The following is a 72089-nucleotide window of genomic DNA, read 5'->3' on the forward strand; positions in this document are numbered from 1 at the left end:
GTAGCGCCTCTAGAGCAGCAGTGAACACTTAGAATGCAAAATAAAGTAAGAATGTGCTGAGAGCAAGCACCTGGGTGTAACCCCTAAAGCCCTGGGAACTCTAGGCACCCGCCAATCAGAAACAGGGGCAAAAATGTCTTTGAGGACCAGACAAGCCTCTGGAGGGCCATAAAATCCCAGCCTCCAGGTAGCTCAGCAGACAGACCCTGGTCCCCATTGTACCTCAACACACACAAGCCACCAACACTAGCAACAAGGGACACTTCTAATGAGCACATCTCCCACCAGGACCTCCTGTCTCTGGCCTGGCTCTGACCCTGGTGACCTTTGACAGTCCCAAACCCTAACCACGGACAAGAGGCTGTGACCAGATAGCCCCTATTTCTCTTAAGCGACATCTGCCACGGAAGCAGCACCCAATCACTGCTCTTCCCCCACCAGGGCATGTGAACCTGGTGGCCTGCTGTGCCCTGGGCAGTTGGACTGTGACCTGCTTGTACCAGCTCTACATGCTGCCTGGGAGTGAACGCTGCCTCTGGATATTGATGGCATCTCTTGGAGCTAGATTGTTAGGTTGTTAGATTCAGGAGCTAGATTGTTAGGTTGTTAGATTCAGGAGCTAGATTCTTAGGTTGTTAGATTCAGTTGCTGAGAGTCATTTCTCTTCCCCTGGTGTGTGCACTGTGCATTAGAAAAAGACACCTGACCGTCTGCCTCACTGGGACGGGTTAAGTCATGTTTAAGGCAATAGCCTTGTTTGAAATTCTAGCAATGACTTAGCTATAATCTGTAACTTTAGGGAAGTGCACAGTTATTCAAAATATTATCGGATACCATCCATGTTTCTTTATTTATTATTCCCTTGGAGTAAGTTGTTATGTCTGACACTGCACTCCTCATGGCTTGCCATTTGTCAAGTCGCTCCCTTGGCTTGCTGGGTCTCGCATTTCCAGTTGTTTTCAGGGTATACACTGGGATGCCATTTGTTAGAGATTGAATTGCCTTATATCCCCTCCTTCAGCTCATCCCGGCATCTAACCTTTAGTACCTTAGAATACGTCTGTTTGGGAGAAAGGGCTTTTTGAGCGGACATTAGGGTAAAAGGAGTAGATTTGAGTAGCCCCCATCCAGTGTGCCTGATGTCTGGGTTCTGCATTTTCTGTTTGGACACCGATGGCCTCACTGGTGAATGACCCCATCAGAGGTCCCCGGTTTTGTCCTGTTGGCTTAGACAACCACGACGTATTCCAATAGTGATTTAAGCAAATACTTCAGCTGCACGTGACTTTTCCATTAGCCCGAACTGGATCTGGGTCCCAGAAATCATTGAAACTAGTAGCCAGTTCTGGTGGCTCACACCAGGAGTCCCAGCAGTTGGGAGGTGAGAGCAGGAAGACAGAGAATGCTAAAGGATCCTGGGCTACAGAGCAAAACCCCAATCTCAGAGAAAAAAACCAAATCAAAACAAATCAAAACAAAACAAGCATAAACCAGTAATGGTATGGGATGAGGGTGATAAATTTTCTCTCTTTTTTTTTCCTTGAGACAGGGTCTCATTATGGAAACCCAGGTATCCAGGTTGGCTTTAAGATTGCAATCCTCCTGCCTCAACTCCCCAAGTGCTGAGAGCACAGATATGTACCACCACCCACTGTTTACTACATTTTTTTAAATAATTACATCTAAATTCATGTTAATTCCAAGTGAACATCTCCTCTGAGAGACACAATGGGCTAGCAGTCTGGGGCACAGCCTCTGGCTGTAGCCTTTTCATTTAAGTACTGGAATAGGGGCAGATTGAGGTAGCTTCCGTGAGAGTCATGGCCTATCTGATCCCCAGGTTTTGGCTATAGAGACACCTACGACCGACCTAGAGTTGCTCTGATGAATAAAGGAGTTAATAAATACAAGGAGTTTATGTCAGTGGTCACAGCAATAAACACCCATGCTGTCTGTCATTCTACAGTGGATGAGTGAATAAAGACTCGCCCATCTCACGCTGTCTCCAAATGTGTGCACTAGTGGCCACATTCACACCCCTTTAACACTTACCCTCCAATGACCCTCAAAATGACATCACACTGAGCAAAGAAGTCCTGCATACCTGAGCAGTTCAGCAGTGCTAATGGATACTGGAGAAGATAGTGAAGCGCCTCTGGTGGATTGTTGTGGCTTTTACTATCTTCTTGCCTGGAAACCAGTAGAACTCCCCAAACCACCCCATGCTGAAAACGAAGGTCAGATTGATGACTGTTGTAGATGAGAGAGGTCACGATTCAGGAAGTGCTAAGCCTCCAGAGCAACTCAGAAGCCTCCCAGAGTGGGAATGAATGACTCTTTCTATCAGACAGAACTCTATTTCTGACATAGTCTATGTGCCATAGGCTGCAAAGATAGCTAGTTATAATCTCTCCCTCGTCCTCCTTCCCTCCTTCCTTCCTTCTCTCTCTCTCTCTCTCTCTCTCTCTCTCTCTCTCTCTCCCTCTCTCTCTCTTTCTTTCTCTCCTTCCCTCTTCCTACCTGTCTGTTTTATCAGGCCTTTATGTAAATCAAACACACACACACACATATATACTAAAAGGAGAAGGATCCATGGGGAGGAATGATATACTGTTTCCTCTCTCTCCTCATTTATTAATCCAAGATGCAGGGAGATATCTCATTCTAAAGACTTAATATGCCTGTTTTTATTGTCAGTGAATTCTCAAAGTAGGTGTCCCCAATTAAAAACTCCAGCTGTGGGCTATAAAAAACCATTGAACGTGTGTTGACAAGAGAATCAGGTAGCAGTCAAGGATGTGACAGGCATGGAGAAACAAAACAAACAAACAAACAAACAAACAAAACCGGAAGCTACAGTCAAAGCAAAACTCTTGCCTTTCCTTGGAGGCTCTCCTTTTCTTTGCTTCTCTTCACACTTCAAAGATCTCACAGACTGGTGGGGTTGTTGCTATCAACGCCAAACATGGACAGTCCTTGTCTCTTCAAAACACTAACACACACGGCTTTTCCTAACATTCCCTTCAAATGTGCTGAATATTATTCAGAGACCAATAGATGCCCAAAGAATCACCTACCAAGAAAAGATGTATCTTGCTTCTTATTTTGAGGCCCTTATTTATTTAAACGTCAAAGCTGAGTTTGAGAAAATGTCTATCTTTAGAAGCCATTGATACCGAGGCGTAGAACATAGAATTATGCATTTCCTGTGTGCACAGCTTCTATTGAGACCGCTGAGTCAGGCAGTGTTTACATTGCTGCATCTCCCATGCTTGGGATGGACAAGTACAGAGCCCCACGTGCCTCGCTGTATCCTGTGTTTCCTCGTTTATAACCAGCGATCAATACAACACCAAAATGCGTAGGTTTTTCTCTCTTACTGCTTTTTCTTAGGGCCTCCCATAATCCTCAACCTAGAGGATTCTTATGGACCATTATTTTAGATGCCTGTTAAGGATGGGGTGGAGGACGTTGGTCCCATTTCAGACCCATGATATTTGAATGTGAAACTTAAAAATAGGAACTAGAAAAGAATTTCATTTTAGAAGGAGTCGTGAAAGGCTCCACAGCACCAAATCCCTTCCTGTTTACCTATCAAACTTCGGTTCCCAACCAAAGTTTATACCCCCCCCCCGCCCCTTTCTGGGATGGAGGGGATGACTTGGAACTTCTGTGGTGAAGTTAAAGAGCAAAGCAATATTAGCTTTGTGCTGGAATCTTGGGAACTAACATCAAAATGAAACAGAAGAGGTCAACCTGATCATAATTTCCTCAGGACCAAAGGACTGGTAATTGCTTCAAATTACTCACCAGCTTCAGCACTAACATGATCAAAGTTAGGGATTCCCCGCTCGATGCAGGGACTCCTTCTGTAATTACACCACAGAACGGGGTTTGTTTTAATAATTAATTACTGCACTAGATGCCGGCTTCACTAGGATTTTGTTGTTTACATTATTTAGTATAGTATGTTTGCTGACCCAGGGTCTATCTCCATGTCACCCCCATCCTTTGATTGTCTTCTTTGTTGACCTAGGGTCTACCTCCGTGTAACCCCCATCCTTTGTCTTGTTTGCTGACCCAGGGTCTATCTCTGTGTAACCCCCATCCTTTGTCTTGTTTGCTGACCCAGGGTCTATCTCTGTGTAACCCCCATCCTTTGGTTGCCTTGTTTGTTGACCTAGGGTCTACCTCCGTGTAACCCCCATCCTTTGTCTTGTTTGTTGACCTAGGGTCTACCTCCATGTAATTTTCATCCTTTGGTTGCATTGTCTGCAGCAGTACATACAATGGGAGGCCCTTCAGATGTTCAGAGCTTCCCCTGAGGATCCAGTGTACTGATCTGGACCTGGCATAAGAAGCACTGATGAGGAGGGGGCCGCTGACCTACTGATAAAGCATTTGTAAAGAGAAAAAAAATGAAAATGGGGTTTGCATAAGGTTACTCCTTGAAGCTTAGGTGAAAAGCAAGAAATCTTCATACTATATATGGCCATCACATAAAAATCAGTTAAAAATACCAGTGTGTGTGTGTGTGTGTGTGTGTGTGTGTGTGTGTATCATGCCATATGTGATACAGACTAATAACTGAGAAGGTGATGGCATACTAACTGAAAATTTTCTAATATAAACACATGTGACTCTTAATTGAGGAAATACTCCCAGGCGTTGGCCTGTATGCAAGTGTGTGGGCCATTTTCTTGATTAATGATTGGCGTGGGAGGATCCAGCTCTCTGTAGTTCACGACAGCCCTGGGAAGGTGGTCCTGGGTTGCATAAGAAAGTGTGCTGAGCAAGCCATGGAGAGCAAATCAGTAAGCAGTGTTGCTCCATGGTCTCTGCAACAGTTCCTGCCTCCAGGTTCCTGCCTTGAGTTCCGGCCCTGACTTCACTTGATGGTAGACTATGATGTGAAACTGTAAGCTGAAATAAACGCTTCCTTCCCCATTGCTTTTGGTGATGGTGTTTTGTTTTGTTTTCATCACAGAAATAGAAATGATGCATGAGAAATACACTTTTTTTCTAACTATGCCTGAAGAGAGAGCAGAGAGCTGATGATCCATATTGGCTGTTGAGCAATCGGCTATGAAACATTTTCTTACATTTTCCTTTTGTCAGATTTTCACCTAGAACACTTTTCTCCAAAACTAATATAGCATTTCCAAAATAAGACAAGAAAGGGACTGGAGAGATGACTCTGTGTTACGAACACTGGGTGAGTGAGTGTTCTTCCGAAGGAGCTGGGATTGATTCCCAGCACCCACCTAACAGCTCATTTTTTGTGTGCTGAAGCATGCATGGACAGCCTGTATGTGGCAGTTATGTTGAACTTGTCCATATTGGGTTTCATGGTCTAAGTTGATGAGGACAACTGACCAGGTCTCTTCCTCAAGAGAGCACCAGATCTCATGATAGATGGTTGTGAGCCACCATGTGGTTGCTGGAAGTTGAACTCGGGACTTTGGAAGAGCAGGCAGTGCTCTCAACCATACATATCTTTAACTCCAATTATAGGGAGTCTGCTGGGTACATATATACATGCAGGCAAATCGTGACTACACATTAAAAACTATTGATAAAATAATTGAAAATTTAAAAAAAAACACAAAGAAGAGCTTATTATCTAGTTGATGTTCAGTATGCCTGTTTAGAAGAAATGAACCTTGAAGATGAAGATGTAAATTATTCAATTAAAACTCTTTAAGATCAAGCAGGGAAGCCTTGAATAGCTTCAGGAGAGGTATCCCAATTCTTGGAGGTCACAAGTTCTGGGTTATCCTGGGCTACAGAGTAAGTTCAAGACTACTGTGGGCAGCTAGGCAAAACCTTGTCTCAAAAGTGAAATCGAAAAACGGATGCATATTGTCAACAGTAGTGTGCCTGTCTAGCAGGGTAGGCTTTGAGTTCAGTTACTACTTTTTCTAAAATAAGAAAAGCGATAGAAGTGGAGAAGCAGAAATCCAGACACACACTGAGAGAGACTGAAGAGAGGAGGAGGAGGGCAGTGTGGGGGGGGGGGAGGAAAAATAGTTTGATGATAATCTAAAAAGAAGGACCGACAAAAGTGAAGATGTTTCCAGGAGATGCAGGCTTACAGTGGAGTCAGACCAGAAGGAAACCTCAGGCACCTACGGCTTGGGCAATATTTACTAAGCAGTGAATGTACCCTCATGATGCATTTAATGTTGTAGCCTTCCAGGTTATGAGGGTTGACACGGCAGAGCCACCACCGTCCATTTCATTCTGAAAAAACTGGAAAGTTTCAAAATTACATGGTCAGACTTTTTGTTTTGTGTGAGTCTTAGACTTCAAGGGAAGATCTTCATGGATAAGGGTGGCCACCCACTGACATACTGTCCCCTCTGAGGAAGCGTGTCCTTTGTCAAATGCCAGCCTGGGGCCAGCAGCTGCACCCAGACTGGGGGGCCCATCATGGAAAGCAGAGCTTGCATTCGTGACATGTGGGCTGCATTTGAGCTGTGTGTCAGGGCCTCATGCCTGTGTGTAGGCTGTGAGAAGGTCAGGACACATCTGCTTCCAGTTTGTCCTCTCAGCCTGGGCAGAGCAGGAAGAAAGGACACTGGAAGTCATTGCTGTCACCATTAGAGGAGGGGTGACGGTGCTTCCTCTTACAATAAAATGTAGGATAGAAGTGATAGCTTGTACATACACACACCACAATGCATATATATATATAGAGAGAGGGGGGGGTTTCTCTGCATAATAGCTCTGGCTGTCCTGGAACTCACTCGCTTTGTAGACCAGGCTGGTCTTGAACTCACAGAGATCCTCCTGCCTCTGCCTCCTGAATTAAAGGTGATTAAAGGCATCAAACAATACATTCTGTTCATAGTTTTCTGGCCCCCAGCTCCTCCCAGATCATCGCTACCTCTCCACCCACCCAACACTAAAACATTTCTCTCTCTCTCTTTCTCTCTCTCTCTCTCTCTCTCTCTCTCTCTCTCTCTCTCAACAAATAGGCAAATAAACAAACAAAAACTCAAACAAACCAGACTATTAAATAAAACAAAGAAAAAGCACAAGAGTACTGCCCCCAAAACATCCCCCTCCACAAACAAACACATACAAATCCCATAAAAACAAAAATTTAAACTATAATATACAAGGCTTATATTTCTTGCCTCTCACTATCATTAATGGGAGATGTTGAATCCCATCATTTCAAGCTACAAACATAAAACTAAGCATTGCCGTTGGTCTTCTCCTGATGTCGGCACTATGGCAACGCTATTTGGAAACATGGCTCTTAAGCTTAATTTCTTGGTTATGGTTACAATTGCTGTGATGAAACACCATGACAAAAAAAAAAAACTTGGGGAGGGAAGGATTTATTTAGATTATACTCCCACATCACTGTTCATCATCAGTGGACATGAGACTTAAGAAGGCCACAAACCTGGAGGCAGGAGCTGAAGCAGAGGCCTTGGAGGGGTGCTGCTTACTGGCTTACTTCCCCTGACTTGTTCAGCCTGCTTTCTTATAGATCTCGAGACTGCCAGCCCAGGGAGGGAAACACCCACAATGGTGTTTAATTAATCACTAATTAAGAAAATTTCTACAGGCTTGCCTCCAGCCCATACTTATGGAAGCATTTTCTTAATTGTGGTTCCCTTCTCTCAGATGACTTTAGCTAGCATCAAATTGACACAAAACTATCCAGCACTCTCATGTTTCAGTTTTCCCCTAAAAGGTATACATGTCAGTTATCATAACAAGCATGCTATCAACCTCATAAGCAAAACACCCTTAAGTGTTTTTAGCTAGTGTGTCCCCAGCTGTAATTCTATTGCACACCTCCTTGATCGTCCCGGCTCTGCCCATTTCTAATGGTGATGGATACCCAACACCTTTATTTTATCTTCCTGTCCTTGCTCTATGCTCAAAATAGCTTTCACCCTAACTTTGCTCTTCCATTAAACACAGCAATCCCACCAGAATCTGGATTCTCAAAAATCCACATCCTTGACATCATCAGGGAGACTCTGTGTGCATCTACTTCTTATCCCACTATCCATCCATCCATCCATCCATCCATCCATCATCTCTCTGTCCATCCAGCAATCCATCCACCCATCCATCTATCCATCCATCCATCCATCCATCCATCCATCCATCCATCCATCCTCCTCATCTTTGCCTGGCTCTACTGGCAGGCCATGAAGGGATGTTCTTGTCTTCTTTGCTCTTCCTTCTCAACCTAGTTGCCTTGTTGAACTTGCCAGAGTCATTTGGTGGCTACCACCACACTCACACTAGGTATATGTGTTGGCCATCATAAACAGCATGTTATCAAGCTGGCCTTCAACACTCACGTTTGCATGCAGACCCCAGCCTTCTCCAGTGTGCCTGTCCTGGCTCCCGTTCTCACTCTTAAAGGTTAAAAGCATTGCTCTCGTGTTTTATGCCTCTAGCCCCTCCTAGGTCCATGTTTTCCACCACCAGTCTTTCTATTTCTTCGAGATCACCGGCTATGTATGTCTCTCCGCCCACTCCTCTCCATTACAGGTCTTCATCGTCATTGCAATTTTGCTTGGCCTTGTCCTCTCTGCACACAGTCCAATGGGTAAGCCTAATTCCCCAGAAACACAACCTACACTGGATCATCCACTTCTCAAGCCCGCATGATAACTTACTGTGGAAAGTGGGAAACGCTGTGTTTATTCCTCAACATTCTCCAAACCCCAGTCCCGCCCTATTGCTTTCAACTCTCTTTGCAATGTTTTAACTCATGACCCCGCCCAATGCCGTACTGCTCATTGATCAGCCTCTTACCTGCTGTCTGGTGTCTGCTGTGTTTGAACTGGCCAGAGGCCAGGTGAGTTGTTTTGTTGTTGTTTTTAAATGAGGGATTTAAGTATTTTTCAACTCAATAGCCAGGGAGAAGGGTTTCCCTTGTGGACTGTGGGGAAGAATTCTAAGCAGAGAGCGAAGGGCTTTCATTTTACCTCCTCATGCCTTGGAGCGACTCTGTATAAATCACTCAGGAATTGATGGGAATTGAGCATCCCCTTACCCCACATCTGAATTCTTATTGGCTTGAAAATGAAACCGACCGTGGTCCGTGTGGGGTTTTGGAGGAAAAGCCGAGTTCAAGGGAAGTTGAATAAGGACTTCTGACTCATTTGCATTCTCAGGAGGAACTGGGCAGCCAAAACACTTTCCTCTTCCACCTCTGAAGCTGTTCTCTGTTGCTAGGTCAATCTCAAGGGGGCTTTGTGAGCATGGGATCCTTCTGTTAAGAAGCCAGATAATGCAAAATTCACCCCGCTTAGGTGTTATATAGGATTCTAAAGTCCTGGGATGAGTGGGACAAATTGAGATTTTTTTCCCCTTTACTTTTGAAGGCCAGGCCAGACTGATTTTTTAAAAAGTGGCATATATTTTAAATCCCCCCTCAGTTAGCCATAGGTTTTTATAATTTTGTATTAACTGAGCTTTAAAATATTCTGGCAGTAGTTTTAAACTCTTCGGAGACTAATAATCTTGGTCTGTTCTGTCCACCACGTAGTATTCTTTTTTAAATTAATTTTTAAAAAATTATTTATTTATTTATTTTATGTGCATTGACTTTTTCTTGCATGTATATCTATGTAGGGGTATCATAGCTTCTGGAACTGGAGTTACAGACCATTGTGAGCTGCCGTGTGGGTGCTGGGGATTGAACCCAGGTCCTCTGGAAGAGCAGCCAGTGCTCTTAACTGCGGAGCCATGCAGTATCCTATCCTCCAAGCAATGAGTTTAAAAAAGAGAGTTTACTCATGGGGTGGCCAGCAAGAAGAGGGAGTGCCCCAGACTCAAATCTGCCTTTATATCTGGCTCTATTGCTTTGCTCTGGATTAAGTGATTTCTAAACCTTGAGGAAAGTGAGGAAGTCAGCATTTGATTCAGCTTTTCTGTGTATTTCAAACACTACCATGCATCCCCTGGTTTTTAAACTTGACCATGGATGGGAAAATTGTAGATACCTCTTACAGTGGGTAAAGAATGCTATTCATTTCATCTGGGGACTTGGTTACAACAACTAGCTCTTCCAAACCCTTGTTTTAGGAATTTGAGATGACAAAGAAGGATACTTTGTAAAGTGTGGTGCCACGTTGTAAAATATACTGAGCATACAGAAGTGCTTATAAAATTTATATGGACAGCCACAAGAACGAACAGATCCTGATATTCAGGGAGCCAGAACAGGGAGGGGGGAAGGTCATGAGTTCCATACCAGCCTATTGTACACTAAGGTCCTCTCTCAACAAACAAGGGAAGAGGCCAAGCAGCAGAACACACGTATATGAGCCAGCTGTTGGACCCACATCCTGAGCTCACCAGGGTCTTGAGATCCTTCCCCTCATTGCTGTGCTTGCTAATGACGTGTAACCTTCAGCAGGAACACAGCCACCCTGGAGACCTGGTACAGAGCGATCTAGGGAGGATCTACCCTCAGCTTCTCTTCCTTCCCCTCCCATTATCCCACGCCCCATTGCACCCTGCTGGCGAATGATTCCTGATGAATGAAAGAAGGACCCCTTTCCTGTGGCCACGCATGGGTGTCCTGGGCACTGAGCCAAGAGGGTTGTGGACCAAGAGGAGTGAGGCAGCCCTGGCTACAGAGGCTCCAGTGGAGGAAGGCTGGGGACCTCTCTAGACCCCTGGTGCCTTCAGAAGAGTTTCAGGTTGTCCCTTACTCTCCCTGTGATGTTTGTCTCCAGATTTGATTCCCACCTCTCTTGGCATCTCCCAAGGACTCCCACAGAAGCTGACTTTCTGGGCATCAGCTCTGCATCACATCTTTTATCTATGCCTCTGGCCTGATTGAGTCCCGCTTCAGCACTCAAGCCAGTCCGTGTTCCTGGGAGACCTTGGCTCGTGGAAACGCGCATGTGCCTCCTGTCCCTTACAGCCCAGCTAGGAGAGGTATCTCCTTGCTCCTCTGCTCCATCACTGGAGGGTTAGCTGTATGGACAAGTTTCTCTTTTATTGATTAACTGCACGCTGAAGTTACCTAGAAAAATAGTCCTTGCTCTCGTCTGAACAAGACACCTAAAGGGTGTCTGCCACACACGCTGACCACAACAAAGGCTAGGGGTCACCCTGGTCAGGATTGTTTGTCTCCATTGGGCTTGCTGGACCTTGACTCTCATCAGCTAGGGGAATGAGATAATTGGCCACATCTCCATACTCTAAGGCAGGATGTTTTTAAAAACACTGGGGAATGGGGGCAGGGGCGCAGGTGTCCACCTTTCAGGAACCCACACACTACCCCTTTAAAAAAAGCCAGAGAGAGAGAGAGAGAGAGAGAGAGAGAGAGAGAGAGATACTTGTATAGAATGAAGGGATAAGGTGAAGGTTAAAAGGTTACATAGCCTGACATCTTCCAACATGCTGGCTAAGTAAAAAAGCACCTCCTTATTTTCTGGGCTCTGCCTGACTTGGGGGCAGGGAACAAACTGGCACAGGTGGCTATGCCATCTAAAGTCTCCCCTTATCCATCCTTCCTGCATGTGGTCTGAATCCTCATTCTCTAGACGGTTTGATCAGGGAGCCCTGTCAACGAAAGAACTGAGCATCCTTTTCTGATTTCTTTTTTCATACACATTCGTAAGTCATATGGGGAGGACGGAGGGAAAGAAGAAGGAAGAGGAACTTGACAGGGCTGGAGAGATGGCTCAGTGGGAAGAAACCCTTGCTGCACCAGTCGGAGAATCCGATTTGAATTTCCAGAACACTCATAGAACCCTGGCATGGCCATGTTTGCACCCGTAATGCCAGCATTGTGAGGGCAGAGACAAGAGGATCCCTAGGGCTTGTCGGTCATCCAGCTCCAGCTCAGGCTCAGCGACCACCCTGATCTTGTCTCAAGGGACTGCTTTCCCTTTTATTGCTGTTTGTTTGTTTGTTTTTGGTTTTTGAGAAAGTTAATCCATTTAACTCTAAATATTTACATAACACCAGAAAAAGAAAGTAACAAATCAGGAGAGAAAAAAAAGACAACATCAAATCCATCTCCACAGCTCCTATTAAAATTCGTTTGCATCTCCTCTATTTTCTATACAAACTGTCTTTTATAATCAGTTGGGAATTATTCTGGTTTCCTGAAGACTTTCTTCACCTAATCCATCATGATCACTCTCCCACAAACCAGTCATCCTTCGAGGCTACAATGTGTTGATATACAATAAACTATGTAATAAATATTCCATCCTAAGAAGTGTCCCAGTGTCCTATAGCTGAATAAGCCCCTATAATTAAAGTATGAGCTTCCAGATTCTCAGCGCTCTGAGTACTCATTGCCGACTGCACTTTGAGCATCTCTTACATAACAAAAATTTTCCATGGTGCGATTGCTGGTTCAAAGACATAGACTTAAGGGAGCCTCACGCTCATTGCTGCACCCCTTCCAGCTGGGACTGTAAACCATGGAATGCTCGTGAAACGGAGGTGCTGCTACCATCCCCGGTTCCTTGGGTGGATCAACAAATACTACTGCGTAGTTCATCGCCTATATTTTTATGGCTACGGAGGGTAAATATTTCTCACAATGTTATCAGTTAGTTGTGCCTATCACGTTTGCAGATTGCCTGCTTGCATTTATCCATTACAGTTGGATAGTGGTCTTTTTATTTAAATGCTCTTTCTACATGAACAACAGTGTTTCTCTCATATAGAACCTTGCGCTTCACAGAGTCACAGCTGGGCCTTATGAGCTGTACATGGTGAAATACCTAACGATGTTGGGGAGAGAACCATCTAGAAACCAGATCTCAAGGAGTAACCAGGACTGCAGCTGGCACTGACTCATCTCTCTCCTCTGGAAAGTTTGTAGATGGGTTTGGTGCCTTTTGGTTTCCAGTTGTCTCTGTCCTGAGGTCCAGACCTCTAGAGTTGCTGTCAGCAAGAAACAACAGAAGAAAATAACGTTTCTTGTGTTGCTTAGAAACCAAACAGACTCCTTGATGGCTTATGATTCTGACACATTATATTAACAAAGCATTTCCAGCACCACAGAAGGCCAGATTCTCTTACAGTGCTAATGTAATCCTTCAGATAAATCACGCGGATCATACACCAGCAATCTGACAAACAAAGCATCTACTTAAAGTGACATAAAATAGGTGACTTGGAACATCTACCACAGCCAGTTCTTGGGTAAAAATGGTTCCCGGTATAGAGTTTCCTGACACACTCTATCACTTCTAATTCGTGTAAACCTTGTGTATTGCTGGGAAAGATTTCAAATACTCTCTTTGCAGTTTTCCATAGCTGGGCTTGTCAAAAACTCACATACCTTTGTATTTAGAAGCCTGGGTCCTAGCTTCCTGGTATTAGGAAGTAGTAGAACTATTAAGAGCTGGGCTCTGGTGTCTTCTGGATTTTGAGACTGTGCCCTTAAAATGCATTGGGGTGCTGTGGGTCTTTCTCTTCCGGCCTCATTCCTGACTGTAAGCTGAAATGTGTTATGGCAACAAAGCTGCAGAAACAGAAGCAGCAGGATTCACAGAGCCTTCCCTCAGACCTTCAGAACATCAGCCCAAATAAAGCCTTTCCGCTTTACAGGTTGATTAGTTCAGCAGAAAGCTAATGGTGTTTTAATCATTTCTATATCATTCTCCTTGAGAGCTAGCTGAGATCTCACTTCAGTGACCTTGCTCAGGCCTTCCCTGTTTTCAATGTAAAATTCTACTGAATTAACTATTTGAAGGAAGGACAAACGAGAAAATGTCTTGTGGTCCTTTCTCAAATGCTTATTAAATTAAGTCTCTTCTCCCGACCCCCTCCACGGCGAAGTAAGTCTAGTTTGTCACATTGATCTCTTGCTGATTCAAGATCCAGCTGTGTAGCCCAGTAAACCACAGGGCCCCTTACTTCTTAGAAGTGTAGAACACTTTTTAAATATCTTTATTTTTGTTTAATAAGATGCAAAGCCATCACCTAACCCACTGTTGCAAAGGCATAAAAATGCTAATGTAATCTTTATAAGTCTGTTATTGCTTCTCTGAGAGGGCTATAAGATAAATCAAACCTCCATCAATACAGCAGCCTCCAGAGCCTTAGACGGAGCCCCCTCCCCTTGCCTGCCACTAGGCAATGGCAACGATTGTAAACAGCAGATGCCAAACATATGCATCTTGTCATTCTAATCCCAGGTTGCCTTCTGTCTGTATTTTTTTCTTCCAAAACTAAGAGTTCTTCAATTAATTTACAGGAGTTATTCTTGAATCTTCCTCTACTTCATTAGCACACAATTCAGGCATATGCTTTTGATGTGGTTCACAGAATTACACGATATGTGTCCCTTTTGCTTTTCTGTTTATCGATATGAAAACGGAAGTGTGTGTAGCATCTGGAGACAGCCCTGGCTTCCCTAAAGCATCTAATTTCTCATAGAGCCAGCGTTTTATTTTTTTAATCTCCCACTGACCGCATGCACATAGATGAACTTTCTTTGCTCGCTTCTAAGTAACACAATATAGAAATTCATTGCAAAAATTTGCTTTGCTTCGCAAAGTTACTGGGACACACTGTAGTATAGTAGTAAATATATGTGTGTATGTATGTATATGCATACAAGTATATGGCTATATGTGGGCGTGTGTATGTATGTGCATACATTTATATAGCTATGTGTGTGTATGTATAAGCTATATATGTATATATGTGTATGTATATATATGTATACATGCATATAGCTATATATGTATGCATGTATAACTAAAATAATTGAACCTGGAACCTAATACATAGATTCTTTGACTGGTCTTGGTCCCTGGCCTCTGAGAGGGCCACTGAACCTTTGGGGTTCCCCAGATGACAGGACAATCTTAGTTCTTTGTAGTGGATTCCTCAGATCCCACCTTTAAGATCAGCTACATCTTCCAAGTCTGGGGGAGCAAAGCGAGATGGGTACTGAGTTCAGATGTGTGGGCAGTGATTCCATCAATAACGATCCTGGAAACCCCAGCAAAACCTCTGGTCCCTGGAGTTTTGTGGCAAATTAAAAGACACGGAGACACGCTAAAGAAATGAGCCCTCTCATGGAAAGAAAACTATGGGTAAGTTGGAAGGGTTGAGATGGGAGGTGCTGTGTTGATCTCTAGCGTTAGAGAGTTGGTTTCCGGTTCCTTTCCTCAGCATTAGAAGATTCCGTCTTAGCAGTTCTGATTCTAGTCACAGCAGTGGCAGACACTTAATGACAGGGAAACTTTCATCTTCAAACTCACTTTGATGTGAGAGCCAGAGTCTGCAATGCATAAATAATATGGAAATAATATGGACACGGTAGTAAAGAAAGGTGAAAATTCAAATGTCTCTTCAGCTGAAATGTTCTGTAAGAATGGAACGGCCTCTCCTTTTCTAGATGGAAAGTTGTTATATCCAGAGATTTGACTTGTTATTACGCCAATAATCATATTTTCAGATAAAGCCCTTGAATAAAGGCATTTCATGTGGCAATAAGATGGAGATGATCTCAACCCACTCTCCTGCTGCCTGCTGGGATTGAAACAGACACTCCCGGGTAATATCGAAAGGCTCAACAGGTGGATACCGGAAGATCCTCCGGTATTAGAATATGTCAGAATGACAGAGGAGAGGCAGAGTTCAGCCAAGGGATCACCCTGGGAAATAACCAAGATGTCAAGTTAAAGCCTTCAAAATAAAAAACAAAAAAATAGAATAGAGAGTGAGTCATTGAGCCAAAAAGAAAACCTAGACAATAATATTCTAAGAGAAATTAAAATGCACACAAGCATGAAGTGAGAGAAAAGTAGCTGACACCAACTGAATTTACAGCCATTCCTTTTGGAAAGAAAAAATAGTAATCATAGGCACAGACTGTTACAGCTAGTCGAGTAGAAGCATCAGGTCCATACAGTGGGTGAGAGCGAAAGCTCAGTCTACCGCCACAGGCTCATGTCGCCAGCCGGGCAGGCACAGCAAGCCAGCAACCACACCTCAGCAGGAAGCGGTTCCCCCTCTGTCCAGACAGATTTTGAATTTACTGCATACTGTTAGCATGTGCTCAGCTTAATTCTGAGATCCAGTGTACCCCGTTCCATTCCTTGCCAGAGTTGATTTTTTTTGACATCTGTAATAATTTAGAACGGTGGTCTCGATATGTGGGTCGTGACCTATTTGGGGGCCGAACAACCCTTTCCCGGGGATCTCCTAAGACCAATGGAAAACACAGATATTTACGTTATGATTCATAACATTCGCTAAATTACAGTTAAGAAGTAACAATGAAAGCGATTTTACGGCTGGGGATCAGCACTACCTGAGGAACTCTCTTAAAGGGTTGCAGCGCTAGGAAGGTTGAAAACCACTGCTTCAGGACCCTCCACAAACTTCCGCCTCTCTGCTGTGAGCTTCCCCTTGGCTCATTCATGCAGGCAACACACTGGATCCTTCCTGGTCTCCAGCTATGGTTATGTGACTGAGGAATTCTGTTCGTTATAGGCCGCTCTTCTTGGCCTCACATAAGGCAGAAATCAGGTCTTAAATAATTTTGCTTCCTTTATGTAAATTAATGAGAAAATTGATGCCCACACAGCATTGTAAATCATTTGACAATTTCCGTAGTATTTTCTCAATATGATGAAGTAGATAATCAACCTTATATAAATTTAGGATGGAATATGATGAAAAGGGGATTAGCATCACTTAGTAATACCAGAGACTATGCTGGGAATACAGTGCTGTGGGATAGCACTCACCTAACAAGCATGTGGTGCTGGCTCAATCCCAGGGCCAATCAGCAAACAGCACCCCGGAAAGCAGCAGGTGGACACAGCAGTCCTTCACTGTGAAGATCCAGCCGCTGTCCCAGGCCAGCAGGCACAGGAAGCACCCACAGCGCCAATGACATCACTTATTAAAAGCTACCTGCAACATGGCAGGAGCCTTTGAAGGACTCTCTTCCAACTCCAACAGAACAATAAAATGTTTGCCTTTTAAGGCAGATGCGACAAAGACCACAGGAAGGGAGAAATGCAGGATTTCCTCCGGCTTGTCAACCCTGTGAGTCACTATCCGTTCCACACAAAGGGGACACACAACCACTCACAGGCTCTCCAGCCTTTGACCCTTTTTAGCAAAGTATATACTGGGCCTTCAAAGGTGGGATTCCTGTCACCTCACTCTCTGCGCTTCTTCAGCCTCATTTGCCACACGGGGAATCTGAGAGAGTTTTCTATAACCATGGGAGGTTTGCTGTCAACTGAAGTTAAGAAAAAAAAGCATAAGAGTTTTTAACCCAGGCCAGTCCTTCAGAATCCAGGCAAGATGAGGGCAGAGGCCAAGTCATTGTGGAAGAACTGACCTGGTCACAGAGGCTCTATTATAAAAGAGATATCAGATGGAGTTAACCAGAATCAGCCACAGAACTCAGAAGCCTGAAAATTCCTACCTCCAAAATAAATACATGTCTTTATGCCCAGTGTGTCTTGCTTTATGCCCAGGATGCAAAACAGAAGTATGTATCTTAATTCATACTTCTGCTGACTTAAAGCCATCCTCCACAAAACCAGCAATGAACAACGATCACCCAAACCCCAAATCAGTTAAGCCCCATGGCCTGTGACCATTTGCCATGTTAAATTCCTAGGAAAAGTTTAAAGTCTTGGGCGTGTGTCACACAGGGACCCGTTCATGACTCTGGTCAAGCTCAACACCCATGTCATTGCCAATTTAAAGACTGTGTTTAGCTGCTGATACCAGTGACCCCAAACTCAACATCTCGAATGAGTCAGGATTGTTCCTTATCTCCACAGAGACAGGTAGCCAGTGCTGGTTGGTGTTGAACCTCCACTATTAGATCAGGGGCTCAGAGTTCGCAGAGTGTGACCCAGAACAGCTGGACAGCCACCTCAGTGAGGAAATGGGAAAGAAAATGTCAGCATGTTAGTCTCTATAGATATTTTTTATAAGAACTCTCTAGAATTTCAGTTTGTTTTGTACCCAGAACTGAGCCACACTGTGGTGTGTTATTGCTGGTGAGGCCTGAAAAATACGATGCCACTCAAATCTTGTTTTGGAGAGAATAGAGGATTTGGGGTGTGTCTGCGGGAAGGGCCACTGTGGTGTCTCCCTGCTCAAAGGCCAGTCCTTTGAGTCAACCTGGGTCCTGAAAAGCTGCTTAGCTCACAGCTTGGGCCAAGACTCTGATCCCAGCTGCCCAGTGGCTAAGCAGCTTGTTCCTTGCTTCTGGTTTTAAATTTCAGAACAATTTATCTACACAACAGTTTTAAACAATCCTTAAAACAACAAAATCCTTTTAGTATCAAGTAGTTATAAAATGACCAGATGTGTGTCCCGACGTTACCTTGCGAGCATTAGTTAAGGAGTTGGTAGTATTTTGTTCCAAATTGCTGGGCCAAGCAATAATGAGATATTTCAAAGAAATTTACACATGGAAATTTGCTAAGACTCTTAATCTGTTTATCTGCAGGTAATTCTATTTCTGTGGGTATTATAAGGGAAGAACTAGACCTTCTGGAGTTTTGCCCAGTTTGATGACGTCTCCTTTAGGAATGGTGTCTAATGGTTCACACAGTTTAAGAGACAGCTGGAACACCACTACGATAATACTTTTGTTTTACATATCAAGTGTCCATTTGCGTCCTTGTTCTTCATTATGCCATCAGGTATTACATGGCACAGGAACAAGATTTCTTGGTTTCTTTCTTTTTTTCTTAAGAATTCCATTGCTGGGTCAACAAGTGGGAAGCCTTCTTGCTCACTCCAGATTAAATGGGGTATACATTTCCCCAAAGCCTTTGGGTTTACATGTTTTGTTTCCTGTTTGTCCTATCAAAATATGTGTCAGGTGTGGTTGAGCTTGCACACCTTTGAAAGAGTTTTGATTTGCCTGTTGATGTGTGTAAATCCTTAATGTCCAGAGGCTCCTTAGTGACGAATCTGTCTGTTCCTTAAGCATTGTTTGTGACCCCCAAACCATTACTGGTAATCACAGACACATGCAAGTGGTGAAGAACTTACGTCACCTGCCGCCTGTTCTGATCCTTACCGAAGCCCTACCCAAGTGACTGTGCTTTCATGCATGGGACCCACATGTGAAACTGTGTCTGCTGTAACTCAGCAATAGAGCATTCGCCTAGAATGCCAGAGGCTCAAGGTTCAAAGCCAGGACTGGAAAAACCACAAAAGACCCAAAGTAGTGCTGTGCATGGTGCTGTGCCCCGAAACACAAGAGGCCTCTGTGTACTCATGCAGAAACCAGGCAGGTGGCTGGGCTTCACACCAGCAGGAATTGCACAGTTCTGTTGACTGTGACGTCAATGCGACTCTCGAACTATGTTCACTGGATAAGGTTTCTTAAGAAGCTCGCCCCAGATCAGGTGTATACTCACTCACTGGTTGATAAAAATGTGAACAGAGTCTCTGCAAGACCAAACCCTACACCTCCCCAAATCACCCATTCATATGCTCAGTCCTAGGGCCTCCTGGGACTTTACAGAGTAAAGGACCACACAGAATGAGAACTGCAGCCTTTGATCTGCTCTAGGTGGTCCGTGGGGGTAGCAGCCCTTTCTGATGTGGGATGCCCCTCTGTAGGCTGTGAATATGTTTTATTATCATTGCATAATAAGAAAGTTGATTTGGCCAATAGTCAGACAGAATAGAGCCAGGCAGGAAATCCAAATAGAGATACAGGGAGAAAAAGGATGGAGTCATAGAGATGCCAGCAGCCGCCAGAGAAGCAAGATATGTGGTAATAAGCCTTGAACCTCATGGTGAAATATAGAATCATATAAATGTGATAATTTAAGTTCTAAGAGCTAGTTAGTAATGAGCCTGAGCTAAAAGGTCAACCAGTTTGCAATTAAGCCTCAGAGTGGTTATTCAGGAACTGGCAGGTGGGAGAGAAATGTCCGACTTTGCCTTTCTCCATACAGTCATGGCCAAGCTCAAGGGGCTGTTGTCTACTGCAGAAAAAGAACAGAGGAAAAAGCAGAGGGGCTGATCCCATAACGCTCTCTGACTGGTGAGAAGAATTAGAACTACATGACTGTGTGATCTAGTGATAGGTCAGTGTCCCAGCCAGCAGCATGGTGTTCCCCAGAGAGATGAGTCACTTCCTCCTATCTGGGTAGGAGCAGTGTGGTGGCCAAGGACTCAACTACTGGTGTCAGAACATTAGGATTCCCTCCCTCACATGCACACACACAAACACATACACACACACACACAGAGTCACGCAAGGGTTGCTCATTTAAAATTACCCAACACCATTAATCTATATAATAAACTATTACCTAGTTCTCACTATGGATCATACAAAGGACTGAGAAATACTGGAAATTCTCAAGAAATGGAATCTAATAGGACAGTAATGAAGAGAAGACGGGGAGGGAGGGAGGGAGGGAGGGAGGGGAGGAGGGAGGAAGAAAGGGAGGGAAGGAGGGAAGCGGGGGGGGGGGAGAAAAGAACATCTGCTTGTTCCTGTCCTTACACTCTCTTTCTTGCCCCAGCTGAAGTAGATGCTGGCAAGCAGAACTCTTGGCAAATTGACATGAGCTGGGCTGTGCCTGTGTTAGTGTGTACACGTGTGCCTGTTCAAGATGCTGGTGTGTCCATTCGGGGTCTGAGCATTGTTGAGGGGGTAGCACTGGTCTGTATGCCTTGTGCAGCATCTTCCATGTGGTCTTGTGGGAGCTGGGTTGCTGTTTCCTTCCGGTTTGGTTGTGAGTCCTTTCACGTTGCCTTGTAATCACCAATAGTGTCGCTGGAACCACCTTTGTTTCTGAGACTGTTTAAACTCGATGTTTACCCAAAGTCACTAGCAATTTATCTTGTCATGGGCTGCTCTATTAGGGACTCAGGAGATGACACTGGATTAATGGGAAGTATCAGACTATTCATTTTTAATGAGAACCCAAAATTCATCTTAGTATTCCTTTCTCATGTCGCATAGTGAGATTAATTCACATCCATATAAGATAAGGAAAAGATAAGTGCTGGGGTGTGAAGTGAGAGTTTGTGTCTCACAGTGTCCTCACGGTGGCCACTGTGGAAACATCTCTAGGGCAGTGGTTCTCAACCTTCCTAATGCTGTGACCCTTGACTACAATTCCTTATGTTTTGGATGAGCCCCAACCATAAAATCATTTCATTCCTACTTCATAACTGTAATTTTGCTGCTCTTATGAATCATCATGTAAATATCTGACGTTCAGGACAATCTGATATTCATACCCCCAAAGGGGTCAAGACCCACAGGTTGAGAACCTGTTCTGGGGTCCACAGCTGCTTTCCTCTTAGAATGGGATATTCTGTGGAATGAAGAGATCCTAGGCTTCTCTCTCCTGAAAACAGTGCCTGAATTTAATCCTACATCTGGTGTGATAAAGAGACAAAGAGAAATAGAAAAGGGTCAGATAGAGATGAGGGGAAATTAAAGGAGAAATAGAGAGGGAAAGAAGAAGGAAGAGGGAGTGGAAGAGGAAGAAGAAGAGGAGAGAAGAGAAGCAACTATGAAATTACCACCATAAAACCTCATCCTTCCTCAAGAAATTGTTTGAGATGGTCTATGAAATTAATTTAGATTATTATTTCCCTATTTAGCATTAAGCAATTATTTATTTATATAAATTATTATTAAAATTATTATTTATAATAACGATTAAAGCAATGATACAAACATTGTTTTAAAAGGTGATAATAAACATGAAGCATCTGTTGAACTGGGAACTTCTGACCAATGACATTTACAAACCTCCGTGTCTCCATCTAAGTCTGCACGCTGATGCTGAAGCCAAGGTAAGGATCTCTGAAATGTCAGCCAGGCGACAGACAGGAGCATCCCAGTCAGGCATGTGATATGGGGAAGTGTCTGGCCTAATGAACTACCCCAACTCATAGATGCCCTTGCAATAGCTGTCTTCAGCCAAAGAGGGTACGTCCTTGGAATGCTCCTGTTTGGAGTTCATTTCTAGATTTTAAAGAAACTCAAGGGCAGAGCATCTTCCAAAGGCTAGGTGACACTTCCAACACGATCTTCTGTCATGTGAACGAGTTATCTAGATTATCGCTGAGCCGAGCTTGAGAAGGTTGAAGCTAATAATGTCTGCAGGTAAACATACCAGAAATGGCAGGGAAACTACCACACAGAGCCAGGTCTGCCACAAACATGGCTTCGATATACTGTTACTTAAGATAGTTTGTGTGTGTATATGTGTGTATGAGTGCATGCACAAGATTTAAAGAAAAGGTAAAAAATCATCTGTAGTAAGAAAAAGTATCAATATTTTTAAAAAGTAATAATAATGGAGTTTATTATAACTATAATATTTTAAATGTTCAATAGTTAAAACAGGAATATTTAGTAGGTAAAAAGAATAAGACATTTAAAGGGAGACAAACAGGACAAAGAGTTAACTGTACCAAAGGATAGATTCTTAGATAATTATTAATTTAACTAATAAAATTTAATATAATTAATAAACAAAACCACAAAGTTAACCCTAGACAAATGCCCCGTATTGTTTCAAGTCTGTGACATTAATGGCATTTCATCTTGTCTCTTCCCTTCTCTGAATTCCTTTCCTCTGAGCAGGCCCAGTGGAAATACCACTCCCTACTTATAGACTTTTGCGAGTGGTTAAGTTTGCACTCAAAGCTCCCTGCCCAGACTATGAAGGTGCAGGGACCTGTTGGTGTACCAACCGCATCAGGGTCCAGGTTTCCCTCTTCCCAATCTACCCCCGTGGAGGGAACTCCTCGCCAGTTCTCACTGCACAGGCTTGGCAAATGCTGTTGTCATCTCCGCGGTGAGGGCTTTTCCCCAGGCACGCCTAGGGCCTGATCATTCGGTTCTTTCCCCTCCTCAAACGGTTGCAGACAGCCTATGTTAGCATAGACTTTCTCACCCATAAATGAACCTTCAACTGTCTGGTTTCATCTCCAGTATGAACTTGTAATGACTGAAAACAGTCTGTTCATCTGCCCGTCTATTTGTCTGTCAATTTGGGTTGATAGCTATGAATCTACAGACACTAGATTGTAACTCAGTGAAGGCAAGAATTTCCCTCACCATTCGCACAACTCGAGCACCCAGACATTATCTGCTTTGTAGCAGGCTTTCAACAGAGTACGGGTTCAGACATCTTATAGTGAAGAGAGTCTTTCCAACATGCAAACCGGAGAAAACATAGTAAAAAGTATTCACATACCACATGTAGACTTAAAAAAAATCTATACAAGAAAAACCCTCAAGACTAAAATTACAAAACAAAGTAAGAAGAATATTTTCAACGTGTTTGTGAGGGGTTAATATATTTATTACAGGTTAGATATTTTGAGTAAGAAAGGAAAACATTAGTCCCTTCAGAGAAAGCACATGGCAAACAGATAAAGAAGAGAACACAAGCAGTGTCGACACAGGAAACAACTGGCCTTCTCACTATGCGCAAAGGAAGTGCAAACAATGAGGTGGTTCCATTGTGCTGTGCTCACATGTGGATGGAGCACCAGGTTCTGCTGGAAGGGATAAAGGGCATTTTGTCCCTGTGATTCCACCGAAATGAGATTTCAGAAAGACTCGGGGACTGTTTTGGTGTGTGTGTGTGTGTATTTCTGGTGTCACTTATGAATTGTTAAAATCGCAGGTTTTCAACAAGGCAGTACTTGTTAATATGCAGTGTGTTTATGCAACCACAATACAACAGCTACTTAAAACCACACTCATGAAAAATTCCCATACTGTGCACGTACATGGATATTTATACTGTCCTGATGCATACAATAACTCTATGTTATATACATGCACCTTTTCTTGGTAAACGTATCATTTTTCTGTGCTTATATTTTATGCATACCTGTGCAAAGACGAATGAAAGAAAATATAATAGCATGTAAGTAGTTCTCATTTGAAGCCAGGAAGACTGGCCAATTTACATTAGGAATAATATTTCTGTGAGTTTTAGAAGCTGTTAGAAGCCTTTATTATTTTATGTTAATTTAAAAAACAAAAAACAAATCATGAAAAAAATGGCATTTCATTCTTGGAAAATTAGGTTTCTTTGGTATGTTGTTAAGTAATCATAAAGCAAATTAAGAAATTGGTGTCAAATACGGAGTGTTTTCACAGGACACATAGTATTTGGCTTAGGTGGATTCTGTTCTTTCTCGACCATTTAGTTATTGATGTTTAAATCCCAGCATTCATAGTACAAACCACAGTGTAATCTATACCATACACCCCACAACTGATACAAAGCCTCATCACGAACATTATGATAAAGGATTTTATCCAGAGATGGTCTGGATTTAGTTCTACTTCTGAGGCCAGCAAGTTCGTGTGTTCATTCAACAGACCACACAATATTCAGGCAACCATCTAGATGTTGAGAAACACAAATAATCAGTGCATCCTCAAATGTCTAGCCATTGTGGGTGTATATACAAGTATTACAGATATAAATACATAGGTACGAATGTCGTCAATTAGTGTACTTACTCCATGGATTGATACCTGAAATTGTTTCACAGGGTGGCATATACTGTGGTTTAAACAGCATTATGGGATGGTCAGTTGGGTAGAATTTGTGATTAAACACTGAATTAGTTTCCTGGGACTTTCTTAGAAATCACCACAAATTGATTAGTGTCAAACAACACAGATGTCTTCACTGTCAGCCCTGGGAACAGAAGGTCTGAAGTCATGGTGTCTGGAGAAGATGGACGGAAAATGTTATTTCTGAAGTTCCCCTATTGGAGACACTTTGTATGTATCTCTACAAACAGAGACTGTCTTAGTTAGGGTTTCTATTGCTGTGACAAAAACACTATGATCCATGCAACCTGGGGAGGAAAGGGTTTATTTGGCTTATACTTCCTCATCACTGCTCATCATCAGGAACTCAAGCAGGGCAGGGACCTGAAGGCAGGAGCTGATGCAGAGGCCATGGAGGGGAGCTGCTTACTGACTTGCTCCTCATGGCTTGCTCAGCCTGCTTTCTTATAGAACCCAGAACTACCAGACCAAGGATAGCACCACCCACAGGAGCCTGGATGCTCCCCCATGAATCCCTAATTAAGAAAATGCCCTACAGTTGGATCTTCTGAAGGCATTTTCTTCATTGAAGTTTCCCCCTTTCAGATGGCTTTAGATTGTGCCAAGTTGACATAAAACTAGCCAGCACAGGAATGAAAGGGAAGACACTTTCCAACAGATATAAGTGAAATGCAGAAAATTATTAGAATATGAAATAAAACCTATATGCCACTATGATGGAAAATCTAAAAGAAATGAATTAAATTCTTAGATGTGTATGACCTACTGTCTTAGGGTTTTCATTGCTGTGAAGAGGCACCATGACAACTCTTTTTTTTTTTTTTTGTTTTTTTTTTTTTGTTTTTGGAGACAGGATTTCTCTGTGGCTTTGGAGCCTGTCCTGGAACTAGCTCTGTAGACCAGGCTGGTCTCGAACTCACAGAGATCCGCCTGCCTCTGCCTCCCGAGTGCTGGGATTAAAGGCATGCGCCACCATCGCCCGGCACCATGACAACTCTTATAAGGAAAATATTTAATTGGGGTGGCTCGCTTACAGTTCAGGGGTTCAGTTCATTATAATCATGATGGGGGCAGGCAGGCAGACATGGTGCTGGACCTGAGAGTACTATATCTTACAGGCAGCAGGAAGTCAACTGACTGTCACAATGAAGGCAACTTGAGCAAAAGAGACCTCACCACCCACCCCCACAGTGACACACTTCCTCTAGCAAGGGCACATCTCCTAATAGTGCCACTCCCTTTGGGGGCATTTTCTTTCAAATCACCACATCTATCAAAATTAAAACAAGATGAGATCGATAATTTAAACAGACCTATAAACAGAGCAACATATTTGGAACAGTAATTAAAAAAGAAAAACAAAACCCTCTAACTAAATACATTCCAGGGGCTGGGGTTCTAGAAATCCCAGGGTCCCTTGCTTGCCTTCTGCCTTCTTCCACTGATCTGCACCCAGACTGTGTCTTATGTGTAACTTAATGCCAGTGTGAGGTGAAGGAATGCAGGGCTACTGCAACAGCCAAAATCCCATCTTTACACAGCCCAAATCTCTCCTGTAGCTGCTTCAGGAACTCAGGCAGGGTGGGGGAGATCCAACCTTGCAGCTGCTGCACAGCACCCCGCCCCTCCCCCCACTTCCCTTTGGATTGAGCTGAGCCTTGGTTGGGCTGCCAAGAATTGCAGTACACGGTGTGGACAGTGAGCCTGTCTAGTTAGGAGGAAAGTCCGGGAACTCGGCGTTCTGAAGGGACTTTAAGGTCAGACAAACAGAAAGCTCTGGAAACGAGCTGCAAATGGGTGGTAAGAAGCCAGTCTAGCTCAGGTGAACTTCATTTGCCAGAGTAATGCACAGAGTTCATCGGGAAGCCACACCAGAAGCAGGTTCTCAACACACACTTTGTAATTTAATGCTAGGCTCTGTTGGTCACTTGTGGAACCCAGTCCAGGAACCAGTGACTGATCATGGAGGAGAAATCATGGCAGCTATGGCAACACAGGCTGTTCTCCCAAACTGTGGTCAGCTGGCGGCAGGGAAGTGAGGTTACTGTGCAGATGCCTGTTCTGCTATCCTCAGAACCTACAAAGTTCTCCTCCTCTGCCCGAAGATAGAGGGTGTTGAGTCTCTTTCCAGATGCAGAGAAAGCCTGGACAGAAGGAAGGCAATCACTGTCAGGAGTTACCAGGATCTCCAGCTTTGCCAGTCACACTTTCAACAAAACAGTTAACTTGTGCATCTAATCGGTGAGTGGCTGCAGAGACGTTCAGTGGTTAAGAGCGCTCATAGCTCTTCTGGAAGACTGCAGTTGGAGTTCCAGCATCCACATCTTGTGGTTCACAGCCACTTGCAACTATAATTCCAGGGCATCTAAGGCCTTCTCCTGGCCTCTGAGAGCACTTGCAAGCATAAGGAGCGTGTGCATGCACGCATGAACACACACTTCTTAAGCTTATAATAATGGTTGGTAGGACCCTCAAACCAGCTTGTGTCCCCTGAAAAGCTTCTCACTCTCTTGACTCTTATCTGGCAAGTTAGTTGTACAAACCTACAGGACAGAAAGCAGGACAGGCCTCTGCCTCATTTACCCCAATCCGTCCACTGAAAGGCTGAAAGAACTGTCTCCTGTAAGTAATTTCTAAATAATTTAAAGTAAAATTTAGAGTGCAATAAACCAGAAATGACATTTAATAAGATTGGAGACCATGTGTAGTGTATTATAACTTGGGTAGAAAAAGGCAAACACCATATGAAGGGATGGAAAGATCATTTAAAAAGGGAAAGAACTGAAGGTCAACACAGTCTAAAGGGCTCAGTCCTGTTAAATGATGCCTATTTGTCAAAACTAAACAAAGGTCAGAGAGTTCGTGGTACTTCCTCTGCATCCCAGAAGCACCATGGCACTGTGCACTATTCTCCCTGGGCCTCTGAACTCACCAACACTCTACAGACTCTTCCCTTTCTCTTCCTGGACCATCTGGGCTTCAATCTGTCTTGACTCAAGTTTGTCTATAGAGAGAGATGCCTAGGCTCGCCAGCCTCTGTGGAACTTGCTTGGAGTCTAAATTGTCTCAAACTCACGAATCAATAAATAGTAAATTTGACAGTCAAGGCTGCCCCCGGTCCCCATCCCTTGTCAAGGTCCCCTTCTACTGTCCCAGTCTGGTAGCTTCTGTCTCTTTCTCCTGCGACGATGAAGAGTAGGAGCCCTGGGATTGCTTCTTTAGAAGACAGCCAAGTAGATGGGAGATGTGCGCAGAAGTAAGTTTGGGAACATCAGAGCAGAGCAGAGGGTGGGAAAAGCGAATGCCCACATGGTCTGAACTGTGAAGACACATTTGGGCAAGTCTGCACTGCAGTCGAGGGGACTTTTAAAGTAATCTTGGGTCATTATAATGGTGGCCTGAGATGGGTTAGCTTAGCTAGATTAGCTAATCTAGATTAGTTTCTGTCGTTCTAGGGATGTCTCTGCTTATGTTGTTCAGGACGTTACAAAGGTCCAGTGGGCTTTTTCAGACTGCGAACTGTGGCCCATTAGACATAGTGTCAGTCTCACGACTTCTAACCAGTCTTTGATAACAGGTGAGGGACTAGAATAAGAATAGAGAATGGAACACGACACAAGGCTAGAATGTTTCTTTCTGAAATTTGTGTTTCAGTTATAGCGTTCATCAGCTATCTGTATGTTATTATATATGTATGTGATTTCTTATATATAATGGAAGAATGTTATACTTTAGATCTGTGTATAACTTGGTGATGCAGGCTGTGGTGTAAAAATAATAAAACAAAAAACAGTACGCGTTCCAACTAACAATCTACCTTTCTAACATGCTAAGTTGTCACCCTAAGCATACCGAACACTCTCAGCACAGATTCTTTCCCTCAGTCTCTCTGAGTTTATCAAGGCGAGGTTCAGACACTGTAAAGGCGGACATTGCAATATCTGAAAGATGAGAGAAGCTTGATGCGATGGTGCAGGGTTACCACCCTAGCCTGGCGCAGGGATGGGCACATTAGGAGGATCATGGACTTTGTGAGTTCCAGGCCAACCTCCGCCATACCCTGACACCCGATCTCAAAACCAAGCTGGAAATAAAAGATGTCAGCGAGAGATGGCTAGAACTAGCCCTTTCTACTCTTCTTTGGTTTTTGTCTAGGTGCCTGAGCTTTGTCCCTAATTTGAGTCACTTTGCCCTGAAAGTAAAGCAGGCATTGGTAAATCGTGGTGTGTTTGCCAGTGTTCTCTCATCAACATCTTCAGATCGCAGGTAAACAGAAGCAGTCTTAGTGCGCACGTTCAGAAAAGTCACCGCAAACCCATATGCATATATGCCAAAAAGTCTGTGAACTAAGCTACAGAGTAATCAAATACAAATGCAACGTGTATTATTTATTTATTTAGTCCCCCCCCCCTGCTATTTTTTCCTCTCGAGACAGGGTTTCTCTATAGCTTTTAGCTTTGGAGTTTGTCCTGGAACTAGTTCTTGTAGACCAGGTTGTCCTCAAACTTACAGAGAGAGAGATCCACCTGCCTCTGCCTCCCAAGTGCTGGGATTAAAGGCGTATGCCATCACCTGGCTCTATTTAGTTTTTTCAAGATGGGATTTCTCTGTGTAGCTTTGGAGCCTGTCCTGGAACTAGCTCTTGTAGACCAGGCTGTCCTCGAACTCACAGAGATCCGCCTGCCTCTGCCTCCCGAGTGCTGGGATTAAAGGCATGCACCCCCACCACCCGGCACAAATGCAATTTTTAAAATTGGTTTGTATGGCCCCCTTTTCATCTGTAGGCACCTATCACACAGGCCCACTGTCTGCTGCAAAATCCTCTAAATACCTAAAGTGAGAAGCATTGCCTCTGGTCAGGCTAGTTTTACCCACAAAGCATTTCAAAGCTTTAAGGTCGGATGGGCTGTGTACAGGTATTAGAAAGTTAGACACAGTCCGTTTGCTCCGATGTCAAGCCAGATGTGGTACTCCAGTTAGGAAAATAAAGTACATTAGAGAGGCTTTATGCACGGCTGCGGGTACCAGCTGCAGGACCGTGGTACTTAAGAACTCTGAGGCGCACACCAAAAATCCTCATTTGTCTTGGATCCACTTTGAGAACGGTGGAAATACCCTAGCATCCCGCAGCCAGATGTGCCCCGTGGAGTGGGTGGGGGTTCCAGGTGGGGGCAGATCGCTTACAAAGGCTTATTTTAGCTCTAGTCATAGAATATAGAAACACTCACGCTGCTATAGATGTTACAAACATCTTGTGCTCACTTCCTTAGAAAAACATGTGAGTTTATGTTCACAACTGTTTTCTTTTGAGAGGAGCTGTAAACACCAGGGCTCAGTATTTGAATCTGGACAGCTAATTAAGATGTTAAAAAGGAACAGCTTATCTTTGGTTTCTATTTTAGGCAATGCTTCAAATATAGACTGACGGTTTAACCAAAGACAGCTGTTTCATTTCGCATGCAAAAGCGTCATTCAAAAAGAAGCACTTTGTAAAAAATTTTTAAAAAAATAAAGAAAAATAGGCTTGTTCTGTAATTCTTTCCAATGAATTTGGGGATTTTTCCCACAACTACACTGAAAGGATTTGGGAATACATTTGGGTCCTAGGGGTTTTGTTGGGGGGGGGGTTGTTTGTTTTTGTTTTGTTTTTGAATTTGTGTTTCTTTGGAATTTATTATTTCCTTTCTTTGATGTAAACTAAATGTCGGCATAAAAATTTCTAAATAAAACTACTACCCTTTGTTTTAAGGGTATAATAATTACAGAATATACTTAACAAAGTTTCCTGGAAAAGTCTGAGCTAACATGAAAAAGGATTAACTATACTCAAAAAAAAAAAAAAAGAAAGAAAAGAAAAGAAAGAAAATCTGGAATGGATTTCATATGAGGACACAGGGAATATAGTGTGATCCCCGACCAGTCCTCTTGGACTAAATCTCAAATGCCAAATATTTAAAGGATTTTTTTCTTAAAGAATTCAGAACAATGTGAAGTGACTTCAAATCAGGCTACATTTGAGGTTCCGGATTTGCATGTGGGCGGGGTAAAGACAGCTGCAGCAGGGCTGAGTTGTTGACAATTGCTCCTGCAGAAAGAATGGAAATCACAGGGGCTCTCATCAGTACTCCGGCTTACTTCCTGGCTCTATACAGACCTTTTGGTGTACTGTGTGCATTACCAAACTTGGCTTCCTCTCATGTCCTGCCTACCTTCGGCCTCCCTGTCTTAGGCTTCCACCAACCTAAGCATTGGCCTGGGCCTTACCCTTGACCTGGATTCCATCTGCCACCCAATTCTGAGCAAGCATGATTGGGTTTGTTTTCAAAGCACACGTAGGATAAGCTGTTCACTCTCTGAAGACACGATTGTTCCCTTTAGGTGTTTTTGATTGCCTAGTAGGAATTTAAAAGCTTAAGTCACTTATCCCGCATGCTGTGTCTAAAAGCCTATCTATTTCACCGACAAGAAGACTATAAATCTTTACTACAACCCCCTCTCCCTGTAGCCTCTGAGCCCTGACTACCCACCTGGCTTAGTTTTCTCCGGTCTCTTCTTTGCTTCCTATTTTTAGGGCATCTGATCCAGTATGTGCTTCCCTGACTTGGAGCTCACTTGACTTCTGCTTTCTTCTCCGCCTCTGGAGAGCCTATTCTGGCTAGATTCCACACCTGCATCAAGGCAGCTCCATGCAATGCATGGTTCAGCCAATCTGGTTTTTGTTATTGTTTGTTTCAAGATAGGGTCTCCCTATATAGCTCTGGATGGTCTGGAACTCTCCATGACAAGGCTGACCTAGAACTCATCAAGGCTCACTTGCCTCTGCCTCCCCAGTGAGAGATTAAAGGTGTATGGTTTCATGCCTGCACAGCCCGGCCAGTTTGAACAAAGCGTGTTCTGTGCCCCTCAGTCTCTGGCCCTTATGAGTTCCTCTTTGTACAGCTAGATGCTCTCCTGTTTGCTCAATGTTTCTTTAGGTTCTGCAAACAGAGCGACAGTGTCCATTTCCCCTAATTTGCTCCTCAGGTATGTTACCTGGCGCATAGTTGGGAATCAGCAGTAACAGTGAATGAATCTATATTGTTTGGGGCAAACATTTCATCTATTCGCACAATAAGCAAAGCCTGGAAAATTAACGCCCAGAAGAAACCACACTGGTCACGTTCCTTTAAAATACCTTCACCAGCTCTCCTCTTTATTGCAGGGATTAAAGAAACGGTCAGGCATCCAGGTGCAAGCTGGGAGTCCCCTCGAGCCGCTTTTCAATCCTGTCTTCCAGCTCAGTAGCTGAAAATAGTTAGACAAGGAAGGGAGGAAGCAGGTGCCAAGGGCTTCCCAGCGGTGTGGAGTTTCCCTTGGCTAAGTGCACGGGTCAGATTTGTGTCACATTGCTGGCTGATAGAAACTGACGCTGTTTCCCTGTGGACAGGCTTGTCACCTAAACAACTTTGAAACTCCTTCATGTTTCACATTCATGTGAATACTTTTAGGCAGCCCTTCAAGAGTGCTGCTCAATACATTTATATAGTATACACATATATGTAGTATTATTTATTATACATATACATTTATATGTATACACACATATGTCGTATTATTTATTATATAATAGTTTTATTATGTAATATATATTGTTTAAAGAGCCAGAATTCATGAAGACGGAGCTTGTTGGGGGATTTGAGAATACTCTGACATGGGGTTTAAGTTCACAGACTTCAGAATCAAGGCATTCTGGATCAAATCTTTACAACTGGAAGAGAGTATTCAGCTCTGTCTGCTGCAATAGAAAATTGCTACAAATTTCTGTGTCTTAAAAGAACAAAAGTTGTTATCACACATGCTAGGGAGCCTGCAGTCTCAACCAGTTAGTTTTCAGGGATATAGTCCTTCTGGAGGGCCCCAAGAAGGAATCAGAGGACTGGAAAATGCCTACTCCTTGGAATGTGGTTCCCTCTACCATCTTGAGAACCTCGGCTCAGTGTCTTTCATTTCTGACCTTCTGCCTCTCTCTTGTAAAAGACTCTTGCCACCCAGTGGGCAGACTCCTGCAACAGGGTGAGGCAACACCTCAAGACTCTCAGCTCGTGCTTGCAGAGTCTTGTTGGCAGATGCAATGCTGCAGAAGTAGCCAGAAATTGTAGCAGCTCACATTCAGAAAAATCCAGTTATAACATGCATTAGCATGACTGTTATGGGGTAAGCGACCACCTTCTCATTGGATTGAAGGCACTATCACTAGGAGGGAATTCATGCCTGTTATGTAAACCTGGCTAAAAACTGATAACTATGGATGTCATAGGCTCTAGGTAGGAACCTACTATAGTTTTGCTAAAGAGATATGGTGTCAAATCCATAAATATGTTGTCTTCTAAATATTTACTTTTATGCTCATAGGTTAGTGCTACTAGTGTCAGAGAATAAGGTCCAATCAGAAAGGCTTCTGTTTGCAGTGGGTGATGGTTCATGCAGAGAATTATGACTGGACAAAGCACTGAGAATAAGTGACCATGGCATGATCATCTCTGGGGGGGGGGGGGGCGGGGCATGTGTTTCAATCTCTGCAAGACTCAGGGAACATCACAGATGAGGAGGAAGAAAAAACTCAAGAGCCAGAGGTGGGGATGAAGGCTGTGAAATGCTGTCTTCTGCACAGGGCAAGGGAATGGTATTCATGAACTCACAGGAGCCGTGGCCACCTGCACAAGGCTATTCCAGCTAACGTTCCAGCCTGGATAGAGAAGGGGATCATGAAGCCCCCACCTTTCCCTGAGGAGCAACTGTTAGTGGTTGCTGGGGGAGGGAGAGTAATTTTCTTTGGTGGTGTAGTCATTGATAAATTGCCTGTGCTTCCATAAACAAGCAAAAATCCCTCCTCATACTCATGCATGCAGCCCTAAATAAACACAGTGAGTCACAAGAAAATAGAAAAATAAAATAAAACACAAGACACGTACGTAAGAGAGGGACTTAGTGGGAAAAATAAAGGATTCGTCAGGGGTGGAAAATGGATGAAAGAGGGAATTGAATTCAGGGTGAAAACCACCAAAATGCATTATATCCATGTGCAAAATTATCAAGGAACTTTTAAAAATTAAGGAAAGCTACTGGAGTGATTTCAAGAGTTATTCTAAGAGAAGTCACATCAACTGGTCTGTTGAAGAGCTCTTGTCTGGGTGCTGGGTAGAGCACAGAGAGCATTGGCGGGGTCAAGAATGCAGGTAAAAGGCTTGGTCTCAGCCCTGTTGAGAGGGGATAGTGTCACAGGCTCGTTGCATGAGGAAGCAAATCTACAGAAAGAGATCACAGTCTAGGCTTTATAACAGAGAGTCCTGGGGATCTATGCCTGCAAAGGGGTAGGAAACAGGGGTTGACAGAGGGAGAGCTCAGCCAGTACCACTAATGTTCTGAAGTCCACTTGACCTCTCAGTGCTGGGAGAACAGCAGGATGGGATTTTAGCATCTCATGTTGAAGGTCTCCCAACTAACCCACTCCTCCCTCCTAGTAACCTATTTCTCCTGGTGACTCCCACTGCAGGTATCAGTGATGGCAGTGACAGCTGAGCTAGGGAGCTCGGGCTCAGACATCATCTGCACTGGAATTTTGGCTTGCCTGTTCTTATCTTGGTCTTGTGCAGGCGACCATAAGTCACTGTGAGTTCCTGAGTGCAATGGCCTGACAGGTACCTAGGACACCATTCCGCAGACACTCCTTCTAACCTGTGGTTCTTTCAGTCTTTCTGCTCCCTCTTCTGCAGTGTTTCCTGAACCCTGTTGGAGGAGAGGTGCTACAAATGTCTCCAGTAGGGATGAACACTCCACAATTACTTATTCTCTACACTCTGACTAGTGGCAATCTGTATTTGTTGCCATTCACTGCAAAACCAATGCTGAGAGTTGGGATGTGTGGGTGCTGGGAGTTAGACAGGGTCTCATCTTTTTAACACAACAGATATGTGCGCCATGTTTTTATACAGCCACATGAAGGAAAATTTTACTTCGGAGTATGTGTCTAGGCTGAGTATCATTTGGGAGCCATCAATAAAAGAAGTCATAATAGAAAGTCAGAGCCTGTGTAAGAATGAGCTCTCACAGCTTTGAAGAGGGCTAATAATTGAGTTATAGACATTTCTTGTCACCATGCCTGGCACATACTAACATCTCAATAAATCATTGTTTCCATAACAATAATGGTTCGTGCTCTAAGAAGAAATGTTCTCTCCAGAAGCTTCTGCAGTGGCAGTCACACATGGCTCACATTGTCCTCCTACCTCAACTCTGACCCTCCAATCCTCTTGGCTTTTCCTTCACGTTAGGCCCAGAGTCAGGAACATTTTAACTTGTCTTATCTAGGTGACTTGGAGGTCTCCCAGCTGATCTTGCTTCTCCCTCCTAGCTAAGAAGTGATAGCTCTTTCAAGTCGTAAGCAAAATCACCCTACTCTTCTTCTTCAATGTGTTCAGGGGCCGCTCATCTCATGTGGAAGAAGCTCCATCAGGATGGGACTCCGGAATCATAGTCTGGTTTGCTGTCTTCCTGACACCACCTTCTCTTCCTGGCCTGGGCTCCTCCCAACCCCCTGCCCCAGTTCACTGTGTCCAAACCACACTAGCTCCAGCTATCCACACACTTGCACTGTGCCAGGCCTCTGTACTTACTGTTCCCCCTCCTGCCACAGATGGCACTCCAGCTCCCGCCCCTATCTCCTTCAGGTCTTTACAGGTTACATGAGAATATACCTATGAGGGATAGTCTTATGTCACCTTGACACAAGCTAGAGTTACCAGAAGGGAAGGAACCTTAATGGAGACAATGCCTCCATAAAATCTAGCTGCGTGGCATTTCCTTGATTAGTGATTGATGGGGGAGGGCCCAGCCCATTGTGGGTGGTGCCATCCCTGGGCTGATGGTCCTGGGTGCTATAAGAAAGCAGGTTGAGCAAGCCATGGAAAACAAGTCAGTAAGCAGCACCTCCGACCTCTGCTCGGCTCCTGCCTCCAGGTCCCCTCTCCCATTGAGTTGTTGTCCTGACTTCCTTGATGACGACCATGATGTAGAGGTATAAGCCGAATAAGCCCTTTCCTCCCCAACTTGCTTTGGTCATGGCGTTTCATTACTGCAATAGTGACCCTAGCTGAGACACACCCCTCTCCTCTAGGCTCCACAAACCCCATTCTTCTTTCCCTTCCAGGCTCATCCAACTCTGGGGCGATTTTATCCATGGGGGACGTTACTTTCAACCATATGACAATGAGATTCAGGAATTCCCCTTTCCTTTCTCCTAGTAGGATGTAGACTTTATTAAGGTAAAATGGTAATTTTATTTCTATGTTATCAATTAAATTTTGAGGCAGGGTATTTCTGTGTGACTTGCTCTGTCCTGAAGCTTGCCACCCAGCCTCAGCTGTCTAGGCGAGATAACAGGTGTATGACTTTCTTGACTATGTAGGAAATAAATAAAGACTCATTCTGATTTCTTAGAGGACCAGAAAGTACAGTAGAGATCTGCTTCATAAAAGTCTCCAAGCCAGGAGAAGGAAACATTTAGTGTATCATAGCCATACTTGTCTGGGTCTTGTAGGTAGCAAAAGTAATACATTAAAACACTTAATGAAGATAGCATTATCCTACTTATGCTAAGTGATTCCGAAATAAACCTCAAAACAGAAGGTCAGCTCCTTTCTTATGGGCATTAAGTACTCAGAGTGTCCCTTTAGCTTCTGCTCCCTGCTTTTGGATAGCTGTTGCTGTCAATCCCCACACAAGTACCTACAGTTATCACCGGTTGCTATTTACTGTTTAAACTGCAGTTTCCTGGGGGAGAATTGTACGCAGTTTGAGACGCATGGTTTCAGACTGAGCCGTGTCAGTGTTCTGTCAGAAAAATCTTGGCTCTAGAACCGGAAGTCCTCCAAAGTATTCTCCCTGACTTCTGCAGCCTAGCTCAACAAGTAGCCCTTCCCCTGACAGGGCTGCCCCAAAGGCAGGCAGCCCTAAGCTGCCAGGGTTTGGCGAGCAGTTTTAAACTTCTGGACTAATTGAAACTCCCTTGAGCTTGGCAGGGCTCCTTTGCTTCAGTTGTTGGTGGAGATTTAGAGCCTCTGTACTCTTTTTTTGTCTCTTCTGGCCTCAGCTTCTGGAAGGAAGAGTCAGTTTGTAGGACGCGCCTGTTGTCTGGGCTGTCGAGAGGGAAGCCCATAGCCAGCTCTCCAGCTTTGTAAGGCGTTCCTACATCCGGAGCTAGATATTTGGCAACTCAACTGTTAACTTTCTGTGGTTTTTCCTCCCTGGGATCAACGTGACGTCACCAGTGTAATTTGAGTCCGGAGCTTTGTTCACACTTTAAATAGCAGTCCAGGGATGATTTTACACAGACTCCCTGGAAGCGCTCAAGCTGAACTGGGGGAAGACCTATATCGATGAAAGCAAAGAGAAGCCACCAAGCCACCAGCATGTCTTCGTCTCTCCGAGTAAGCCCGTCCATCCACGGCTACCACTTTGACACGGCCTCTCGCAAGAAAGCTGTGGGCAACATCTTTGAGAACATAGACCAGCAGTCCCTGCAGAGGCTCTTCAGGAACTCTGGAGACAAGAAGGCAGAGGAGCGGGCCAAGATCATTCTTGCCATTGATCAAGACTTGGAGGAGAAAACACGAGCTCTCATGGCCCTGAAGAAGAGGACCAAAGACAAGCTTCTCCAGTTTCTCAGACTGCGGAAATATTCCATCAAGGTGCACTGAACATAGCAAGATGGGTCAGGGAGCTTATCTGCCAATGGACCTTTAAAGACAGACCCAGCCAGCGAGCCTGCCAGCCCTGGCAAGAGCAGCGTCCCGCGGGCGCATACGCTTGAGCGCTTCTTCCATCAGGACCCCGAGGATGGAAGGGGACAGAGCACAGCAGCTACAAAGACTCCAACTCCTTGCAGCCCTGAGCTGTCAGACTGAGGGCAAAGTGCCTTCAGCAGGCGTTGAGAACTCTCCCGGCCAGAAAGAACTGGCTTTGCTCTGGTAGGAGAGGCTGGAAGCACGGAACAGAACGTGACAGACAGACCGGGACTGGCAGAGTGCACCCAGGGTCACCGGCAAGGCCCTAAGACTGAACTAAAACCGAACTTGGTTTTTGGTGGTGTTGTTTGGTTTGTTATTTTGTTTTGTTATCTTTTCCTTTTTTCTTTTTTTTAAATGTGTCAAAGCAGATAGGGAGAGGGAGGAAGGAGGAGGAATAACATACCTGAATGGTTTACTGAGTTTTTAAAATCTGAATGTTTAAAATGTGGCTAAACCTCAATGCTGTTTATTAGTCAAGATTTTTAAAGATCAGTAATTGACTGCTTGCATTTGTTACAATACCTAAGAAAGTGTATCGCCTGGTGTTAAAGTTAGGGGACTGGGTGCTTTGCCCAGCCCAGGAAAACCCACACCACTGTCTACATGTTTCTAGAGGATTTGTATACATTTCAAACAGGTTTGCACAATGTTGAAATAGTGGGGCTGTCCATAAATCTGAAGTACTGTGAACAATTTTTTAAATGTTTTTTACTCTCTGACTAATGCTAACATCTAATCTAATTAAATGTCCTAAAGATACTGTAGCCATCACTAGAAAGTGAGCATGGGAGACTTCAGAAGATGCTGTGTGGCCTTTATAATTTATTACACATTGTAAGTGATACGCAGCCCTAATAAATTATTATATATAAACGTAGCTTCTCTTGGTCTGTGATGATTGGTCCCACAGGAAAAAAAAAATCTAGATTGGTAAGTTTGGATCATTCTAAACTTTAATAGGGGGATGAGTCTAAAGCTGTAGGGGCTTTCAGAGCAGTCTTGTGCAGACTGCCAAACTTTCCCAAAACAAATTATTGCACCAAGTTTCTACAGAATTTCTTTGCCCCAGTTTTAAATGTTGTAGCAGGGATATAGTTATCCACAGAGTAACTTTCCAAAATTTCTTTTATATATACATTATATATTTCCATGTTTGTAGAATCTCTCCTCTGTCATCATAGCTAATATCCATGGGTACCTACTTATTTCTTCCTGATCAGTTTGATTTGAAGTTAGAGTAAATAAGGATAAAGTTACTGTGGGTTAGTATAACTTTACCATCTCTTTCGTTATTTCTGCATTATTTATAATAAAGCATTTCTAAGGAGGCATACACAAATGCCCACTGTGCTTTCTTAACAGAAAAGCAAAAAAAAATCCCCAGAAATTGTTTCAGTGAAAACCTACCAAAAATTTGACTACAGTATTTCAAAACACATGACCTACCTGAAATCTTCAGGAGGGTTAAAAGCCAGAATTTTAAATACAAAACTTATAAAAGGAAAGTAAGGTGGTAAAATGCTATATTCAGCTATTAGTTATGAAGCTATTGAAGGTCATTACAAATCAACCCCATGGGACCCTTATCTAGGGTTGTAGACAGTGTTTGATTATTTGGCCAGCATGTGCAAAACCCTGGGATTCATTCCCAGGAAATAAGGAAAAGGTGAAGGGAAAGTTATTCTAGCAGCATGTGTGTGAGTGTGCGTGTGTGTGTGTGTGTGTGTATGCGTGTGCAATGCCCTTGACCATTTTTTCTGGGAATATTCATCATCATCATCATCATATTTTCAAAGACAACCATGACATCAAAAGAATTTAGGACCCACAGAGGCAGGGCTTCACAGGGAGAACTCAGCTCGCCAGAATATGATTATGAAAGTGGAAGCCGGGCGATGGTGGCGCACGCCTTTAATCCCAGTACTCGGGAGGCAGAGGCAGGCGGATCTCTGTGAGTTCGAGACCAGCCTGGTCTACAGAGCTAGTTCCAGGACAGGTTCCAAAGCCACAGAGAAACCCTGTCTCGAAAAACCAAAAAAAAAAAAAAAAAAAAAAAAAAGAAAGAAAGTGGAGGCTGTGGACAAGCCCTCTGCTCTATCCCCGTGTCTCAGCCTGATGCACACTGAGCTAGCTAACTGCTGTCTGTGTGTGCTCAGAGTAAGTTTCCCGTTCCTTCTGGGAACCCTCACGGAGGACTTTTAAGCTGCACTTTATTGAAAGACAGAGCTGGTCATGGCTGCCTGGGATTGAAGTCCTACCACTCAGGAGGATCATGAGTTTGAGGCCAGTAAAAGTCACTTTGTGAAATCATGTCTTCGAAACCCCTCAGCCCACCCATTACTCCATGGATTCCAATGAAGGAGGTACATCTCAGATGCTGAGCTTAGAGCCTGGGTTTAACCCACCTCAGGCCCTCAGAACTCTGTCTTCTGCTGCTGCTGTTTTCAGAAGAGTGTTGTGAGGGCTTGTCTTCTTTATACAGGAACATTAAGTTATATTAACTTTTTTTGGCAACATCTTGCTGTTGTTTTCTGATTTCAACACCAATGCACGAGGAAGAAAAACAGAAACTCCTCCAGCAGGTTGTCCCAAGCACTCGTCTCTCCTTTGGGGAGAACACAGAGTGGGAACAGTATGATTGTACAGGAATGTTTTAGGTACATCAAGCACATTGTATAATGTCAGACGAAAGTAGGCATTATCAGAAAAAGGGAGACTGTGGGGCCAGAGAGGTGGCACAGTAGTTCAGAGCACACACTGTTCCTGCAGAGGACTGGTTTTGGTTCCAGGTACAACACATGTTACTCAAGATTACCAGTAACTCCTCATCTGATACCTCTCCCCTCAGTGGGCACCTACACTAATGTGTACAAATGCACACGCACACACACACACCCACAATCCAAATTAAATCTTAAAAAAATGTAAAGGAGGATTAATTCAGTCCTGAGTTCTATTTCTGACGTGGAGAGAGTCAAATAAATTGTAAGATCCTGTAATAAAAGAAATAAAGCATAAAAGGGTTCAGTAGCTCATATATTAGCTCATTTGAATCATAGTAATAACTAACTTTTACCAAGACCTAGTACCAGTGGCCAGATAATTCTCTTACTATTTTTGTGATGTAAGTGGTAAGAGCAAGCATGTCTGCATTTATGTCTCCCTGTACACACAAGGCTGTAAGCTTCAAGAGTTGAGGAAATTTACCAGGGACATATAACTCCAGGAATTATGGCCTCCATGCCCAGACAGTGGCTTTGACCATGTCACCAGGGCAGACAAAGCTCCCTCCTCCTCTGTAGTTAGCTATCAGTCACTTTGTTTTCAGTTGTATCTGTCTGTCTGTCCACCACGGGGAACATGTCGTAGTTAACCATTTTGGTCGTGTTATACAGCTAAGGTGTTCACAGCTTGGAGCCAAGGCTACTCCTCGCGTCTCCTCCAAGCAACTAGGGACGTGGGTCTGGTTTTCTCTTTACGTATGTCAGAAAGCACAGACTCACTGACTTATTGATCCAGATTCCTACCTTCTCACAGTAAAAGGAAGCCCAGTAGCAGATGGGATTTACTGAGAAAGGTCTAAGTTATGTGTCTAGCTATGCAATTTTCTACTGTCATGGGATGCTCTGAATGTAACTGACATTTCCCTGAGAAGTTGGATTTGCTAAGTTTAAAGAGAGGCCCTCTGTCTGGGGCTTCTATGTCCTTGCAGACACATCAGGACCCTTCATGCTTGCACACAAGTTCCCAGCATGACCTCGGATTTAGATGACCCTTCACGTATGGGGAGTTGAGCAGTGAGGGCTGAATTTGTAGCCTATTCGCTCTTAAAGGCCACACCTAGAGGTGTGAACCAAGGCCAGAAAAGACACTGCTTCCTGTTAGAGGGTTGACAAGGGCTTTGAAACAATCAGGAATGAGTCATTGGAACAGCAGAAACTGTAATTGTGGCTGTAAATGCATGGGTGTGTGTGTCTGAATGTGTGTTTGCATATGTGTGTAAGTACATGTCTTCTGTGTGTGTCTAAGCATGTCTTTTGTGTGTGCATATATTGGTAGTCTGTATTTGTGTGTGAACCTGCACATAACTGCGTGTCTGTGAGTGTATGTGTGGAATGTTATGTGTGCATCTATGTGCATCTGTGTGTCTGTGAGTGTATGCGTGTGATGATGTGTCTGAATGTATATCATATGTGTGGTGACTGTGTGTCTTATGGCTGTATAATTGATGTATCTGTCTATGTGACTGAATGAACAGAGTTGTGTCTGGTGTGTGTGTGTGTATGTGTGTGTGTGTATGAGAGAGAGTGAGGGTGGGAGAGAGGAGAGAAAAACACACAGAGAGACAGGTAGACAAATAGAAAAAGTATGTTTGTCTGTGTGTATCTATGAAGTGTGTACTTGTGAGCATGTATGTGCCTGTGTGGATATGTGTCTGTATCTAAGAGCACATATATGTGTGACTACATTTGTATACATGTGTGGCTGTGTATCTGTGATATCCGCATGTTTTGGTCTGTGAGCCAGTATGCCTGTGTATGTCTCCTTGACTGCATATGTTTGTGCATGGGTAGGATGTCTATGTGTGCATGTGTCTACACTGCTGTGTGATCCTGTCTGCATGCGTGGGTAGAATATCTATGTGTGCATGTGTCTACACTGCTGTGTGATCCTGTCTGTGTGCATGGGTAGGATGTCTTTGTGTGTATGTGTCTACACTGTGCAGGGTAGATTAGCACATAGTCCTAACCTGGCAGATGCTTCAAGATTTGATGGAGGAGCAGCAGACAAGAAGGAAAATATTTTGCTGGCCCACAGACATATTGACCATGAAGGCAAAGAGGCCAGAAAGAGTGGTTAATGCTTGAATCTCCATTGATTGCGACTAGGAGGACTAAGCAATAAAGAGTGGCAATCAGAAGAGATTAGGTTTTTAAGGACAAATTCGGATCAATCTGTCCTGAAAGCAACGGGAAGCATTGGGGACTTTACGTATGCTAGTAACACTTGCTAGCTGGTGGTGCACATCTGGCCTTGAAAATATAATGCATTAGAGAACATCAGAACTCACAGTCAGCTCGCAAAGATTCCTCTAGAACCCAGTGGCCTCTTCCCTGTGTGGCAGAGGGAAAAGGCACGTGATTTAGTGACAGTAAGCCACTACATGGCAGCCATTGATGACCCAGAAGACCCTGAGCAGAAAAGGCTGTGAGGTGAGATGGGGAAACGGCCATCTTACAGACTTCCTAGCCTAAACCTTCAGATTCGTGGCTGTCTAGATGATGTGTTGAGTCCGACTCTTTTGCTAGTAAAAACAGCTACCTGGCTCTTCCCACACGGGCAAGCCTTCTGAAGTTTCCAGGCACTTGGTGTGTCTCCCACATTCCTATTAAAATACCCTGTTTCAGTGTGAACACATGTTTAGTAGATACAGTTTAGAAACCTACAAGCAAAATTACCTACAGAATTTTGGCAGTAAATATCGTGTCCCCTAAGGTTTAAGGAGCTTAGAGAAAGCAGGTTTTTCCTGTAGCAACGTGTCCTCTACAGGCTACACCAAACACTGCAGACACACCTGCTGGGCCCAGAGGACCTCCTCGCCCCACCCCTACACTCTAGGCCTTGCTTCCTCTCTTGAGGACAGTCTCAGTGTGCAAATACCACCATATTGAGGTGGGACTTCCAGGGAAGAAGGATTCCTAATTCTTTGGGCAAATTCCTTTCTTGCCTTTGTCGGCGATGAGAAGACATCTGCCCTATTTTCGTCCTCGTAGTCTTCCCCAAGGGCAATGATGAACTGGACTTGCCTAGCCTCCCACCATCAGCTGGTATTTCACCAAAAGAAAGAATTTCTCTCTCTCTCAAATACAACAAAAACCCAGTGAAAAGCTTTGATTGTTAGCAACAGTCACCAGAGGCACAAGGCCAGGGAAGTGCTTATAGACCCTGTCTGTTCTGGGTGGTTGGTGTTCCCGCCCAGACTCTCTGTTAATGTTTTGCCCACTTTGACTTCTACTCAAGGGCAGAGTCACTGAGGCCATCTCTACTGTGGGCAGAGCTGTAACCGTCTGTAGGCTTTCCTAATTCCAAACCCTCTGGTCATACAGCCCACGACTAGGTATTCGCAAAGCTCTGTGACCAGCGGTAGAAAACGTCAGAGTGTCAGAACACTTCCTTGGGTTACACTGCATCTTCCGGTCCTTTATAATATAAGACCAAGAGCAAGGGTCCATCCCACGGCACTGCAGCTTTTCTTAGCTTAGTGATCCTGTCCTTCATTGAAAATGTATGGCTGGGAAGAGAGCTGATGGAAATACCGCCTTGATTATAATGATTGGAGTAGTGTAGGCGACCCCTTCACTTTGCTGATGTATTTTCTTTGGATTTAGTCTGACATTTGGCATACACGTATGTTGATCAGGAGGTGTGGTTCTCATCACTTCCTTTCTCATCCTCCTGAAGTGTGTCTGTCCTTAGAGACTATTTATGCCTAGCTCTTACCCCTTGAGAGGTTTGGGAGAACTCTGTGGATCTCGGGGAGCCCTTCCTACTGACACTAGGGAAATCCCAGGCCGGGGCACTCCTTAGCAAGCCTATTCTTAGCAGAACCCCATGGGGAGCCCTTTCGAATCCAGGTTGGATTTAATGAACCAGAGTATGGGGGCCTGGACCCTGCTGCCTCCGCTCTGCAATTGCTCCTTGGGTGGTATTTCGGCTCAGTCAGATTGAGAACCACTGACCTAGATTAAAGTGACACGCTGTGCTTACCGTAAAGACACGGCTCATTTCTATCCATCCAATCATCCCCACCTGCATTGCGGGCCTCGATACAGTTTGCAAACCATTAACCCAAGGTGTGATTTGTTCCTTATCATGAAATGCCTCATTCTCATCATATCTAATCCAAACAATACCATTACTTTGACTTTCTGTTCTAGGAATCAACCCGGTGGTGCCATTCCTTACTGTTGACGTTATTAGTGAAACTCTACAGAGTATATCGTCTTAGCAATCACTGTGCTTTTCTTTTCTGTTATTTTTGTTTGTTTTTTTTGAGACAGGGTTTTCCTGTGTAGCCCTGGCTGTCCTGGAAGTCACTCCGTAGACTAGGCTGGCCTCGAACCCAGAGATCTGCCTGGCTCTGCCTCCTAAATGCTGGGATTAAAGACTTGTGCCACCACCGCCCGGCCTCACTGTGTTTTCCAAAAGAAGGGACTGTCTTTGCCCCTCTTCACATATTCCGCACTTGTCTGCTGTTCTAGAAGATTCCTCCTTAGTCCAGACACATTAGTCTTTTCAGAAGAATGATTAATGATCGTCACTAGCAGTCATTTATGTGGGTCAGAGCACCAGCAGAAGTTACAGGAGCATTCTCCTCCTGCTGGGCCTCATCCACAGACACCCTACAGGGAGCACGGCAGACAGCCTGGAGGAACAGGGGAGGCCTGAACTCAGCAGCAGCAAAACAAGCAGCCATGACAATACACCAAAGAACAAATCTGCTTTCTGATTCCCCTCACCTTGGCCCTGTCCAGTGAAAGCCCGAAAACTTCCTGTCCTTACCTTATGATGGACAGCAGAAAGACAGACCAAGTAGGATGATTTGCAGATTTGGGTTCTAGCCCTGTTGCAGCCTTTTATTAGGTGCATGGAATTTTGAGGAAGTTAGGCATGCTTTATTAAACCCATTTAATTATCAAAAACATTAGTAGTGACAATATAATATTTTAGTTTGTTAGGACCACCACTGTTATGGTTCGAACCTGGAAGGTTCCTGACTTAATGTCTTGAATAAGCATTCTCAAAGAGCGTCACTGTTTTGAAAGTCTGTGGAACTTCAGGAGGTAGACCATACCTGGTATGTTATAGAAGCCATGTATTAGCCACGGGCACTTGGAAGTTCCAGCAGACCCTGGCTCAGATACCTGCTTCCTAGTCTACCACAGTGCGAATGGCCATCGCCATAGGTTGTTTTATATCCGACACAGCAGCTGCACCTGAATCTACTATTGTTTCAGCCAGAGACTGCGCAATGGCAGATACTGGCTTGCGTTTCTGGTCAAGGCAGGACGCTTACATCCCACCAGATGAGGCTGCTGCTGCTGCCACCGAGTGCAGTTTTTAACTAAATCTCTATCGTTCTATTTAGCAGTAAGGCTCAGGAGTCAGTGGCTGGATGAAAACCTGCTAGCTCAGAGATGCTGAGGCGGAACTAGCTGCCTTTTCCTCTTCCCTGACATCTCTGAAAAACAGCATCCAAACCAAAAGAGACTACCACACTCAAAGTCCCTCCCTGCTATTTCTTCCAGTCTCTCATCAGTTTCCTGGACTCCCCCTGCCTCTGCGATTACTTTCTGCCAACTGGTTGTTGACTCTACCTTCTGACTCAAGGTTGATTTTATTTAACGCAAATGCCAACTTGGGGTTCACAGTGTTATCACGTAGCCCATAACAGCCATATTGGCCCTTGGCCGTGAACCTCACCACGCATTCCCTGCCTTGATGACTGTGTAGTCTAAAACCATGAGTCAAAGTAAATCCTCCCTCCTTAAGTGGCCCTGTCAGGGACTGGGCCATAGTGACACCAAGCATAACTAATACAACCATTGACTGATTAGCTTCACGGGGAGTTTTACTTCTTCTTTGGAGGCTGTGCATGAGGTCAGGGCTGCTGTCGCCTGTGGCTCCTTCCCATGTGGACAGCAGGCTCTCAAGCCTTTCACACACCCATCCTCCTGTGTGTGTCTAATGTCTGCGGCTTAAGTGCCCTTCTCATAAATATCAGTCAGTCATACTGGACGAGAGCTCAGTCCAATCATAGAATTTCCTCTTTCAGAGTCTAGCAACACAGTCATATTTGGAGATCTTTCAACTGATGAATTGTCACCGCCGTTCGACTCATAACACTTTGTGCTTGTCTCTCTCAATTGCCATAAGGCTGACATAGCAACCCATGCGACAGTTAAGCCCCTGGTTAAGTGCCCGGAAGGGTGTGTGAGTGCTGCTCTTGGTTAAACATTACAAACGCCTCAAGCACAGAGCTTTACGTGGTACAAGATGCTTCACAAGTGTTTGTTCAGTTTTTAACTTGAACAGATATCACTTTAACACAGTTATTTGTTTGCGGTCTCAACACTACTCTCTGAAAGTACTTTGGCATCTCCCGATCACCGCAACCTCTCAAAAGAGGGCTCTGTTCTCTGCGCCCCATCAGCCAGAGTCACAGCTCATGCTGAAAGAGCTGTGTGAATGACAGCATTTTTGCCAAGGCATTTTGCCACCGCTAAGCACTTTGCCTTCTTTCGTGTAAGCATGGTAGCTTGAATTCCTTCCGGAGAAGCAAACACATTCTCTGATCCTTTGGGAACCAGCCTCGCTGACACTCCGGTCTGTTGTTTTTGATAAAGCCTCTGTATGTCTTGGTACAGATCTAAGACAGCTGAACACTGTGTCCTGGCCTCTTCCAGTTTGAGCCCTATCACAACCAGAGATTGCCACAGCCTGGGCGTTTCGTTCGGGCGAGCATGACAGAGGGAGGGTAGTTCCTCAACAAGGAAAAGACTGTGCTGACCACAAAAGTAACTTTATATATCTTACCTTAGAGGGAAAGAATTTCAGAATCAACGGAATGGTTTAGGCAGCTGAATAATCTGCTCTTGAGAAGTGTGGGAACTGGGGAAGGAATTCTTGCTTGTGTTTCACCAACCAAACTTTATTGGGTGTAGATTTCAATTACCAACTACAAAGATCATATTGTGTTACCCTAAATAGTCATTTAATAAGATGAATTGGTTAAACTGTATCAGTTAAGTAAGTGCAGGACGTCACATAGGCAAAATGACAATTGGAGTATCTGATTTTTGTCTTGAATTTTTTTCAGTCACAATGAATTTGAAGTCACATTTGAAGACCAAGCCTAACATGTAAATCTGTTTCATTCCTGAAAGATATCAATGGGTCTACATGCAACTGAATGGATTTCACGCCTACATCTCTTTCGACTCCTTTACAGCTGTGTCTTGTTATTCTAAACAGATGTAAAAGGACTGAGTTGTAATTTTAAATTTTAAAAGCTTGCTGTTGCTCTCAGAGGTGTCTGTGAAAACATGGGACTAACGAGACACGATGGTTGCTCGGGCCAGGCTGGGGTGGATCGGCTGGCTGCGTTACTGCTCAGACCTCTGCAGGTAAGCTAAGAAAGAGCAGAAACTCAACATCCTGGGGACCACAGCCGAGAGACTCAGGAAGACAGTCATTCTAAGAAAATGCGCCATCTGCAATATAAAGAGTGACTCCTGACTTACTAATTGATGGGAGAAGTTGAACCCCTAAATAACAGGACAAAACACAAGGAAAGGCTAAAGGAGATGGAGAGCCCTGAGGACATTCACCTCACCTTGGCAAGCTTTGATGGACTTTCCACAGCAGAGCTCGCCTCCTGACCTCGGAGACACATGTGTACCACGTGTGACAGATTACTCCACCACTCAGTGACTTGAGGTGAACACTACTGTGCTTAGCACGTAGCTCTGTGTGGGGCCGTGTTCATCCTTTGACCTGAGCCCATGTCACTGCCTTCTGCCAGGTTCTCCAGTGCTGTGGTTCTCTGTGGTCAGCTGGATGACATGTGGTGACCTCACTCAGATGACTGGTGACTGGCAGGCCCTTGGCCCTGGTGTCCTGATTTCTACCAGTTTGGGCCCCAGATTAGCACTGGGTGCTCAGCCATAGCTCTGCTGCCTATGCATTTCTCAACTCCTTCCTGTTTGTCTGCCTCATTGCTGTGTCCTCTGCTCACCACCCACCTTCTCCGTGAGCTCATCTGAGTAACCGCACTTCAGCGCTGAGAATCAACCCCCATGACTAATGAATGCAGCTCTCCAAACTCCGCCACTCTCTCTGAAATGCTGCCTCACTTGCCTCTGTCCCTAGCTTGGTCTTCCATACTGTGTGAATGTGCTCAGGCAGTGTTCAGAGAGCATCCATTGCTGTTTCTCTGTGACCCCCTTGGTGGGACAGGAAGAGCCAAGCCTTCATGCCCAGTCTCACGTCTGTGACAGTGCCAATGCAGTCAGCAAAAATCAGCAGAATCCTGCCCAACTGTAATGTCTTGGTGCCATCCTCCATAGGAGAAGGGCAGGTGACATCACCGGACCTCTAAACCCGTTCACTGAATAACCTCCCTCTGGAAAGTTTTTAACATTAACTGCCTGTTCTGTTCTCGGGGACAGTGGACATGCTGTGATGCAGGCCTGAGGGAGACAGACTGACTCAGGGCAAAGAATTAATGGAAGCATATGGCTCCTGTGAGCAGGAAACGCTTTGATAGGCCTTTCCTCTTTTTGTTACCCGGAGAGCCTTGACAATAGACTCCACCTTGAGCAGCTGCTCCGGCCTCTGTGATGACCAGAGCACATTTTCCGCATCAGACTTGCAGTCTGCACCAGGGAGTGCTCAGGAAGGTGCGGTCACAATGTTGGGGTCTGCCCTTGACCTCCCACACTGGACGGTGGGTGGAGGCTGCGCCCTGAAGACATCCAAGGATCCTTTTGGCACGCGGTTCAGGAAGTCCATCTGCTGCTGCTGTTCCTCTGACCTTTAGTTAGAACGCTCCCTAAACTGGAAAGAAACTACCAGAAATAAGCTAAAGCCAAACTAACTTAGGCTCTATCTTCAAACCAAGTCAAATCTGTAACTAGGTAAAGAAAGTATCATGATTTTTTATTTTATCTTTTGTTTTTAGTGCCTGGGTATACAGTATCAGGACTCTATGGGATGATTCATAATTTCATTTAATCTTTTCATCATTCCTGGCAGGCAAGTATTATCATCTCCACTTTGCAGACAAGCAGACTGAGGCTCATTGAGCCCCACCAGCTTTCCCAATGCTTATCTGACTTCATCAGAAAGAAAAATTCAAGTCAAGGACTCCATCTCAATCCTACACAAAATCTCACAGTTATCTTCAATGAATCCTAAACTCTGGTGTTTAACAGTTTTTATTCCCCGTTTCTATATTTGGTGTCAAGAGACTCTTAGAAACTTTAGGAATAAAGAGGCCTGGCTCCAATGACCCACCCCCTTCTATGTAACGTTGTATAAGTTACTTAACTTGGAGGCATCCAACACCTTCTGTGACTTATGGAACAAGGATTGAATGGAACTTCAGCCATCCTTGTTTCTGTATTACAACCCAGTCATAAATGTTGTATGCACTTTGTGGCCATTAAGAGAGCCACCAACAAACTATAACAGGGGTGACCCAGGAACTGAGAGTCACCAAAGGCAGAGAAAGTAGAATCCTTGCCCCCTCTAGTTAGGCATTGTTGTGGAACACAGCATGGCTGGTGTTTAGAAGCCTTGCTGTAGAATGGCCATATGACTCAGCAAGCCTACTCCCGGTTCTGCGCCCCGAGGACTGAGAGTGGCTGAGCAGTCACTGGTGCACACACGCTCCTATTATCCTTATGCCCATTAAGCCAAAGCTGGGGGTGGTGCACACATCAGTGGATGAACGGGTAACAAAGAGTTACACTTGCAAAGATGTGATTCAGCCTTAGAATTCTGACGCACGCCAGCCTCGAGTGAGTCCTGAGGACATCACGCTGAGGGAAATAAGTCAAGCACAAAAGGGCAAGTCCTGTCAGCTTTCAGAAGCCCAAGTGAAGTCTACAGGGGTGAGGGGTGGGAGGACAACTCAGTTTGGGATGGGCAGAGGGGAAATGGAGAGTTGGATGTCTCTGGAGTCTTAATGTGGAAGGAGAAGAGTTTGGGAGTTAGTGGTGGCTGACATGAATACGAATGTGTGTTGTCTCACTTAGCACTACACCTAAATCACCTCAAATGGCAAACAGAACCACATTCTAAAGAACAAACAAAGATGCTGTGGTCGCATACAGCTGTGACCCCAGCACTGGGAGGCTGAGTCAGTCTGATCTCTAGTCAAATCAGCCCAGACTCTACAGTGAGTTCAAGGTCAGCCTGGAATACGTAGGAGAATCATAGCTTAAAAAATCTCAATAAAAACTCCAATAAATAAACAAATAAATATAAAGAAATAAGTAAATAAACTTCATTTCGAATAAAACTGAAGTTAACAATTAAGGTAGGATTTTAGTGCCCATGTTTAAGTAGATCCTCCTTTCTTGAAGTGTTAGGGTCATCCAATTTTGTAATTACTTTTAGGGATTTTTAAGATCTTGTAGCCTCTATAGGCAGGAACTGTGAGCAAGCTGGTCACTGTACTCTGCACCAGGGTGAGTGGTCATGATTATGACAGAAGATCAAGACAGATGTCAGTAAATAAGACAATGCTGTAACTGGAGAAGCATAGCAGACCCGAGACAATTAGATCAAGACAACGCTGCAGGATCCCAGGCAGTGGTGTTAGCATGGCTGGCCAGGGAAAGCCACAGTGTGTGTGGTACAGTGATGTGAGCAGTGGCCCTGGGGAATTCCAGGCTGGAGAAAAGAACGATTTGACGTGCGTGTGTATGTGTCTGTGTGTGTGTGAGTGTGTGTGATGTGTGTTTAAAGGCAGACTCTCTCCACTAGCTCTAGTGGGTCAGGAGCTCAGTTCGTAGCTATGTAGACCAGGCTGGCCTTGAATTCGTAAAGATCCGCCTGCCTCTGCTTCACGTGTGCTGGGACTAAAGGAGTATATCCTAATGCCTGACTGAATTTGTGTTTTTAAAAGGCCATTCTGGCTTTCTACCAGAGCTAGCAACAGCGTGAGTCTTCCCGGTAGCTATGGGACTGAGTAGATTGGAGACCATAGAAATGGAGGTGGACACAGTAGTTAGATTTTTGAGACCATTTGGGAGGCAGCATCAACAGACGGAGAAGCACTGGCAAGTTCGTCATTTTCACCAGCGCTACCACCGCCATCCTCGGGTCTCTCAGTATCCACTAATGTCCCATTCCTCTTGTAGCCCACTGTGCAGCTCTTGCTTCTCAATGTGCCTTTCACCCTACAGCTAGCTCTTGCTTTCTAAGGCATCATTCTGCAAGACTTGATAGGGTACCCCAGTAGTGGGGCCCTTGCTCATGACTTTGATCTGAGGGATAGCCCAGTGGTGAGGTCCTTGCCCATGACTTTGATCTGAAGGGGTAGCCCAGTGGTGGGGCCCTTGCCTATGACTTTGACAACACACCACTCATGTAACTTCTGCATACCTCAGAATTTTTTATCTCCGTGACAATATCCCTGACATAAAGATGAAGGGAAGAAGGGTTTAGTTGGCACAATGTTTCAGAGATCTTCCTGACTTAGGGCCTGAGCTATGGTTGAGCATCATGACAGCAGGGATGGGGTAAAGGGCAACAGAGGAGACTCTTGACCTAATGCATACAGGAAGTCAAGAGAGGAAGGGGCTTGGGGGTGGTCATAGTTAACATTTAAAGACATGTCCTTGGTGACCTATTTCCTCTAATTAAGTGCTCCCTCCTTAAGTTTCCATGACCTCTGAAACAGTGCCCCCAGCTTGGGACAAGGTCATAGCTGGGCCTGTTATGGGATGAAGGGGTATGTCATGTTCAGACCGTAATAGTTTCCCTGCAGAATCAGGTTCATCTTCCCAGCCTGGCATCTAAGAGTCTTTGCAGGTGGAATCAGAATTTGGTTGGAATGCCGATGGGGCAAGACTTCACACTTGAAGATCTCTAGCGTTCAGCTGTAGCTGCTGAGCGAGCGAGTAACTGATGAAGAACCACGTCAGGCTGACATTGGCCTGTGAATAGCCAGGGAAGCCATCGCTCTCACTTCTAAAAATTGCACAGCTGAACACGGGCAGTGCCATTGTTTCTTAAGGCCAAGATTCAGGAGGTGCCAAGATGAATAGTCCTGCTTTCAATTTTGATAGTAGAATTGGAGGAGGGGGGAGAACCAGGGTAGACACCTCTACAAACCATTGTAATGTAAGGCAGTAAGCTCCACATACCAAAGTACTGCAATAACAATGCTAGCTGGAGAAAGTATTCCTGGCCTAGAAGCTATGCATGTCCCAGCTTGACTGAAGAAAGCCTTTCTTATCCTTGGCTGTCTTTTCAGTCTGTTTGTCCCTTGTCCCAGCTGGCAGAAGTCTGGCTTCTGGAATGCTGGGTCTGGCTGCGGATTTTCCAGTAGGCTAAGATCCCATCCTGTGTTGGGGCCCAATGCTGCTCAACCTTTACCATGCAGATTCTGAGCCTGGAGGATTCTGGGGAGGATTGCAGCGTTCTCTGACATTCTGCTTTTCTAACAAACTTCCCGGGGATGCTCTTGATGGGCCTGCCAAGCGGAGAGTAGTGGTAATTCTGCGACTCCCTGGAAACAACCCTCTCTGCGTTTGCTAAGAGACTCTGTGCTTTCCCCTTGAGTGAGCTAGCATCCATCGCGTTGGGATCCCTGGCTGGTCTGCAGCTCTCTAGCCTGCTACCCTTTCCTGGGAGCGAGGACAGCAGGTGTGTTCCAAGTTCCAGGCTTCATCAGGCGCTCTGCCTCTGCCCTCCCTGGTGGGTGCTTCTTCCCAAGTCTCTTTCCTCAGGGAATCAAAGACTCCTTGAAGGAGAACCAGGGCTGACTCACCGAGATGGTAGGCATCTGTTTGTCATAGGGCTGGGCTTTAATAAATATTTGCTCAGTTGGATTCGAATTAAAATACAATTGCATGTGGAAGAGATGTGTACATGCGCGTGCTTGCGTCTGTGTAAGTAAGTGTATCTGTATGTAATGGCTTGTTCAATGACTCAGCACAGGCAGTGTAAGTCACCTTTGAGTTATAACAAAATATAGACTGCAGTTATCAAAGTTATCGAGGCAAGGAAATAACCTACAATATGTATTTGATGAAGACTTTTTTTTTTTTTGCTTGCTGATACTAGGCCTTCAGACCCTAAACTGTGTCTTGTGCATAGTGAATGATCCAATAACTATCTTTCAAAGCTAGCGGAAGGAGATATTGAACCTCTATTCTCTGAATAATCACAAATTTAGTCCCTGGAAAAGGAAGAGGCTAAATTGTGGTAAGAACCATGTTTTTGCTAGGATAAGGAGAAAGCCAAACAAATGGTGTTTGGGTCATTTTCTGCCTAAAGAGAAAGCCAGAGAACCCAGAATTCCCTCCTATATATTAAATTCACATTACGCATTCCTTTAATGAAGAACATTTTCATCAGTAGCAACAAAATGAAATCTAAGACAGTTTCTCTTGTGAGTTATCTTTTCTTTTTCTGAGCACACCGAATTGTTTTAGATCAACAAGGTTTTGTTTTGTGACTGTTCAATAGTCACCCACTTCACTGCCAACACGAAAGTCCTTTCCGTGTCTCTTTTCAATTTTGCTGATGAAAAGGATTTTTCAGCTCTACTCGGTACCAAAATAGCCCTGTTTTTGCTGACCATTATCGTCTTCATAGGGCAGGCGATGATAATGAATTCAGAACACAGGAAGTTTACCATTTGGCTGTACTAAAATAGAATTCCACTACACAGACACCTCTCCCACCGAGGAAAAAGATCTAGACTTTTTCATTTTCCTCACACTGTTGACATTAATATGCTATATTCACACAACTAATAGTCCAGACATATTGCTTCATGAGATGTTTTTGTTTGAAGATTTTACAATAATTTAAAACGTCCCATTGCCTGGTAAGCATCCTAGCTGGGACTTAGCTGAAATCAATGCTAACAGATGGTTTCAATGCCCATGTTTTCCTGTAAAGGATTAAATGGCAAGTTGGTTATTTTTAGGTGGTAAGTTGGTGGCAGTTAGGGAGTGGGAATGTGGCTACGTCCTGTAGTCACTGCACTTGTGAGTCATTTCATTTACATAGTTAGGAGTTGGGACCGTGGCTGTATTTACTCTTTTGCTGTGTGTCATTGCATTTGGATGGTAAACCTTGCAGGCTTTTGTAGTCCTTCTATTTTACAGACCAGGGAAGGGCCAAGAGTGGGGTGGGGGGGGATGGAGGCTTTGCTTGAGGTCCTACAGAGTTAACACTGAAGGTAAAACCTGATTCCTCCCTGATTCCACAGCCCATCTACTTTACTCTATAGCAAGTTGAAATGGTTGTTTTGAAATTGTACACAAGTATACTACACAAGTGTGTCTGTATTTCTGATTACAGAGTTCTGCTGTGTTCATTTCTTCAATAAACATTTCCTGTATTTGATGTTCTCGTAGCTAAAAATAGACCAAACATCGTAAAATCAGGAGAAAGAGACAAATGCAGTTTGAAATTACCAGTGTCCCATTATTTCCAAAGTAAAAAGAAAAGTGCCAGTTCCATGTGATTTATACTAAACGTCTTCTCTAACAAAGAGAAGTAGCACATTTTCACCAGCTGTGCTAAGCCAGTGTTTTAGAAAAGATGTTGATTTAGTTCCCGATACTTTGACTATCCTGCCCATTCTGGGGTGTCCTCTTGGTTCACCGGAAACCTCTGCCCCTGAGAGCAGAGCAGCTGCACAGAGCTAGCACCGAGTGAACGGGGCTCTGGGCCTCTCGCCTGGCCCTGTCACTCTTGGCCCAGTAGGCCAGCCATCTGACCGCTCAACTTCTCTCCCCTTACTGGAATAATGAAACAGATACTGCCCATTTTAGAGGCTCAGCCTTCAGTCAATGAGCCCAGACATAACTCCTTGCTTCATGGCTCCTCCTGTTGTCCCAGCCCTTTTATTCTGATGTAAATTTGAAGATGTCAGGACAGAAAACAAACAAACAAAACTCAGTGTTTGAGGCCGTCTGTCTTTATGACTTGCATTCCTTATGAATACATTTCTGGTTTAGATGCAGTTTGTCGCCAAGAGAATGATTTAGAGTGTCTTGGACACACCTGTCTCCGTCTGCTGCAGACCACACCAAGCCGGAGTGCCCAGACTTTCCCTGAGAAAGGCCCTCAGGTAAAGACATTCCCCAGCACACAGGGCTCAGCCTGAACTCAGTGGCTCTTCAGGGCTGTGGGAACTAACAGGAAATGAGTGATTCCAGAAGGAGTGCCTGGCTGCCTCCGCTCTGGCAGGAGAGGGCTTGCCCCACCAGCCTTCCCTGAAAGAGCTACTCAGTTATTCCACAGGCCCTGGACATTGTGAAATCAGGTTTATCCTTTGTCTTTGGCAATCTCCACCTGCGGAGTGGGCGGATCTAAAAGCTGCCTCCCTGTGAAATTCACCGAGCTTAGATGCCATGAGTCAGAGGCAATTAAAAGGCTGTCTCTGCCTCTGTCTCTCTCTCTCTGCCTCTGTCTCTCTGTGTGTATCCTTCTGTCTGCCAGGTTCCGGGGCGGGCTGCAAATACTAACTGACAGAATAGGGGTGAGCCCTGTGTTTGTACATATGGGAACACATGTATAGTCAGCAATACAAATAAATACATCGTTGCAGAATATGATCACAGAATTGAAGGTGCCAGAGCTGCCTTATTTCAGTCGGCACTCATGAAGGAAAATCTTGTCAGGTTGAGGGAGTTGAGAGATGGCTCAGAAAGGGCTGTGAAGAGAGAAAGAAAGTTCTGGAGGACAGGAGCTCTGGGAAGCTGGCACTCAGACTTCAGAGCCTACATTTGTAGTGTGCCCTTACAGCAAGGCAAATGGATGCTTTAAACTCACGGTAGCTGCTGTGTGGAAAGCAGACGGGACAAGGGACCAAACTGGACGTAGAGAGAATAAGGGGTCTTGGGCATGGAAGAAGTGAGCTTTTGTGGATGGAGTGGTTAGAAGTGCAAAATGGAAAACAAAAAAAAAGTCCTAGAGGTCAGCTGTGTCTTGAGAATGCTGCAGAGAGAGTCAGCAGGGTGCACACCCCAGCAGGGTGCACACTAGCAGGGCACACACCCCAGCAGGGCACACCCCAGCAGGGCACACCCCAGCAGGGCACACACCCCAGCAGGGCGCACACCCCAGCAGAGCACACCCCAGCAGAGCACACCCCAACAGGGCACACACCCCAGCAGAGTGCACACCCCAGCAGAGCGCACACCCCAGCAGGGCACACACCCCAGCAGGGCGCACACACCAGCAGGGCGCACACACCAGCAGGGCGCACACCCCAGCAGGGCACACCCCAGCCTGGCTGACTAACAGAGATTCTTGGTGGCTCCTGAAAAAGTTTTTTTTGGGGGGGGGCATTATTCTTCCTGAAGGACACTGTGCCCTTTGAATGCGATTAGTTAGATAGGGATGTTTCTATTCTTTAAAGGTCTCCCAGTGACCAAATTTGGCCTATGAGAACTGAACTGAAGCATTTCGTATGAGTCATGTCTGTTTGCCTTGTCTGCCTGTCATTAGCTGTTACGGAAACGTTGCAGCCCAGTCCAAGGGTTCAGAATCCCCGAAGTTACCCTCAAACCGATCTACAGTTGGTGCAGCAAACAAGTTTGCTTACTTTGTTAATCTTCAGCCACTTCCTGCCCTGTTCAAAGCAGAAGCTGAAGAACCCAACACTGCCTGGGGCCCCGCCTGGTCTTTTCATCAGAGTAAAAAATGTCTGCCCCTGTGTTCTGCCTGGAGCATGGTAATGAATATTTAAAGGACTCCAGATCACTTCCTGGTTATCTGATTGGAGGATCAAAGTTGTTCTCTTGTTAACACAGAAGCCCCACACATGTGAAAGGAATGTCAGAGTTCTTCACATTGTCTCTTTTGGTTTCATCCCTGGAACAAAATCTTGGACCAGATCTAAATAACTTTGGGCAGTGCTCTTGGAAGGGGCTCTTTAAGGAGACCTTCACTGAATCTTGCTACTTGAGTTTCCTAGATCATATTTGCAAACTTCACTGATGGATGTCTGGTTTCTTCAGCCAGCTGTTTGAACCTGGTGCACCCAGTTTCTCCATCTTGCAGCACCAAGGCACAGCCACTGGAATGGATGGGTAATTTGTCTTTGTTGATTGCCTAGAAAGAAGGATGTGAATCGCCACCCGAGTTGTCCCTAAGACTATGCATAAGGGCAAGGGTGATGGAGAGATATGATAAAAACGCATCGCAGATATGTAAAGGACATCCTGAAAAAATCTGGTATTTGCTGCAAACCAATACATGCTTAAAAATGAAAAAAGACTCTGCAAGGCTAACATGTAAATTACTTAGAACAGAGCTTCTGCAAAGTAAAGCGCTAACAAACATTCATTTCCTTTCCTTTTCAGTGAGACTTAGTGCTCTGTGGTCATTCTTTGATGTCAGGGAGGTGACTGGTCTGACTACAATCTAGATGAATTTGCCATTTTGTTGAACGCACAAAGAAACAATAATATAGATGGAAAAGAGGTGAATGTGGAACGGTACACTAGACCCATTTACCGTAGTGTACAGACCGAATCATAACTGTTCCCCGTCTTCTGTATCCATGCTAACTGCAGCATCACATTGGCAATCACAGACTCAGTTCACTGCTATGAGTTCTCTCTTGTTGTAGGAACCTGGTCCCCTATGAACCTCACCCTGTTATTTCTATTGACACTTAGTGATTATGCCTCAGTTCCCCTCTGCCCTCTCAGGTCCATTGGTTTTCACACCTCTCTGTGATATCCTCTGGGGTCACTTAGGGGAAGCAATCATCAATGTTGACATTGGTGCTAACTGTGGGAAAGGCTTCTTACATGACATACAGGATATGCTGTTACTTCACAGCCAGGTTTGGGGTAAGGTGGGTGTGTTGAGTTCTCCCAGGCATGTGTTGGGGCCATGTTCATGCTCTAGTCTGCATAAACACAACAAGAACCACCTTTGTTGTATTCTGTTTAACACTCTCTCGTCTGTGATGGTGACAATTTCCTCAGTTCTGTATTCTATGGTGTCTGAAGCAAAGAGGTATTTGTAGCCACTTTTCACAAAGCCAGATGACACCAAGTCATGGAGCCAGACAGAAACAGGGCTCTCTATACCCCATGTGCAGGCCCTCTCTTCTCCATCAGTGCGGGCAGTCGTGCAGGTGGACCTCCAGGGCCAGCCCCATCATTTAGCCAACAGCTCAGACAGGATGTCAGCCCAAGTTTAGACTAGCACTCTCTCTAAGGAAGGACAGACCTTGGAATGTGAAAGGGAAATTATCGTTACCCAGTAAGAAGACTCACTATGGGTTAGAAAATGAGTAACTGAAATCCCGAGAGAGACTTAAAACCAAGGCCAAATTAGCAGAGACCTCAGCACTGAGCCAGGGAGTTCGCCCCAGACTCGACAGACTGTCTTTCGACCCACTGACATGTCAGTTTCTCTCGTCTGTTTTCCAATGGCTTAGCATTAAGTCTAAAATCTACTGAGCAGTATTGTGTACCTCTGTGTAAATAGTGTCTTTCTCAGTGCTGGGTTTACCCCCTTGTGTAGTCGAGATAATTCCACTTTTATCAAGCACTGGCAGGAGACACAGATAAGTCACTCACTTGGCATAGGGCCTGGAATACAATGAGAGCTAATACGGGCATCCTCCTCACCCCTTTCCCTCCCCAGGTTAAAGCACAGTTATTTGTCAAAGGTTAAGAAGTACCAGTGCATCCTAAATACTCAGCCACCAGTGATGAATCACAAGAGGGATTAGCATCCAGAATTCTAGTGTTAAAACCTAAGAGTTAAAAGGAGAAAAGAGTAGAATTCATCAGCTGACTGAAATCATTGTTTTCGTCTCATTATTCCTATGAAATAAACTATGCCTGATTGCAGGCTGCTGAAAGTGTGAGAGGTAGACACTGGCTCAAGAGTTGGCTCAGCAGTTAACAAAGCTATCTGCTCTCTTAGAAGACCTGGGTTCATTTCCATCACCCACGTCAGGTGGTTCACGGCTTCCTGTAACTCTAGCTCCAGGGAATCCCACGCCCTCTTCTGGACAAATGCAGGCACCCCCCCACACACACACGGCATATACTCACACACACACACACACACACACTCATAAACAACAGTAAAGACTCTTTAATAAAATGTCTAGAATAATAAAGACACCCCCTCTTTAAAGGGTACAGTGCTACTATAAAATAAGGTTACCCTAAGGCCTCCTTTGAGCTGGTACTCTATTGCTTAGTGTGCTCTCAGGACTTTATCCTAAAATCTGTATTAAAGTATTAGACTTAAAAGAAATAAAAGTGTCATTGACACTGGTAAGCAAAATCGAACAGTTCACTCATACAATGTATAAGGTCTGTGGTGTGGTATATCCAGAATCCCATAGCCATCGTCACAGCTAATTCAAAAGTGGTTTTTAGTCACTTGCCACATAACTTCCATGATGTTTCATAGTTCCCTCCCCAGGGCCCATCTCTTGCCAATCACTGGTCTCTTCTCTGCTTCAGCAGATTCCCTCATTCCAACCTTCACCTGTGTCGAATCTCGTGAACGTGTGATCTTTTGTGTCTGGCTTCTTTCACTTAGCATGACATTTTCAAGGCTCATGCTTGTTGAAACTCACCTTACTATCTTTTTTTCACATTGCTGCCAAGTGTGGCTGTATGACCCTCCATCCGTCTGGGCAATGTTTCATAAAAGTTTGACGTATTTCCAATCCTTAGTAGGATGAATAACTCTACCTAATGATAATAGAATCAGAATTTCAAACCTATAATGCACTCTTCAGTCCTGTCCCCTCTCAAGATACAGATATGCTAACAAAGCATCAGGAAAGTTAGACAGAGAGCCTGTGTCTCACTGCTTCTCACTAACAGAACTTTAACTGGAGCTCAGCTCTTTTGATTATTGTATGACTGCAGCTTCCATCTGCATCAATAGTTTACAAGGGTTTGGAGACAAGGCTTTATGGTAACAATTACGCACATTCAGTAAGAGATAAGAGCCAGTCTCTGCAACCTCAGCAATACACAATTTCACCAAATTGTAATTGTGTGTGCCTTTATTCATTTCTGAAGTTCTTTTCTTAGCACAGTGAGTGTATAATAGGAAAGTAACTGGTGCATTGAAAGAGCAAAACTCATGGGATATAAACAGTCAAGCAACCCAATGTTGATTCTTATTTTCCCTTTATGCCTGCTCATTGTGGTAGGTTTTTCTCCCCCCGCCACACTCTTAGATTAAAAACTTGAATAGGCCCCAAGAAATCAAAAGCCCTGAAGTCTCTTTATCACAAAGCAATCCTAACTCAGTATTTACAGTGCTGAAACTATGTGACCCAGAAAGTCCCAATCCGTACCTGATGTCAGCTCCACCCACCCCCTCCACTTGAGAACTGCGGTGAGCTGTCAAGGGTTGGAAAGGAAAGGCCCAGGGATGTTGGGGAAATCTCAAAGCTGCTGCAATAAACTGGGTTGCTTCCCTTTGGCCTTGAAGGAGTGCACAGCCTGATTCAAGTGTCTCCAAGACTCTCCACCTTCCTTGGGTTGCTACAGTGTTCTTCACAGGTGAGGCTGCTATTGCCTGGTCAGTTCCATCCTGGTTCCTCACAGGATACAGCAGTTTCTCCACTAAAGCGGTGTCAGCTTGCCTCTTGAAGAACCTGATGGAAAGTTCTGAGTCTTCTCTTTCATGGATCCTCCCCCCCCCCATTTGGCTCACTGTAGTTTTTATGTATTTTCTTGCCTTCTGGAAGCCCCAAACCAGTGGTCACACAGCAACAGAATGTCATGCTTACTCTGTCCTTTGTTTTCATACACCAATCTCTCTGGCCGCTAACCTTCCCTACTCTAAACTTTGGGTCAATCTGTTTAATTTGTGCACCCATTTCTTGGAAGTCTGTGTTGGGCTTTGGACCACAGAATGCCTTATATGAGCAGCAGAAAGAAGAGGAGATTTTGCTCACAGCTCAGAGCTCTCAGTCTATGGTGGCTGCTAGGCTTCATGCAGTGGGGTGTCTGCCCTTTGTGGCACCAGGAGAGAGGAGGGGGCACTCTTCACTTCCTGTTGAGCAAGAAGAGCAAAGCAGGATAGGCCAGGGTTGGCATGGCCTCTAAAGCACCAGACCTGCTTTTCATAAAGCAAAACCCTAAACCAGCCATCATCATTGTCACTAAACCCTAAACCTTTGAAGTTTGGCATCTTAGCCTGTTACCTTACTTGGTGACATCATTTCCATGATCTTTTGATGCCACAAATCTAATTCCCAATTGAAAACCTAGTTTCACTCTTACACTGTCTGGAAATTAGGGCAATGCCGTGAAGGGATGCTGATCTTGAGCAAGGTCAGCTTCTTGTGTCACCGGACACTGAGCTAAATATTCATCAGCACCACCTCAGTGACCTCCTGCCAACAAGTCGTGAGTGATAAGGCCATTGAGATCCTAATAGAATAGGGAACAAAATCATTAAACAAACAAACAAAGACAACCAAACCATAAAACAACAAACAAACAAAAAGAAACAACCCCCCCCCCAAAAAAAAAACATTTAGAATGGTCTTTTCAGCCCTTTCCTTCAACATGGCTTCAGGCATAGAAATGAAGTAGCCGGTACAGTAGACAATGCCATGGGAACAAGATGGCCAGTGCATTATGACTAATGGGAAGACAGGGCAGCTCCAGCACTAGCTAATGACTCATGAAGATCTGATTTTGATCTTGGAACTCAGGGAAAATCCCAGCACTTGAAAAAGCAGAAGCCCAGAGCTCCATGGCTGGCCAGCCAAGGCTAGGCAGTCTCTTAAAATATAACCACTGCTTCCTGAACAAAGATACCCAGAGTTGTTCCCTGCACATGTTCTATAGCATATGTGTTCTAAAACACACGAACATATATATATATATATATATATATATATATATATATATATATATACACACAGTGAGAAGAGAAAGGGTTACATCTGTGTGTGGTAGAGATGCAGTAAGGAAACCATGGCACAAGTGTAACTTTTATCTGTGGCAGAGATCCATTAGGCGGACTGCCATTTAGTCTAAAAGTTATCATAAATGGGATTTACTCATTAGGGTAGATCTGTTTGTTAGCTTGTCAATGCTTGTACCTGGAACTTTCTTTGGGAGAGAGAACTGAACGCTTTTAATGAAAGGGCAAATTAAATCAAACAAGGAATATGATGGCTCCATTTGATGGACTGCAATGTTAGGGAACATTACAAAGATGGAAACAGGGGTTCAAGAGCGGCTCCAGCTGCTAGCTAGAAATAAGGGGCTGGGTGTTAGTTCACCAACAGAGCACAAAGCCGTGGATCCCAACCCAAGACCAGAAATAAGAGAAAGACCAGCATCCAAGAGTTCCAAACCTTTGTCTGTCTTCTCCACAATTGTTACTTTGGATGTTTTCTGTTGCTTTTTCTTATAGAAAGTCATGGTTCAAAGCTTTACTCTGGAAATTTCCCAGTGCTTGTCTTAAGAGATACTGAGTAAAAAATACCTTATTCTACAGGAGAAAAGACCCACAAATATACTAATAGGTGATGCTAACTTAAAAAGAAGGGAAAAAAGAAAGCTGCTTATGAGGAAGTGGTATCTGTAGATTGGAAGAAATTCATTGGTCAGCTTGGTCCTAAGTGGGAACTGTCCCTGGCCCGTCCCTTGCTGGTGCCACAGAAGGGATTAAGATCACTTCCTTCCCTTAGAAGATGATGTCATCAGATTTATTAGGCATTTTTTCTTCTTATAACTGAACTATTTTTAGACCTAGCCACAAATCTCTTACATTTCAGTCATCAGGGAGCAGACCTAAAACACAAACACTCCATGCCATTCTGATGTGGTTCAGTTGTGTGGAAGGTTAGAATGCCCAGAGTTAGGTAATGAACTAGTTTGCTTTCTGTTGCTGTCACTAAACAATGACCCAAACCAAGATGGGCGAGGAAAGGGTTTATGTGGCTCACAGGTTGCAGTCCATCACTGAGGAAAGCCAAGCAGGGACTCAAGGCAAGAACCTGGAGGCAGGAACTGAAGCAGAGCCATGGAAGAACATGGCTTACTGGCTTGTTCCCCATGGCTTGCTCAGCTTCCTTTCTTACACAACTCAAACCCACTAGGCTGGGCTCTCCCACACCATTTTGCAATGAAGAAAATGCCTCGCAAACACAGACAAAGGCCAGACTGTTCTAGGCAGTTCTTCAGCAAGGTTCTCTCTTCCTAGGAACCTCTAGGTTTGGGTGAAACTGACAGCTGAAGCCAACCATGACAAGTAAGTTCATGGTGTGTCATTCACATGGTGATGAATTATCATAATGACATCCCCTGATCAAGAGATGCCCGGATGTGAAATATGTGGCTGTTTTTTTTTTGGGGGGGGTTTATAGAAATCTCTTCCCTGACCTTTGAAAGTACAGCTTGCTATGTACAACTCAATAGCAAACCCTTTCTCAGAGGACTCGTGGAAAGCAGGCAGACTTAGCTACTCCTACAGCTCATCCTTTTGATATAGTCAATGTACACTGGAGAATTAGGACATCGATGGATCCAGAGACTTGGATGGATGGATCCAGAGATCTTCTGGAACCTTGCTGGTAAGTCTCAGCCATGCAGCAATAAATAGATTAATAGAAATGGGTTAATTTAAGATATACGAGTTAGCCAGAAATACGTGTAAGCAATTGGCCAAACGGCATTGCAAACAATATAGTTTCTGTGTGATTATTTCGGGTCTGAGCAGCCTGGAATGAACAAATGGCCTCTGACAACACTTGGAATCTGGTCAGGATTCATGCTCAGGCTCTTCTCCATCCAGCATCTAAGAAAGGGAACAAAGGTAACCTCTTTTCCCAACTCTGAAGAAGTCGCCATGTCTATTACACATACACTTCCTTCCTAGGAGATGTGATTATTTTTGAAAGAAGAGATGTCACTGGGCAGAAGTTTGCTAGGACTGACAGAGGGAGGACTAAAATCTACACAACTCTGGCAAGGACTCAAACAAAATTCACAAAAAGCAAACAACTTATGGGTAACCAAGAGTTAACGATAGAGAAACACTGTGCTGAGAAAGCCTACATTCCAGCAGAAATATGATTGAATGATGCTGGCCCAAGGGTACGGCAGCGTTCAGTCTTCACCACTAGTTGGGCATCTCAATTTCTTTTAGAAAGGAAAAAGCAATATTAAAATCCAAAGAATTGAAGAATTCATCAAACCTATATTGATTCTCAGGCGGCGGGGGGAGAATTTTTATATGAGGCAAAGCATTGCCCTCGGTGCCAACGCTATTTCAGTCCACAGACTGCTGGCAAAGCATTGCTAGGGACACTCCCCTAACAGACAAGCACTGTTCATTCTACTATGCATCACTGTGCCAGCAAATATGGAGAGTTGTTAGTTATGAAAAACCTCAGCCTATTTAAGAGATGCAGACAGAAACCAAGTAAGTATATCAAATGAAAACCTACAGAAGTAATGGCCTATGCCATCGATAACAGGGGACTGGTGTTTCTTCATGTCACCTGTATCTACTGAAGGCCTTAATGCGGACTCTGGCCTTCCAAATTGAGGTGAGCACAGCCTGAGATGTAAAGGAACTATTGGGCAAGTGTCCTAGGTTTTCTTTGTATGTGATAAACAGAATAACCAAATACAAGTTGGGAAGGAAAGGGTTTATTTTAGCTTATACTTGCAGGTACCTGTCCATCACTGAGGGAAGTGACTGGAACTCAAACAGAGCAGGAACCTGTAATACTTTGTTTTCCCAATGAGACTCTTTTAGGGAAACTAAATTTTTATTTCCTAATGGTTATCAATCGGGGATAGACTCTGAATTAGGCACTGGGCATTTGGCTACTTGTTTCAGCTCTAGGGCCCTATCTGGTGCAGGCCCATGAAGGCCCTATGCATGCTTCCTCGATCTCTTTGAACTCATGTATGTGCCAACCTTATTGATTTAGAAGGTTTTATTTTCTTGGTGTCCTCCATCCCCTCTGGGTCTTAAACTATTTCTGCCTCCTCTTCTATGGGGTTCTCTGAGCTCTGAGGTGAGGGCTTTGATAGAGACATCCATTGAGGACTGAGTGTTCCAAGATCTCTCTCTCCTCCCTCCCTCTGCCCCCCCGCCAATAATGTTTGATTGTGTGTCTCTGTGTTTGAAGAACTGCAAAAATTAACCACAGAAGAGTAAATTCTCAATCAGCAATTGGGCTGAGGACCTCAAAAAACAGCTCTCAAAAGAAACCCAATGGCCAATAAGCATTTTTCAAAAGCCTTCAGCATTCTTGGCCATCAGGGAAATGCAAATCCCTCCTGTCTCACCCCAGTTAAAATGACCACCATCAAGAAAACAAATGCAGGGTGTGGGGGAGAGGGAAGCATACTTTCTGCAGTTGGGGGTGTAGACTGTAATGCCCACTTCCATTTCCTTAATGGAAACCAGTATGGAAGTTTCTCAAAAGATAAAACCAAAATTACCATATGATCCAGCTGTATCACTCCTGGGCTCAACCTAAGGACCCTTTACCCTATCATGGAGATACTTGTGCATCCATGTTCATTGCTGCTCCATTCACAAGAGCGAGGAAACTGACTCAGACAACAGTTGAAGAGAGGGCAAGGAAAACGTGGCACATATCACACAGCAGGGTAGCCAAAACTCACAATGAAAAATAGTGTATATTCTGTTTCATATGTGGATTGCAGATTTTATGGTTCACTTACATGTTTAGATATGGTAGGAAGCAAGGTCATGCAATCAAAACCGGACTGCATAAAAGGAAAACATGAGAAAGGTGATGAGAATAACAGAACACGGCAGGCTTCATGTTGAACAGATCCTATGCAGGTAGCTGTAGCTGCTACGACGGCAGGCTTCATGTTGAACAGATCCTATGCAGGTAGCTGTAGCTGCTGAGAGTTCATGACTGTAAGGGCCATGCTATGTCCATAAGACCGTGTGTCATGGCACTTCTCTTCATCCCACAATGTTCCCTGAGCCTTGGCTGGGGGTGGGAGATGATATAAATGTTCCAGCAATGACCACTCACCCAACAGTTACTTATTCTCAATACTTGAACTAACCAGCTATGAGTCTCTTCATGAACAACTGCCCATTGCAGAAGTTTCTCTGGCCAATTTGAGAGTAGCATCAATCAATATAATGAGCATGGACATTTAGTAGGCAGCTGGCTTGATACCGTGTCCATTTAGAAAACTAATAATAACTTCCCGAGGCTGATGACTTTCATAGCTATGAACTTCTGGCCAGCTTTACTGCAGTCACAAACCCCCTCCAATCCAGTTTGATTTGGTTACCCCTGTAACAGCCATGCTGTCCTTGCACCAGAGGGTGCATCTTGCTGGCCAGGTGGGTATTGTAGCATGCAGGGTTCATGTCTAGATAGGCCCATTAATGACTTTTCTCCCCTGGTGGATGCATGGCCCCTTCTGTCGCCATGATAGGCAGCCAGCAGGGGGAAACACCCAGGTCAGCTCCAGCTTGCCTCCTCCATGACCTGCAACCACAGTGTGTCATGTCTTCAGCAAGAGGCAGAGACACACTTTTAACAAATCTCCCCAATGCTGCTGTCATTGCTGCCTTTTTGGTCACACTCTTAAGAAGGCTTTTTAGGACTGATAAATATTATAGTTAGTCTTTAAAGTTATAATTTTGCTTACCTAACTGGTTAGGAATCAGCTGAGACAGATTAACAAGGTCAAGGTATTTTACATCTCAATCACTGTGCTTGCCAACACAATTACGTACATTTTTATCTCATTGGATCAGTAAAAATTGTCACATGAAGAAGGTAGGCAAGAGATTTTTGTCTTTGTATGATTCATTGATTATTCATTTATTTGTTCATTCAGTCATGTAACACATCTGTGTTGTGATCTTTTAAGGTATTCAGCATTATGTAGGATATGATAGGATCCAGTGGTGAGCTACATGGAAGCTGTGGCTGAGAACAGGCCGCTTTTGAACTGAAGGTAATCACGAGAGTTATATGGAAGTCCCATTATCAAGATGTCAGGTATCATGGGGAAAACATCTCAAAGGAACACATTTTGTATTAGAAGACCCAGGCACACTGCTTCCCTTAGGCTGCCAAGATTACAATCTATAAGGGTGAAGGCTGTGACAATCTCTCTGTCCCCTGTCGTGCTGTATCTAAAGATGCACTAGGTCAGGAAGTCACCAAGTCAGGAAAAGAACGGGTCAGCGAGATCAGGAAATGCCGCTGTCTGGGACTGAATCTAAGGAAGGCCCACACCCTGGAGGTGGGGCTCACTATGTACAAGAGGCTGGCCTAGAGAGCTTCACACAGGGTCAGCAGCGACGATCTAAGGAAGGCCCACACCCCGGAGGTGGGGGAGGCAGGGAGGAGGAGGGGGCTCACGATGCAGGAGTCACCCAGAGAGCCAAGCACCACACTGCCACATGAGGGATGCCACGAGCGCCACCCACCCCATCAGGAAGTTCCCATCCTAGAGGTCACCAAAAAGGGAGGAAGTGAAATTTTGTGAGCTTCTGTCCCACGTATTAACCATTCATTCTGATTTATTGGTACTTATCATTCCTTTCTTGCATCTAAGTAAACTTGACTTCACAGAGGTTAGATAACACAGCCAAGATCACACATCTTGGCAGAACTGGGTAAAAATCCATCTTGGGCTGAGAGCAAGGTCAGTCTGACCTATAGTTCACAGCTGAGGAGATGGAGAATCCTCAGGAAATGATTTTCACTCTCAGGAGACTGTGACTTTGGAGTAAGTCTGTATTTCTGCTCTACGCTTTAGATAAGGGATAAGCCCGAGTATTTAAATCAGGATTTTTCAAGTACATGTGGAGACAGTCGTGGGTGTGCATAAAATAGATGCTGGACCCCTGCCTGGAGAATCAGTTCAGCACTCAGGGTGTGACCTGACACATGTGCGTGCACACACACAGATACACATGTACACACACACAGAGAGATATACAGACATACAAATACACAAAGTCACACAGATACACATACAGAGACTCACAGACACACACACACAGACTCCCCTCACAGACACTTTTATGCATATACAGACACACACGCTTTCATACATACACACACAGACATAGGCACACTTTCATGTACAGACACACATGCACAGACATGCACACACACACTTTCATGCATACACAGACATACCCACGCAGACACACACAAACTTTTATGTGTATGCAGATGTTTACAGACACACAAACATTTTCAGGCATACACAAAATGGTGCGTGTGCACACATGCATGTGTGTGCGCACACACACACACACACACACACACACACACACTCTTAACTGGTACTCTAGGCTTTCCTGACTCCAGCTAGGTCATATTCCATCAGTTTGATTGTTTTCAAGTTGGAGGAGGGAAGTAGGTCAGCCTGACTGGAATGAGCGCAGAAACAGAAAAGGAAGGACACATTCAAACATTTCCGTGGGTGATATTATTATAAAATTTATTTGCTCAAAACTTCCATGCTTATCAGACCGAGGGATGGCATTTCCAAGAATCTTGATGTTAGGAAAGCCTGTCTCAGCTAACACACCGCTTGTCATCTGAGCACATCTGTCTCTACAAATTGGTCCTTTCAAGGAATGTTTTCCCTGAGGCCTGATAGGTAAGGACCAAGTATGGGCTGTAATAACCATCCACCAGACCGAGGAGCTTCCACGACCACGGCCACCATCGGGCCCTCAGTGAAGTCACATGTTCACATCAAAGCCACAAAGTAAGAACCGATGGTAAGAAAAGCAAACTGTCTGCGAACATGTGACGGTTCTTAAACAAAACAAGGCCTCATGCACAAATGAGAATTAGCACAGTGGCTCTCACCTTTCTAAGGCTGCGACCTCATGATGTGGTGACCCCCACCAACCAGAAAATTATTTTTGTTGCACTTCATAACTGTAATCCTGCAACTGTTACAAATCATGATGTAAATATCTGTGTTTTCTGATGGTCTCAGGCGACTCCTGTGGAAAGGAGTTTCTACTGGCCAAGGAGGTCGCGACCCACAGGTTGAGAAAGGCTGATGTAGAGCAAACATTAAGGACATTTCTTAGAAAACGGACCAGGAAATTATTTATAAGAACAGGACAGCAAGGATTGGGGTTATAGCTCAGTGGTGGTGTTCTTGTCTAACATGCACAAGGCCCCTAGTTCTTTTCCAAAGGTAACACAGAGAAAATTTAGGGGACAGGCAGGCAGAGGTGGGACAAGACAGGCTGAGGCACAGTCCCGCAGAATCAGCAAGCTCTGGTGGTGTACTGTGAAGTCCAGGGGTCCACAGCAAATCCCACAGCTTCCAGAAAGGAGTTGGGAAGTTCGAGCCACAAAGAGATGATGTTCAAAGAGATGAGACATAGTTATTCCCATCTAAGATTACACAGTGCATATATACATTGAAGGGGACACAACGCTCCACCAATAAGTATGGTTTTATGCACCAGTTAGTTTTTAAGACCTAGAGAATGAATGCAGAATGCCCAGTAAACACACACACACACCAGAGAGGAAACATGGACAGTGGGCAGAAGGGAATTTATTATTAAAGGGATAACTAATGACAATTTCCAGAGTCAAAGAACATTTGTTTTTAAATTTAAATGATTTTTCAACTATCAAGCAAAATTAATTAATAAAACACGAAAAGCTCTTCAATGTACGATGGATAATACTAAGGACAGAGCTCCTTTAAGAGCTCAGAACGTGGTAGGATTAAAAACAATAGTCAACTTCTCCAGAGCTAGCAAGTGCCACAAAACCTTCAGGGTGCAATGAGATTTAATCCCGTCAGGTGTGTGGAGAGAAGAAAGTCGTCTCACGAGCATCCACACGTGTCTTGTACAGACACTTCCTGCAGAACGTCCTGGACCAGGTGTGCCAAAGAAAGAAAAAGGCAGAAAGGACGGGAGCGGATGTCTCCAGGATGGGGCTGCTAGAGTCACCATTGACTCCTGCAGACAGTGAGGCTGGGAAAATTTTAGGCTTAGCACTCTTATAAAAGGACACTAGTTAAAACAAAAACAAAAACAAAAACAAAAAATCCAACCAACCAACCAAACAAAACCTTTGAAATATGTTAAACTCTTACAAGAAGAAAGAGAATGCACAAAGATATCATATGAGTTCCTGAAATAAAAAGTTTCTGATGGGGTAGGGGCAGGAAGCAAGAGCTGACTAATGCAGACAATGTCTGATAGACTGCAGCTTCATGCAGCTCTGTATTTCTACATAACTATAGAGTAAAACAACAGGGGTAGAGCCCTAAGTGTTTCCATGCATACTACCTATAATTAAGATTGGTTGGTCGATTAGGCTTATTAACAGTACAAAGTACATACCATAGTAAAATGATAATCATTCTAATCCAAGTTTGGGGGACATTATTAGGTAAAACAAGGGCTATTTCTGTTTATAAACACTGGGGTCCTATGATAGTTGATCTAAGCTCTCTAGTGACAATGGAGCAAATAAATTATATAGCATGAATTTGCCAAGACATGGCATGGCTCATGATCAAAGGAAGATGTCATGGCACTGTGTGAGAAGAGTAGACAATTATTTTTTTTTTCTAGAACTTTCTATTCAATATTTTCAGAGTCATTGATCATAGGTCACCGGAACTGTAAAAAGCAAAGTGAAAGGCAACAATTAGGAACAATTAAGTCATTTTTGTATGCCAAGAAATCTTGTAGGTGTTTTACATATTCTCACTAATTTAACGCCTACCATCACAGTAGTCCTTGCACCTGTAAAACATCCGAGGAACCCGAGATAAGAGTCACAGTACTGTGGTCAAATTCCCAAAGCTGGGAAGCACTGGTCCCATGATTTTGTTCTCTGTTTTGTTCTTTTTCCTGCACTGCCCCTCCCCCTGGCTAGCATGGGCAGAGAGACGGAGTGGATCCATAAATAGAAAGGAGGAAATTAATTTTTCCTTAACTGTTTCACATACACAGAGAAAAGAGCTCAGATAAAGTTGATAAAGTTCTCTATTTAAGGATCAACAACCAGGGAGTTGTGTGACAAAGCTATTTTGTATTATAGGCCTCTTTCTGCCTTTTAAAGTTGTATGCCCCAAAGGCGGAAAACACAGAGAAAGAGAGCTAACATCAGCCTCTCCCCTAAAACAAACAACATTCACCTTTTCTCTCTCTCCCTCCCTCCCTCCTGACTCTCCCCCAATACAATACAACATTCACTCACCTGCCATCTCTCTCTCTCTCTCTCTCTCTCTCTCTCTCTCTCTCTCTCTCTCTCTCACACACACACACACACACACACACACACACACAGAGTTTTCAAACAGGCTTTAGAAACCCACAGGCAAACTTTGCATTATTTTAACTAGCTGTTACTAAAACTGTCCTCACTACATTTAGCCATCCTAAGGTATCATCCCGTGGTGCCTGTCTGACTCTACCATGAAATCAGGGTACAGGCACAATTGTGAGGACACGTTACAGTCTTGGAATAGACTCATATACATTCATCTCATTTAACACAAACTAAACATCAGGAATTTTATGAGCACTGCCCAGAGATCGTGATGTCCCTTTTTCTTCTTCTCCAAAGCCTACCTCTCTTTCTTCACACCCCGTATCTTTTCCTTGCCTTGGTACCTCTGTCAACGGCAGGACTTAAGGCAAGAAGAGCCTTGGCTTAGTTCTAACAGGTAATTCTTTAGCTCTGGAGCTGAGAATCAAACTGAAATTAGACTTGATCTACAGTTTATGTGCAGTTAAGCACTGGAGAACTATTTTGAGTGGAGAAATCCTTTTGAGAGGATTATTCATATTCAAAATATGAAAAATAGAGTTAATAATCTGGATAATTTAGGAAATCTTAGACAAGATTTATAACCTCTTGGATATTTTTTTAAAAATATTAACAAAAAAGGGTTTCTCGTATTTTT

General features: G+C 44.3%; 1 protein-coding gene across 1 annotated transcript; it reads left to right on the plus strand.

The window, feature by feature from the left end:
- Positions 1-36696: 36696 nt before the first annotated feature.
- Tcim (transcriptional and immune response regulator) lies at positions 36697-38256 on the plus strand. The gene has a single exon (XM_057752723.1). The coding sequence runs from the start codon at positions 36961-36963 to the stop codon at positions 37279-37281; it is 321 nt and encodes a 106-aa protein (XP_057608706.1). The 5' UTR covers positions 36697-36960; the 3' UTR covers positions 37282-38256.
- The last annotated feature ends 33833 nt before the right edge of the window (positions 38257-72089 follow it).

The sequence above is a fragment of the Chionomys nivalis genome, chromosome 20, assembly GCF_950005125.1.
Source record: "Chionomys nivalis chromosome 20, mChiNiv1.1, whole genome shotgun sequence".
Taxonomy (NCBI): domain Eukaryota; kingdom Metazoa; phylum Chordata; class Mammalia; order Rodentia; family Cricetidae; genus Chionomys; species Chionomys nivalis.

Coding starts and splice junctions, on each gene's coding strand:
- Tcim (XM_057752723.1), top strand. CDS start 36,961: ATGAAAGCAAAGAGAAGCCACCAAGCCACCAGCATGTCTTCGTCTCTC.